The sequence below is a fragment of the Hoplias malabaricus genome, chromosome X1, assembly GCF_029633855.1.
Source record: "Hoplias malabaricus isolate fHopMal1 chromosome X1, fHopMal1.hap1, whole genome shotgun sequence".
Lineage (NCBI taxonomy): Eukaryota > Metazoa > Chordata > Actinopteri > Characiformes > Erythrinidae > Hoplias > Hoplias malabaricus.
Window position 1 is genome coordinate 25,088,123 of NC_089818.1, and position 72,089 is coordinate 25,160,211.

At 40.2% G+C, this 72,089-nt stretch overlaps 3 protein-coding genes and 2 long non-coding RNA genes across 5 annotated transcripts; all 5 read right to left on the reverse strand.

Annotated features, from left to right (window-relative positions):
* Nucleotides 1–3,280: 3,280 nt before the first annotated feature.
* Nucleotides 3,281–4,868, reverse strand: LOC136676119 (uncharacterized). The gene is made up of 4 exons (XR_010796241.1): nucleotides 4,612–4,868; nucleotides 4,319–4,450; nucleotides 3,608–3,676; nucleotides 3,281–3,390 (listed from the first exon to the last, which is right to left on the reverse strand). It is a non-coding gene; the product is annotated as an uncharacterized lncRNA (long non-coding RNA).
* Nucleotides 4,869–5,990: 1,122 nt separating this feature from the next.
* Nucleotides 5,991–10,379, reverse strand: LOC136675494 (CD48 antigen-like). Its single transcript, XM_066652044.1, has 3 exons — nucleotides 10,328–10,379; nucleotides 7,187–7,483; nucleotides 5,991–6,262 (listed from the first exon to the last, which is right to left on the reverse strand). Exons 1-3 carry the CDS (start codon nucleotides 10,377–10,379, stop codon nucleotides 5,991–5,993), a joined length of 621 nt encoding a protein of 206 aa, XP_066508141.1.
* A 10,442-nt stretch (nucleotides 10,380–20,821) lies between these two features.
* Nucleotides 20,822–22,957, reverse strand: LOC136675420 (uncharacterized). The gene is made up of 3 exons (XR_010796196.1): nucleotides 22,889–22,957; nucleotides 22,637–22,756; nucleotides 20,822–20,869 (listed from the first exon to the last, which is right to left on the reverse strand). It is a non-coding gene; the product is annotated as an uncharacterized lncRNA (long non-coding RNA).
* An 18,349-nt stretch (nucleotides 22,958–41,306) lies between these two features.
* Nucleotides 41,307–49,697, reverse strand: LOC136675363 (CD48 antigen-like). The gene is made up of 4 exons (XM_066651865.1): nucleotides 49,643–49,697; nucleotides 48,387–48,683; nucleotides 42,005–42,262; nucleotides 41,307–41,437 (listed from the first exon to the last, which is right to left on the reverse strand). The coding sequence occupies exons 1-4, from the start codon at nucleotides 49,695–49,697 to the stop codon at nucleotides 41,307–41,309; spliced, it is 741 nt and encodes a 246-aa protein (XP_066507962.1).
* A 7,702-nt stretch (nucleotides 49,698–57,399) lies between these two features.
* On the reverse strand, nucleotides 57,400–65,500 carry LOC136675495 (CD48 antigen-like). Its single transcript, XM_066652045.1, has 4 exons — nucleotides 65,446–65,500; nucleotides 64,382–64,678; nucleotides 57,702–57,932; nucleotides 57,400–57,569 (listed from the first exon to the last, which is right to left on the reverse strand). Exons 1-4 carry the CDS (start codon nucleotides 65,498–65,500, stop codon nucleotides 57,400–57,402), a joined length of 753 nt encoding a protein of 250 aa, XP_066508142.1.
* Nucleotides 65,501–72,089: the final 6,589 nt, after the last annotated feature.

Genomic DNA, 72,089 nt, shown 5'->3' on the forward strand with positions numbered 1-72,089 from the left:
TGGAGTGTGGTCAGGCTACGTTCTGAGAACAGGGTGATGGGGTCACACCGATGGTCACTTTAGTATATGCACTTGTGTGCGAAACTGCCGCAGTGTAAGTCTTCGACGTTATCGCTGTGTTCTGAGGAAGTGATGTCGTTGTATTCGTGTCGGCACAATCTACGCACTTTCAGCAGCTGCCACTGTCCACTGTGTGATGTCATGTCTTTATGAACTGTGCTGTGCAGTATCATATCTTACATCAAACACTGTCATTTTGTCCTTTTCTGTTTCTTTTTATCACGTGTCGGGAGAAGGGTTTGATACGTCTCCTTGTTTTGTCCTGCGTCTGTCCTGGGGATGGTGCTGTGCATGTCATTTTGGAAATGTGTGTTAAAACAAAAACAAAAAAAAGTAAGTGTTTTAATAGAATTAAAATTGCTCTGGCTCTGGATTTTCCATCGTAAGAGGAGTTAACGTGCTGAGTTTGCAAATTCCTTTTGCTGAATGGATATTGTTTGGCCGTTGTGGTGCTCTGTTGCCTTAAAGGTACAGGAGCATTGAGGACGTGAGGATGAGAGAGATTAAATGAATGAATTACTGTAAATGTACAGCATAGTGCCTTGCTTTTGTGTACAGTTTATATACAGAAGGGACTCTAGTCTGCATTTCAAAGACTTTCTTTGATAAAAGAAATGGTGAATAAACAAAGCATATTAAAAAATGTCACCAACTCGTGTTTTATTGTTGCTCTCCATGATTGTCTAAATTTTATGAAATTACATAAACCACGTGGCATGTTTGTGGGAGTTTTGTTTGCTAGCTTATAACTGGAGCTCGTAATATACACGCAATGACTAAAGTTTGATGACTTAAAATCAATGTTAATAGTTTTGGGGAACTGCTGTTCTCAAGGCAAAACTAACTCCCCATAACGTGTTTCACTCAAACTGTCTCTTAAAGTGGAACGGTTTGTTTGAGCAAGAAGCAGAAAGTACCCAGTTTAACTTGTAAGTTTTAAAATTTATTTGTGACTTTATTTTAAATTTATTTGTGAAGCTAAACTGTTTAAAATGTACATCACGATTATGCTCCTTTGTTTCACATGCTATAATAGGCCTTCATTATTAGACAGGTAGATCTGGCATTTTTTGGCACAAATCAAAGACTCTTATCTATACACCCGTCTTCTCAGGATGTAGTGCTTCTTATTGCAGTCAGATTGTAACAAGCCTGTTTTTAGGTTCAACAAAATCCTTCACTGTCCTTTTTGTTTAATAGCCTATGGAAGTTGAGCCAGGCACCTAAATCCCCCAAATTCACCCCAGGGTGCAGGTGCTTTGACTGCCACAGATGGATTAAATGCAGAGGTAAAATTTCATTGCACTATTGTACGATGAAGACAAAGCACAAACTTCAATTTCAACGTACCACTTTATGGCAGGCAAGTGGGGCTCTCCTGATCACGCTGACGAGTCATAATCCATTTTACCCAGTATTAGGTCAGAATATATTCAATGCACATATACACTGCCAAACATTACTATTATGTTAATGAAAGATATGTTTGTAAGGCCCCAATACTTATTAAATATTGTACCTGTAATATTGGGGGTGTGTAGGAGTAAGAGATGGAGGCTTTATTACGATAACTTAAAGGAAACTAGACAGAGGGACACTAAACACAAGCGCTAAACTGTAAACGGGGCTGAACACTAAACAATGACTAAACAAAACTAAGGGGCTAAAAACAGCTAAACGCTAAACAAGGACTATAAAGAACTAAGGGGCTGAGTGCTAAATACAGCTAAACACTAACCATTAAACAAGGCTTAACACTAAACAAGGAAAGAAACATAAAACAAGGGCTAAACATGGATAATTAAACATAAAACAAGGCTAAACATAGAAAAAGGCTAAGGACCATGAACAACAACCAAACATACATACAAATGAACCACTGACAAGGACTATATAAAGACAACACCAACAAGAAACACCTGGGTACTAATTAAGACACATTACACTAGAAACACAAGGGAGGATATCACATGACCAGGGAACAAGCAGGAAGCAGACACAAGACAGGGGGAAAGAGTCACATGACAAGGGGAGCACAAACAAGGAACAAAAACAGAACAGAACACAAAACAGCACGTTACAGTAGCGATCTTAAGTTCACACACAAAAATAAGGAAAAGAAACCAAACAACAAATATCTAACTAGTTTCAGCTCTTGCCCAAGTTCTTCTTCCTCTGTCTCATTCCAATCACAAGATTCCCAGTCAAAACTATAGAACTCTTATAGAACTTTGTTCTTACAGTATTATGGTCATAATATGCATCTAAAATGAGATCCTGTTTCATAAGGACCTTAGTAAGCACCTCTCCTGAAGCTGTTGGAAGACTGCACATACTTAATTTCATATTCAAATGGAAGTGAAGGAACAATGTTGTATTCTCCCTTAGCACCCATGGGTGAAATGTTCTTCAACAAAAGGAACCTGATGCACAACTTCTTTCCAAGTGCTAGGAATGGCTGCCTGCCGCTCTAGGTTTGTGTGCTCGCCCTTATTTCACGTGTGTGTGTGTGTGTGAGAGTATGCAGGCACCTTTCGTTGCTCATTATATTCTGTATGATGACAAATAAAATCAATTTTACATCTAGAAATGCGTGAACTTTGTATGCTGCATCTTCTTCACCAGCCGCACTAAGAACGAAGCTTTCAAATCGAAACCGAAAAACTTTAAATCCATTTTATGATCAATTATTAGTCTGGAAAGCAGCTATTGTAATTATCATCTGAATTATGCGAGTTTTATGTAAGGGATTTAACGCCATAAAAGAGATTACATTTCTGCCCACCATCCAAAGATCTAATGTTCTTATTTTTATGCCCCTCCCTCCAGGCGATGGCTTAGTGCATTCATTCATTGTCTGTAACCCTTATCCAGTTCAGGGCGGCGGTGGGTCTGGAGTATACCCAGATTCACTGGGCACAAGGTAGGAATACACCCTGTAGGGGGCACCAGTCCTTCACAGGGCAACACACACTCACACCTACGGACACTTTTGAGTCTCCAATCCACCTACCGACGTGTGTTTTTGGAGCGTGGGAGGAAACCGGAGCACCCGGAGGAAACCCACACGGACACAGTTCTCAAACTTTTTCTATCGTTCCCCACCTCAGACAAAGGGGAATTTCCGTTCCCCACCTGTACCATATCACACGCCCATAAAATGGTAATAAAATACACATGCAAGTTTACAATTCTATAATTTATTGAAGTATCATCAAACACCAGATACAACATTAACATCAATGAGCATTCATTCATCCACTCCATCTTAATTCACTGTTTGCTGGGTTTTAAAACTGCAGCATAAATGGTGTCAGGCGTTGTAGGTCTCTAAACAAGGACATTAAAAAAGCTCAATTAATGAACAAAGAGCAAATACACAATTTTCAGATTTATATTGTGGTTGAATTTTTACGAGATATCCATATTCACCAAAGACAAACTGCAGGTTTCTTAACCAACAAAAGAACTGTACGCCTTAAACTAGGCTTCAGCCTTTTATACTCTAAATGCTTACAACGGAATCAGTGGTTTTAGAAGCTCTTACCATGTCAGGAATTGATTGATAGGTGTGAGGAGCTTCAGGGTCACTGTGGGTGGGTGTGAGTGACAGCGTCTATATAGTGTGAGGAAAATATGACGTGGTGAATAAGAACAGAATTCACAACTATATAGGAGTCAAAAGGTTATATCGTCACTGTCCAATAAAAACATGTATCTCTCAAAATATTAACCTTCGAAACTTTCAGTAGAAATCAATGTAAAAATATTTAATTCAAAGTCATTTTGGAGCATTTCTATTGGTCCATTTGTCATGAAATTTAAACACAATGTGAAGGACAGCTGCTGTGTTTAAATGATGTAGTAAACTAAGCATCCACAAAAATGGAGACACGTTTTTAATTTGACACTGACAATATATTGCTTCCAATTCCTCAAGATTCATATGAACCCAGAGGAAATTATTTTATTTCATGTGAAAATATTCAAACATTTAAAAAAATAAAGCTTAAGATACAAGGCCAATTAGCTTCAAATTGAATAAATATGACACATTAACTGGTATTAAAATAATAAATAATTTCTTGATATATAAAATGTATAAAACATATACAATTGTTATTATATTTTTACTGTAAACTTAATTTAAAATGTAAATAATTTAAATAACCCCTGCTACTAGAATTATTAAGGAACAGAATTCATAACAGGAAATGATTTATATATTTATGTATCTTGTTTAAATGCGTAATCTCACCTGGCTGGTAGGACCTCGAGTTTCCTGAGAGGAATCTTCATTACTTGGAGGTTCTGTTGGAGGTTCTGCTTTCTTCTCCACTAAACTGTATACAGTAGATATTTGCTCCTGCCTAGTACTTTTACTACTGGGCTGTAGACAAGATGAAGACAAACTGTCACATACTCTGTTCTTCCATGAAGGAATTTACCATCAACAGGTATTAAGATCTTTATGTTAAAGAATTAAAGTAGTTGCAGCAGTGACTGACATTAATAACAACTTTTCTACAGGAAGTATCTGGGAAATCTTACCTCAACCTCAGCATACACAGTGTTGTTGAACTCTAGGACATCTGTGCGTTATAGATAAGAAATAAAACATTAGTTTCAAACAGCGTACGGTGCCTGTTGCATGATGGGGGCCTTGTCTGGGAGTGTGATGAAAATTTGACTGAAAAATGGTTTGAGTCGACACTAAATTCTGATTTATAAACCTCTTTCCTCCTTATAATTGTGGGACTTGAGAATGATGTCCAGAGTACGGTTCCAAGCCATTCTGCACTAGCAGCTTTGTATAAAGTACAAGCAGGTGGAACACGTCATTGTAAAATCATTAAGTGATGAGGAGTCCGTTACCTAAAATACTGATTCTTTAACTTCAAACATCAGGGAGCTGGGACTGACTCTTGGCCAGTGTTTCTCAGAGTCGAAACTCCTGGAGTCTACTCAAACCTTGTTTTCAAGCACATATTTCCACACACTTTAAACTGAAGTAAATGTGTAAACTGAATAATGTTTGCCATAGATCTGTACGATCTGTGCTATCTCTACAAATGAGTAATCTACGATTAAAGCCATTTCATCTGAACTCTACTCATTTACACCTCTGCTCTGATCAAACACCGAGGATTCGTTTATACACGAATAAATTAAAGTGAATTGATTGAACAGTTGATTGCCAATGGGTCCCTCTGTTTAATGACAGTGGAATGATTTTGGCATCAAACTCATCAAAGTAGGAGCTGGGTATTAATTTATTTATATTTGGAACAGTAAGATTGATATACAATTGAAAATATAAAGGTTGGCTTTGTATTTGTGTATTCTACTAGGTACAATATACGTAAATATAGGAAATAAACAATGCAAAATAGCCACAGAGAGGGTCCAAATATAGTCCTCTTCTTGCCATGTGTGCAATTGCTTCTGAGTGTGGTTCTAGAGCCATTGTGCTTGAACTTACAGCTCTGAAAACAGTAAACTTAAGAGGAAGTGTTACATTTCCTGTTTGAGAAAAATAAAAGCACAGTTTTTCTGATTTTTGCGAATTAATGTTTTGATTTCAAAGAAAAAAAAAAAGTAATATTATTAATTTTTACATTATATGGATTTGGAGAATGAAATGAATATCAAATAAAATCCGGCACGCGTTATGTAACTGAAAATCAGTTTTTGATTTAAAAATGCTCTTTGAACATGCATTTGAAAAAAAAAAGTAACACCTTCTGATCTTTTCTTGTAAAGACGATACAAGCTGCTGCCAAGGACAATGATGAAGACGATGATGATAACGGTGATAATAATCCAACTCACAGGCTTTTGCTTTGGGTCATTGCCTGGGAGATTTAAGAATATTGTTAGTTATCTTACAGCGAGACCTGCAGAATGTATTCCAATAACAGGATGTGCTTTTACATGTTTGTAACTTTACCCCCACAGTGCTGTTGAAGTTCTCCCATGTCCAAAACAGCCTCCTTCCAGTTAACTGGATTGCTATAGTGACAGATGATAAATCTTCCTCTGGTAAACAGGGAAAGAGTGACACCAGCTAATGTCAGATTCTTCGCTTTGCAGATTTTATTAAAACAGCTGGAGTTCACAGAGAGGTCAGGACTTCTACAGGAGACAGTGAAGTTACACGGGTCATTGCTTAGCTGAGTCATGGCTGGAGCCTCCACTGGATCTGAGGTGCATACATAAGTTTATATATCATTGTATTGCTAGTCATCGCACATGGAGAACTGGACAACAATAAATTAGATATTTAGTAAACAAATCTGTATGTTTCTTTTCCTCACATCCCGGTCCTGTTTGACCACTTTAACTTAATTTTTGGGAATATAGAAGTTTCAGGAGAGTGAGAGGAACAGACTATATTTATATCTGGAGTCGGACCCTCACATCAAAACAACTAGCTTGTAATTTTGTAATTCAGGTCTGAGTTTTAACAGTTTGTAGCAGTTACTAAATCAGCATTTTATAACCCTAGGATCATCAAAGTTTTGAGATTTTCTGACTAAACCAGAGCTGGAGAAACGTATCCACCCCTTTAATTCTAGCAGGATTGATTACTGTAATGGTTTCTTAAATCTACTTCCAAAAAAGACCATTAAACAGATTCAACTGATTCAAAATGCAGCTGCCAGAGTCTCACTCAGAGCAAAAGAGAGAGAACATGGCACCCCTGTCTTTAAATTCTTACACTGATTACCAGTCTGTTGCCCGTTTATAAACACTTTAAAAATGCTGGCCCCAAGCCATTATCATACATTTGAAAGAGGTATAAGCCAATCAGAAATCGGTCTACATCCTAATCAGTTACTCCTGCCTAAGGTGAAGATTAAACACAGAAAGGCAGCATTAATCTATTATGCCACACGTAACAAAACATGAAAATTTAAGCTGTAATTTTAAGGTAAAAAATATTACGCAGTGTTCCTTTAAATCTGCTCTCTATCAGAAAATCCTGAGGAAGACTAAACAATAATGATATAGATTTGGATTAAATCCTCAGTAAATGGAAAGGTATATTTTAAAAACTTCATTTTGTGTTTTACTCATGTTTTATTTTATATTCAACTTAATGTAACGATCTAGTAAGACTTACCCAAAACTGAGAGCAGGTACCTGCTCATTACTTTGACTTTGTCACCTGATGCTTTTGCTTCATAGAGTCCACTATCAGTCTTCTGTAAGTTCTTCAGTGTCAGGCTGTAGGTTTCATTATTGAACTCCACTCTGTCTTTATAATGGACAGAGGGTATGACATCTTTATGCCTTATAGAATATTCTACAACATTTTCACTTCCATTAAACATCCAGAAAATGGTTCTAAACTTTGGTCCAGGATTCTGTGTGTACAGTTGAACTGATTCACCAATCATCCCAAACACAGCACTGGACACTGTAGAGAAAGAACACAGAGTTATTTGACGATTATTTATTAAATGTTTTGAATTTCATGAGTGTTATTTTATGTATATTGTCACATTATATGTTGTGCTAGCAAATGTGCAAGAATTTTTGTGCTCTCCCTCTTTGTCATGGAGCTAAATAGCAGACATAAGTATTTGAATCTTAACACACATTGACACCTACGGACACTTTTGAGTCACCTCCTACCAGCGTGTATTTTTAGACTGTGGGAGGAAACCCACACAGACACGTGGAGAACACAAAACACTCCTCACAGACAGTCACCCGGAGGAAACCCACGCAGACACAAGGAGAATACACCACACTCCTCACAGACAGTCACCCGGAGGAAACCCACGCAGACACAGAGAGAACACACCACACTCCTCACAGTCACCCGGAGGAAACCCACGCAGACACAGAGAGAACACACCACACTCCTCACAGACAGTCACCCGGAGGAAACCCACGCAGACACAGGGAGAACACACCACACTCCTCACAGACAGTCACCCGGAGGAAACCCACGCAGACACAGAGAGAACACACCACACTCCTCACAGAGAGTCACCCGGAGGAAACCCACGCAGACACAGGGAGAACACACCACACTCCTCACAGACAGTCACCCTGAGGAAACCCACTCAGACACAGGGAGAACACACCACACTCCTCACAGACAGTCACCCGGAGCGGGACTCGAACCCACAACCTCCAGGACCCTGGAGCTGTGACAGATACACCACCTGCTGCTTCACTGTGCCGCCCCAGTTCCACAATTCAAACCATGAATTCAAAAATACAAATCTAGTTCAGAGGACAATCATCCAGACTTCTAAGGTAAACTTTTATAGTAATGATGTCAACAATGTTGAAAGTTTGAAATGGTTTATTCTAATCTGTTAATCACTTTTGTACACTCTTAAAAATAAAAGTTATTCTTCTATGGCATCGCTCAAAGAACATTTTGTAGCACCGTTATTTTTAAGAGTGAAGGTGACACATGAGACTTTCTGTTCTATATTTTACAAAATTGAAAGTCATCTCAGTCCCTACACCCACTGGGAACAATTGATTATTACTACCTTTCTGACTAGTTTCTCTGCACAGCTTTTTGGTTTAACACTGCATGGAAACCAGTGGCTGGTGTTTCAAGGAGGGGAAGCTGAATTTCGGCCTACATCATAAAATGTGTCGGTTTATTTATACGTAAATTCTACCCTCCGTTCCTTTTCAAGAAAATGATCTGTGACCCTGTCGTACCAAAAAGGTGTCTTTTCCAGGGACTTGACTAGTGTCCTCTCAATGGCCAGCAGAGCTAGGCTTAAACGGCCTTGACCCATGTGAAGTGTGTCCGCCTGTGAGTGCTTTGTGACGGTGGAGGGGCTCAGCAGCACCCGCTGGACAGAAACTGCGATAGAAGTCAGAAAGAGTGATAGAAGTCAGTCTCCAAACACAAGCAGCTACAAAAACCCCACCAGAAATAGAAGCTCGATTTGTTGCTAGTCGTTTTTAACAAAGAAAATGCCGCTAAGAGGTTTAAGAAAGTCTGGTTCAACTCAGAACAGAATGAAAATGTACTGCTCCCACGGATCTTTACACCAAAGGATCGCTGATTCGCTCATTTCTCTGTCAATCAAAAAGGAATTCAGCCTCAGACAGATCATCGAATCATCATGCAGAAGCTGAGCGTCCGGGCCAGCCGAGGCCAGCCCACTTAAATATTTAATTTATCCAATGACTCGTCGTTAAAAATTTAACATTTATCCAATGACTCGTCTCGTTTCGCTGCTTCGCTACTGAACTCTGTGGACACTCTAAGTCCTCACTGTTTAAAGCACTGTGAAGCTGCGGGAATGATTGAGAGGAAAGCCGCGTCTTTACCAGTGATAAGAAGCTGATTCTGAACAACAGTTGAGCGTGTTGTAGTGCATATTTATTCAATGACATGTACACACAACAGTATATATTTGATTTACTTATTTTTTGACATTTTAGGGGAAGCTGAGCTTCCCTTGCAGGCTTAGAGCAATCGCCTCTGATGGAAACAGATGAGATCTCAGAAATCCCCCAAACACCAGAATGCCACTGGTATGCACAGTATTCTACATGAATACATTGGTCCAGTTTTGTACTCAGTTAATAAGTGATTGCATATTAATGTTAAAAACATCAGAGGTAAAGTGCATTATTTATTGTAAAGGACACTTTTTCTGAAGAAAGATCCTGATTGATCCCCTTAGGGAAATTGCTTCTCTGCATTTGACCCATTTGTGGTAGTGAACACAACAAACACACACTAGTGAACAAAGCTTCACACACACACAACCGGAGCAGGGTGCTGCCAATCACCTCGTCACCATGGGAGCAGTTAGGTGCCTTGCTCAAGGGCACTTCAGCAGAATGAATACTCTGTTGCCGGTCCCAGGAATTGACCCGGTGACCCTCCAGCCTCAAGCTCGCTTCTCTAACTTTGTATTTGAAGATTTATATATTCATGTCTTCTATTTAGCTCCATAAATTACATTTTGTTTTTAAAATAAGGTTTAACCTGAACATCAATAGAAACTGAAAAAGAAAAAAGTAATAGGTGCTATTTATATAGGTTTATTTAAATCTTTGTATTATTACTGGAAAACAGACTTTTGATGTCTAAAAGTTTTACCTTCCATTAACATCATAAGGTGTAATTTATTTTAGTTTTAACTCAGTAATGACTTTATAATGTTTCTTCAACTGTGCTGTGAAAATAACTAATGATTTAATCCTAATCTTATGTGATGTGAGGCAGAATTCTACAAGGCAAAGTAATGAAGTTTAAAGGATTATTTACCTACAACAACAGGAACAGAGAGGAGAACAATGAGCTGCTGTACCCTGGCCATTGTGCTTTGTTAGAACATGACTGAGGGTGAAAGTTTAAGAACGCAAGAGAGTAAAGGTGTTACTTCCTTTTTTGAACTTGAAACAGCTAGGTGGAGGTGAGGTACAGCTATAGGTTGCTACAGGGGTGGCACTCGACAATGGGGGAGAAAAACTGTGGTATTTGGGCTGCACATCACATTAGTAAATGAATGCAACTCAGTTACCACTTTTGAAGCGGGTGTCCTGTCATCACATCGCCTGTCATTGTTGTCTGTCCTCCTGTCAGTTCAACCATGTGTTTATTTTACATTATAAATACAGAAGCAAATCTGTCTCATCAGACTTTGAAATATTACCACCTTAGAATTTGTAGCACTGAATTTTTTTGCACTGAAATTCTGCGTCTGAATATAATTGCTCTTGAATAGAACTTTTCAAGAATTTTCAAGAACACATTTTCACTGTTATTATTAAAGGTTAATAAATTCAGGTAAAAAAATTCAAACAATATATTTCGAAGTTGCTCAAATTCGGTAGACGACATTCAGACACCAAAATACGAGTTACAAAAAATTCAGAGTCATATCCGGGTCACCAAGGATGAGCAATCGATTAATTTGGATTTTCTCTTTCACCTTTAAATGCTGCAGTAGTTGCATTCTGTCGCTAGATGGCGAAAAACAAGCACAACGTCCACACCGTGGAAAAACTACACGTTTAGCTTCTTTCCGCGGATATTATCTCTTTATTTTCAAAGAATGCATCTACTGCACTATGGAGAGAGATTAGTCTCAAAATACTGTACAAATGCGTAAATGTTAATCCACAAATTAAACACAAGTCACAGATATGTTTCACTGTTCACAAATGAACACATCCCACTCTCTCACAATCTGTAATTTGTACAAATACAGTTACATTCATAAATACGTGCTTTTGTTTTTCATAGATATATCACAATTTTATGCGAAAATAAATACATTTGTTTAAATTTACATTGAATATATTTGTAAAGTCGAAATATTTAAAACTTATTTGTAAAATGTAGAATCTGCGTTTGTGGATCAAGTCACTCACATGTTCTCAGTGACGTACATTTGTTCATTTCCTCTCGCGGGTTTTTGGATTTTGAGACTTTCCTCTCGCATTTCACCCGCTCAACACACAGCAGCCTTAACCACAAACGAGGCCCGCAGGCGAACAAGCTACCGCTAGGGGGCACTGTTGTTTTAGGGCGTGTGGGGACAACTTAAACGGAGATGCATTTGCGCAATATTTAATGTGGAAGTTCGAACAAAAAACCCCCAAGCCGCTGAATTCAGCTTCATATCACAGACCGTTAGGAAGGGGGTTCACTGGGGAACACTTTTGAAGGTGTATTGAACAGCATTCTGAATACCTAAATTTAACGACGTTAAAATCCAGCGGAACTTCCCTAATTTCGCTGCAGACTAGGGTTGTCAAATAAAATACGTTAAAATCATCCCGTATTTGGACTAAAACCATGTTGCATATTGGACTGATATGTTTCGTAATTTCGAGATTGGACTGTTAAAACGGGTGATTGATTTCAGACAGATGCTCTCCCTCAGCTGGAGGGAAGGGCAGATACCCCACGGCTCCGAAAAAGAATATGTGCTTCTCATTGGTCATCACTTTTATTTAACCAATCAGCAGCCAGATTTATCTGTATATCATTTACCGCGGCAGCCAATGGAGTCATAGTCCCGCCTACAGGGGATTGTTTCGCTGTGGCCCTGAGAGCAACAGGTCAGTCCTGAGACACTGGGGGAAACAACAGTGCCCCCTAGCGGTGGCTTGTTCGCCTGCTGGCCACATTAGTGGATCAGGCTGCGGTGTGTGGATCGGGTGAAATGCAAGAGGAAAGTCTCAAAATCCAAAAACCCGCGAGAGGAAATGAACAAATGCACGTCACGGAAAACAGTGAGTGACTTGATTCACAAACGCAGATTCTACATTTTACAAATACATTTTAAATTCGAGACTTCGACTTTACAAATATATTCAATGTAAATTTAAACAAATGTATTTATTTTCGCATAAAATTGTGATATATCTATGAAAAACAAAAGCACGAGTTTGACTGAGACACAGAGTGGGATGTGTTCATTTGTGAACAGTGAAACATATTTGTGACTTGTGTTTTATTTGTGGATTATCATTTACGCATTTGTGAAGTATGTGAAGTCGATTACTCTTCCTTGGTGTTCCGGATGTGTATCTGATTTTTTTTGTAACTCGTATTTTGGTCTCTGAACTTCATCTACCGAATTTGAGCAACTTCATAATATAGTGTTTGAATTTTTTTGAGCTTGATTTTTTTTAAATCTGAATTTATTAACCTTTAATAATAACAGTGAAAACGTGTTCTTGAAAATTCACGAGTTCTGTTCAAGAGCAATTATATTCAGACGCATAATTTCAGTGAAAACAAAAATTCAGTGCTACAAATTCAAAGGTGGTAATATTTCTAAGTCTGATGAGACAGATTCGCTTCCCTAGTGTCCTGTCATCACAATGTTCTCATGAGTCATGTAGCCTCCCTGTTGTTGTCTGTTCTCCTGTCAGTTCAGCCATGTGCTTATTTCACATTATAACAGCACCTGAGTTCACTTTGACAAGCACTAGAGAGGAGAGGTGGAGGGGTCTGTGGAGTCCTGTCTCTACACTGGAAGCCAGGTGCAGAGGGAAGGTATATGAATCAGACGAATCTGTGTGAAATACCACTCTTCAAAGAGTCTTTAAACACGTAAAAACAGGAGTAACACTATAACATACTACCAATTAAGCCACACTTTACACAAATTATTATTAATATTATTGTATAGTTGGTATAGTCTTCACTCTCAGCTGAGGGTATTGAAAAATGGGTAAAAATGCTCGAGTCAGGAGCCACATTTGTCACACAAAAATGGACAAAGTCTAAGCCCAGGACTGTGCCCAGTTTAAAAAAAAAGAGGAAGGAAGAACAGAAACGTGCAAAAGATAAACGTATGCAGCTGTTGTGTTTATCTCTTTATTAATATACTAATTACCTAATAAAAAGACAAGTTTAAAACTATTGCAAAATGTAACTAAATATTACATTTAATGTATTAATATAATATTTACTGTAGTGTATATCATTTTCTTCAATGATGTGAAGTACTGCTGAAAGGAAGTGAAATTCAAAACAGAAACCCATTCTCTTCCTGTTCACTAAAGTCTTTCTGTAACAGTTTGCTTGCTGTGAGGAGCTGACTGAGTAAAATATTTCACTTTAGTTCAGGTAGAACACCTCAGTATATATTTAATATAGCAAAGTAAATAATAATAGACAGGAGAAATTTAATTCTCAATCTCCCAGAGAAATCTGTAAAAAAGTAAATGTTTATATTTAAAGAATAAAATCCAGCTCGAAAAGTTATATCAGCAGAAGGTGATCTGTAGTGAACTGAGCGGGTCTGATGATCTCAGTGATTTGGGTGAATGGAGTTCAAATGCCTTTAATGACCAGCAGGTGGCGCTCATTACCTTAATAAATAAAGCCGCTTCTGACGCTGGGAAAAAAACAACAAAAAAACTATACACACACACTCACACACAAAACACAGTAACATTCGTGCCAGGAAAACCACAGGAACTGAGTAGAGGGTTTCTACTGCAGTGATATTACGGAATAAGTTTATCTCAATGTGTTATTTTTTTCGTCTATTTTCCAAAATGTGTGAGAATAGCAGCAGCTGTTAATATTTATATAGACACTCTAAGTCTATCTGTGAATGTATTTATAACCGTTTACAGATTTGGTGACGGTAGATAATACGTTGATATGCACCTTGCATCTTTTTGTTCTGTCGTTAACTTCTTTAATCAATGGCATAATTTTATTTCTATTTTCATAAAATTGGCGCGTCCAAAACGGCGCCCTTTTTAGTAAATATTGCACTATTTTTGTGTTCCGCCATTTTGTGAGTGGCAGAAGTTTCAGTGTACTCAAACAATCCCACAATGCACCGCATCTCATGCACATCTCATGTCCGAAATTGTTCACTACTTTCCTGAATGTAGTTTCCTATAATGAGTATAGTTCCCTATCACTGTATGATGAGTGATATGGAGAATAGTGTCTGTTTCTCTGAAATCACTTTTCTACTGAAACACTCTGTTCTCCATTTGTGTGTGTGTGTGGGTGGGGGTTTGAAGATTAAATGCAATTTTTTAAAATAGTTTGTGTCATTCTTAGTTTTTGTTGCTCTTATGTCTTTTGTAAAATGTCCCTGGCCATAAGAATAAGGAAAATATATAATCATTTATTTTGCTGCATAAATTAATGTTTTGTTTTTAGACATGATTTAAAGGAACACTACATACAGTTTTTTATCTTAAAAGTACAGCTTCATAATGTTTGTGTAGTAGTGTAGACTTGTGTTGCAGTGTGGAAACTGTTTGTTCCGTCTTCTTAAATAAACCCACTGACAGGAAGAATGTGGTGAGAGGAAGAATTTGTGTAAGAGGTTGAGTCAAGCATTTCCAACAAAGACAATTCAAAATTAAAATACTACTGCACCCTTTATTTACTCATTACATCTCGATACACACTTATTTAACACTGTGTGAAATGAAAGGTTTTAATGTACAATCACCATCAAACTAACTGCACAGTGAAACTAGTGACATACATTTCTACATCGAACTCTTGCTCAAAAGGTACTTTGGTGGTTTCTGCAGAATGTGGTTTCTGTTAAACATGTGGCTGTTGGTAGGTGTGAAGATAACTGTGAAACGTCTTCCGGAGTATCTTGCAGTGTTTTTCTAGCAGCCAAAATGTTGAGTGCTTGACACCTTTGTTTGATTTTTTTATGTTTTGTTCAAATATTAATCAAATAACTTGTGTGAGTTGATAGAATGCATGGATTGCAGACACAGTTTAATATAATGTTAAAATGCAAATACAATAAACACAATCTTCAACACAAACATATTTGCTTCTTTATGATGTTTAAGATGTTGCCTGCTTTAATGAGCTAAAAACACTATATATATAATTTTTTAATTGACTATGTCAGGACATAACTTCAGATAGTCCGTTTAAACTGAATTTGATTTTAATGCTGTATTTGTACTTTTTTTTCCCTTAAAGTGTTTATATTCATATTCAGAAGTGAGGTCAGTTTTCATAGTTGGGGACATTGGTTAAGTGGAGCCATCAATTTTATACCTATGAAAATCTACTTCTCTAAGTGAACTGAGATAGGAAAAACACTAATATAGTTAAGAGACTGCAATCAGCTTAGCTAATCGTATTTGGATTTCCAAGCAATGGGACCAGTCTGTGAGAAGGAATCAGTCTTGGCCTTTGGCAAGTCATATTTGTGTCAGTGTGAGCAGTGGACTGATCTTAATCAGTTATAAGAAATGCAGAATAACTCCAAGAACCTGAATCATTGTAAAAATTCACCCATGTAAACATGTAAATCTTGTATTCATAAAATCCATGTCTTGTTTGAGCTTCAGGGCTCATGTTCAATCAGGAATAGCTACAAATATTTCTATGCACCAGCGTTAGCTAAATGCTAACATACAATTAGAAATCCCATAAATATGTCAACAATGCTGACGATATAATGACAGTAGATCATTCAACATCAACAAGATGTTCTTTACTCATTGTTTACTCAATTATTATAAAAATTAATCTTCATAACATTGTTCACAATCTTCAGATACATCAGGTTGGAAAAGGAGTCAGAAACGTACGTTACAAAGCATTTATTCATATGTTGCATGCAATTGCACATTTACATCAGAGAGGTTTCATTATGCCGCATTGAATACACTTTCAGAAAAAAAGTTACGGCAGAGGTACATTATTGTCACTAAAGTTACAAACAGTTGTTTTAAAAAATGTATGTTTTAAAGGTAGCAGTGGTGTTAAAGTCCAGTTGTGTTCCCTAAAGTTATGTTACATTCTCTTCTCCAGAAGTAGAGGGGGATATTTATAATCTTTCGTTATAGAACTCTGTACAATAAAAGAACATAATATAAGTCCTGGGAATGAAGTGAACCGTATGAAATCAACCATTTAAAAATTTATTTACAATTATGTACAGTTATGTTCCCTAATTAAAGACACTGAAATGTGCCCTTGAGGGTAACACCTGTGGTATACAATCATGATTGTGGGGTTGTTTTCTAGATTTCATAAATTGCTACCCTGCAGATGATTATTATTATTTTTAATATAATCATTATCATAAGTTTAGTGGAACAATCAGGTTTTTAGACTCTACATAACAGTTTTGGGGGAGGGTTACTGTTAAAAGGTATTTTTGTTACAGAAAACAAAATACATGAAATAAAATGTATTTTGTAACATATTCCATTACATTACTCAATATGAGCACTGTACTCTGAATACTTTGGAATACCTCAGCATTTTAAAACCATGAATATGGAAGTCACACCCTAGAAGAATATTGTGTTAAGTATTGGATAAATCCGGCTCTAAACATGTGAACACATGCACGTTAACACGTTATTAAAATTTTGTGAGTTAACACTTTAATTGAGTGGTAACAACGTGACCAAAAAGAACACGTTTACATGCTTTTTAAGGTTTCCGCCAATGGGAGGCCTCAAATTCGGGCGTACTTACATATTCATAATAGGACCTACATCACACATTGTATTTGACAACAAAACATAAATCCTCTGTGAACGTAGTGAGCTAAGTGCTGACCTATGGCTACGTTGAGCCCTACGTGTGCAGTGTGAAGACAGCAATACTAGTAAGCTGATCCCCATAGCAACTGGAAGTTTATTTTTCACAATAAAAGACTCTGGTGTTTAGTACCTTAAAATTTGTAAACATGCATATTTGCTAGTACGGACCATGCCCGTAGAGGCTGAAACGGGGAGGTGGAGTATTTGGGGAGGAGTTCAGTGTGGCTTATTAATGTGTATGAATCTGGACACCCCCCCCCCCCTCGGTGGGTTTGATAATGGCCGAACACGGCTCAGAATATGGGGATCAGCAGAAATGACCCAGCACGGAGGAGAGAGCTGATGTAGTGAAGCAGTCGAATCAAGATCCGTCTCCTGAACTAAATGCAGCGAGTTTGTCTGACGCGGAAATGACGTGAATTTACAGGTTATATATAGGGCTGAGAGGAGGAGTTTGGGCGTGGTATTACATGACTTCAATTATTATATAACTTCATAAAATGCTCTAAAGCTTTTCATAATTTTATATCAAACAATCCTCACTGTTCTCTCACACTATGCGTGTGACACATACTGAGGTGTAATTAATTCACATTGATAAATTATGTATGGCATGTTGCTGAACAATACAGTATCCATACAAACCCATAGTGAAATTAACTTTCCAGATCCTCCTCTTTCTGAAAACATGTAGAATGTGTTCAAAAATACATGAATCTTTGAACACATTCTACATGTGGTAGCTGGTAAAAGTGTTCTTTTTGGCCACGTTATCATGACTTCATTTTACGTGTTAACTCGCAAAAATGTAATAACGTGTTAACATGCATGTGTTCACACGTTTAGAGCCCGACAACTTTCCATACAAACTTAACGTGTTAACACGCAAAATAATATCATGTTAACACGTTCGAAATGAGTTAAAATGTAAATATCTTAGTGTGTTAACACAAAATTATACGCTATGGGTTAACACTGAGAATCCAACACGTTTTGAGCCCAACAGCATTCCATACAGTGTGGTTGTTTGAACTGGACACCGGAGATTCTCATTATGTGAACGACTGCACAGACTCTCACTTAACACCTGTTACACCGCATTCTGTGACCATCAAGTTCTGTGACCCTAGAGGGCGCTGCTTCATGTCCTGCATAGGGGTCACAATTTCTGAGAGCTGCCCTCAGAATTTATGACCCAACTGAATATTAAATACATGAATGTTTATAAGGTTTATATGGAGATTCGGCAGCTGTCAGGAATTGTGACCCACGGCTATGAATTAGCGCCCTGTAGGGTCACAGAACAGATTCATTGCATGAGAAGCCGATGAGAAAGCAACGACTAACCCACAGACAGTTGTTTATAAGGACCCAGTGATCCCAATGTTACAATGGGAAAACCTGTGGTCAATCGTGTCGCTTCCTCCATAAATTTCACTAATGTAACAGTATTCTGAAAACTGTCTTTTTATCATTGAAATTCTAACAGAATATATTTATATGGAGCTATATTAGGGTCAAAAGTTTTGTTCATTTGAAAAAAAAATCTGACACAAAGTTCAAATCTAGAGATTGAACTTTGAAAAATACAATAGTGCTTTCAAAATTAAAATCTTTTTTCAATTTAAATAGAATTTTGATTCATTTTTTTTGAATGAAAAATTTATTTTCAACGTTCACGTTCCTATATATTTTGATATTTGAAGTCTTATATTTTTCAATTGCAGATTTTATGTTTTCAGGTTCAAAGCTTAATTTTTTTTGTTTCATATCTTTTTTTTCAGTCACAGATCTTATTTTCACTTTCAGATACTTTTTTCTTCAGTTTTGGATCCTTGTTTTTCATTTTCAGACTTCTGACCCTTTTCTTGCTTGGGAGGCGGGATTTCAGCGGAGAGGGGCGTGGTCTAACGACTGACAGCACAGCAATGAAGGTGGCGGAGCTTCCTCTGTGTTGACGATGACAACTATCTCTGAACACTCACGTTATATTCAATATTCAGTGTAAAACATTGACTTCAGTGACAAAGTCCTTTATAGTGAGCTCTTTTAGACAACATTTGGTACCTATCGCAGTAAAAGAGCTATAAACTCTGTCAGAGTGCGTAGTTCCACAGCCACAATTTAGTTTCCCAGCAATTTGCTGGCGATGGCGTCTGCTATATTTACTTATAGTTTGTATTCTAAATACGCTGTTACATTTATTCCGTTACTCCCCAACGCTACATATAAACAAGTAATGACACACTGTGCAAGAGAACCCTGAAAATTACAACATTTATGTAAATAATAAAGAAAAAAAAAAGAATAAATGGCATTTAAAATACCCTCATGGAATTAATACCTTCACATATTAAATACAAAACACAGTAGAAGAACAAATGGATCAAGACAGAATATTAGCTTTCACTTTAACATTATTAACCATTGAGTGACTAAGCCCAGCGATTGCATTACTTTTGGTTACCAGGCTCTATGTAAACAAAGACATATAAACGTACAAAAAATATTAAATAAACACACAATACACAGCTAAAAAAAGATGTGTATTTCCACAGTGTAAGTTACACCTACACTCTCAGAAAAAAAGGTACGATAGAGGTACAATATTGGACACTAAACTGTAACTGTACCTTTTAAAGGTACAACAGTGTTTAAAAGTCCAGTTTTGTTTCTTAAAGTTACATTATATTCTCTTCTGCAGAGGGAGAGATAAATGTATGTATTTTTTATTATATAACTGTCATATAAAAAAAAACAAAACAATAATAACAAAAGTCCTGGAGATGAAACGGGGCGTATACAATCAACACAAGTTTAAAATATACAATTATAATAAAAAAAGGTACAATTATGTTCCCTGATTAAAGGTACAAATATGTACCATTGAGGGTATCACCACAAAGACAAATGACAGTGTAGACAAAGCTTTACACATCACCTATGAACAGAATTTCAATTAATTACACATTAAACATAAGTTCACTCATTAATAGAGCAAATGGTGCAAAGCAAACATTAGCTCTCACTTTAACATTATTGCTAACAGTTAATCCCTGAAGTGTGTTGTATGCAGTTGTATATATTTGTTTATCTGGCTTTTGTTGTAATCAGTGATAAAACTAACAAAAAATAATAAAATGAAAATATTACAATTGTTACATTATCTTTTAAGTCACAAAATGTGGCTAAAAATATATACGAGAAATATCTTATCTTTGGATTGGAATATCTTGACTAGAGGCAGCAGTAAAAACAGTGGTTTCATTTTTCACAGTTATCCAGTTGGCCTTCGTTCATCCATTCATTCTTCATTCATTGACTTTCTGGCTTTTGAAACTGTGGCATAAACTGTGTCAGGCATCTGCTGTTTCTATACAAAAGGACAATGGGAAAAAAGTACAGCGAGTTAAACTTCAATAATAAGAAGAATGTTCATGTGTTCACTGCCACACCACAGTTGAGTTAAATTCAGTCTCGGTTCTGATTCTCTGAGCAGATGATGTCATGGCGTGTGACTTTAACACTTTATTTCTAACAGAGTTTACTTGGAAAAGGGGCATTACCTCAGCAGAGACTCAAAAAACACCAGGTACATTATCCAGGCATGGTTTTGTTACATTATTTTATAATTTTACCGTTAATTTGCATTTTAACCAACAAAATGATCATAAGCCCTCAGAGCAGCATCAGAGTTTGTTCATTAACAGAATTAGTGGCTTTTAGCTGTTCTTACCATATCAGTCACTGATTCATACGTGTTAGTTGGAGTTGTTGGGTCCGTCTGCTGGGTAGTTTCAGGAAAAGATAAGACATGGTTAATTAAAAACAGTATTCACAGTAATTATATATGATTCAAGTGAACTACATGATGATTCAATATGATATTAATATGATTGTACTATCATAGACTTCGTAGAATACAATCATAGACGCATTGTGGAAAACAGGTTTCAAGCAAAAATCAACTTCAATTCTTAAACTCAATCAAAGTTGGGCTGTAAAGCCTGTTTGCATTAAACTGAACAAACCCGACAGATATTATGGGATGGAAGAGCATGGAGGTTTACAATCGTACTTTTTAAAATAATATTCTCACTTACTACTTTTTTAAGGAGACTTTAATTACAGACTTTAAATTCATTTCTAATTTTGTAAGGAGCAGACAGCATTTGCCATTTGTTATTTTGTTGGACACAATCATATATACAGTATATGCCTGTCACAAGGTGGGTGGAGTGGTGCTACCAGGGGGTTGTGACAGTCAAAATCCATAGGCACAGTGTTATTTTGGAATGCATTTACCTTAAAAACATACTTGTATTTAGACGGTCTGGCCCTAGCCCTTAGCAAAGTAAAATGGTTTTATTTTGTTATTTTTTTTGAAGAAACTATTCTGTTGTGACAGTTACATAATCACAGTTTGTATCCATCCATCTATTCATCTATCCATCCCTTATCTGCCACTTATCCGGGCCCAGCTGGTGGGGGCAGCAGTTCAAGCAAAGAACTTCCCAGCCACCTCTTCCAGTTCCTCAGGGGGGATATTGAGGCATTCCGAGGTCAGACCAGATATACAATCTCTCCAGTGTGTTCTGGGTCATCCCCAGGGTCTCCTCCCAGTTGGACATGCCCTGATCAGATGCCCAAGCCACCTCAACTGGCTCCACTCAGTCTCTCCTGGCTGTCAGAAATCCTCACCCAAGATTTCAGCCAGTTTTACCCACTATTGGTCATTACCCAAATTTCATGACCATAAATGAGTGTTGCTTTTTGGCTCAGCTCTCTCTTCACCATGACGGACTGGTAGAGAGTACACATTACTGATTTGCTGTGTCTTCAAGCACAGCATCTCAGGAGCATGGAGGAGATACAAGGAGCCGTGGGAGATACATGGGCCATTACACAAGGTTAGCTGAGAACACCAGATCCACCATTGGCACACCGTTCTCTTGAAAAGATGAAAGCAGCTTCACACTGAGCACGTGACAGACAAAGACTCTGTAGACACCATGATGAATGTTGTGCTGCCTGCAACATCATTCAGCACGATCGGTTTGGCTGTGGGTCAGTGCTAGTCTGTGGAGAAATCCTCAGGGCCATTGTCAGGTTTACGCTGGTGCAGTGGGCCCTGGGTTTCTCCTGGTGCAGGACAATGCCCAAGACTCATGTGGCCAGAGTGTGTAGTCAGGTCTTGGGTGATGAAGTCATTGATGGCATTCACAGGATCTCATTTTCCCCAGAACTGAACACAACTGAGAATCTCTGGGACAATGTCTCAGTGCATGCAGACTGTCCCAGACTTCCCTGACGCCCTGATCCAGGTACGCTATCCCCCAGGACACCATCCATTGTCTCATCAGGAGCAGCAGAGATCTGGTGTATTATTTAAGTGTCTCCTTAATCATTTTGGGCAGTGTATTTGGCTTTTATAGCCCAGCTGCATTAACTAACCCAGTTCCTACATAATTATCAATAAACACACACTGATCAATAAATTAATTAAAAAATAATGTATTAACAACTTTTTTTTATCTGAATATAACTTCACCTGTTTTTCAGGACTTGGAGTGGTCTGACTGCGCTCTCCGGTACCTGAGGCTTGTGCTTTTGCCCCTACAACACTGTACACAGTAGAAGCATGCTCCAGAGGAATATTCTCACCATTGGGCTGTAGACATGATTACAATAAAGGATTTAAACACTGGCACATACTAAAAACACAATCTTCAGATTACAGACTGAAAGTAATCACAGCACTTACTGATCTTAAATATCTTCAGGAATGAACTTAAATTCTTACCTGAACCTCTGCATAGAGAGTGTTTTCACACTGAGGAGCACCTGTGCGGTTTTGAACGGAAAATAAAAATTTCATAGTCATAGATGGGACGTGAAATATTTAGTCACCATACTTTAGTTATTTAGCCACAATGGTTGTAAAACAGTAATTTTACACTGATGTTTGCTCTAAATTATTGTATTTGATACTCATGAATATATAAAGTCATCTGCTGATGATAATGAGACTTCTGCAAATATGTCTCAGGTAAAAAGGGGGGGATGGTATGATGGCAGTAAAAACTGAAAAACAGTGAATAGTAAATTTTGTTTAATTAAAAAAAAGGGGGGAAAATGTGGTAAGACCTTTTCTTGTGTGCCTAAAGAATATTATTCATTCTTCTTCTGTAAGTGTGTCATTCTGATCAGGGTCGTGGTGGGTCTAGAACCTACCCAGAGTCATTGGGGACAAGGCAGGAACACCCCCACAGAGGCTGCCAGTCTATCACAGGGCATGAGGCACTCATTCTTGAACTCTTACAGTGGTACTACATGAGATACCAACATGCTGCCCATGAATCTGCCTTTTGAAATTAGATAATCATCTTCATGGCGTCTTTCCTAATTTGTTTTAACACTGCTTTTATCGGTGTTGAAGTTAAACATGCCACGTGCACTTACACACACCCATTTAAATATTTGCCCTTTGGCCTTTGGCCTTTGAACTTGACACTAATTAACGCCTAGACATTTTGGCCTTCAGAACACAATCATTATTTAGATGAATAATCTATAAGTTTGACTTTTCAGAGAACACTATACATTTCCACTATTCATCAGACCTTTTAAAATGGACCAGCTCCTTCTAGACCTCCTTAGTCACTCTGTCTGCCCAAGCTCCACACAGACTTAAGGACAGGCCGGACGGCCATTTATCCTGTTTTATCCGAGTTTTCTCCTTTACAGCTTATGAAGGATTTGACCCTTTAGCTCTGAGGAAGCCCCCTCCACGCCACTTTGCTTGTTCAGTCGTTTGTCATCTCAAATGTTGACTATGACAAATTGCTACACACTGGCTTCCTCTTTGAGCCAAGAGGCCACTTTGGCTCATCCAGAATACAACAGCTCAGCTGATCTTAAATCCTCCAAAGTCCTCTCCAAAGTTACTCCACTGAAGTGTTTCCTTCCTTCCCTTCCTTCAATAACTATTCCATCAGATTTAAATCGTGGTGCTCACCTATAAAGCCAAGAATGGACCTGACTGTCTCTATGTGAAAGTTCAAAATCTGATCTGTGTCTCAAGTGCGTCGAGGCTTGGCTTGAAGCACCAAGTCACAATGGACACAAAGCAAAATCGTCCCTCGCTGTCATCAGTCACAGAGTTGAACTCACTCTTTATGCAGTATTTAAACTCTAATCCTGCACTTACTGTATCATCTTGAATTTTTTTCAAATGTCTTGATAGAGATGGAAGGATGAATGGAGGGAGTGCACCAGTGAGTCTGCAGCTATTTTGGAAATTTCTGACATATGGTTTCTGTTTTTCAATTCTTTTTAGTGTTTCACACATTAATTAACATGTACAAAAGACCAGATTATTAATTAGATAAAATATTTAACTATCTTTGTACCATATTTGTATCGAAATACAGGTCAAGTATATTTACAAATAGTTACATTATTTCACACTTACTTTTTCCAAATTTGGGGTTTCCTCAAAATGATGTAATATTTCAGTCTGGTTTATTTCAGCTGGGTATATTTTGGTAATTCTGGTAATGATCCTCCTGCTCTCTGGCTTAAACACCTGTGATAGTGGCATGTCATTTTAGACTCCTTTTATCTTAATATTGTATATTTCATATAAATGCACATGCAAAATATCATGGGACAGCAGTATGTAAATTTATTTTGAAGTGGCCTTACCCCAAGGGATGGCTAAGAAATACCCACAGCTGTAGATGGTGTGAGGTTGTGGACTGTATATTGAGAGTGAGGCTGAACACTGCACTAAGAATTCATGGCAAGGTAATGTGAATTACGAAGTTTTAAATGTTAAATATCCACAGAACTTTAGAAATGTCTCATCAGTCTGGCACCCACTTTCATGTTGTAATGAACTACATTTACTCCATTACATTTATAGATTTACTAGAGTAAATTTTTGAATAATTGCACATATAAGAGTAGTTTAAATGTAGCATACTTTTAACTTTTACTTGAGTATATTTGTGAAGAAGAAGTGGTACTTTTACTCCATTACATTGAGTTACATTCTGCTCGCTACTCGCTACTTATTATAATTGATCCATCCAATGCACAACCTCTTTGTTTTGTTATTGTGGCTGATATTAATTTATTGTTTTAGTTGTTTAAGAGATATTCTCCGGCTCTGAATTTGTTCATTGCTGTTTATTATTTTTGTGCATTCAGGTGTATTATGCGACGTCCTGATTATTAAACAAAGAGGTCACTCAGCAGTTACTCAGTACAGGAGTAGTTTTTTCACTTAGTATTTTTTACTCTTACTAAAGTAATTAATTGCGTGACTACTTTTTACTTAATTGTACTCATTGGCGCAAGGCAGGAATACATCCTGGAGGTGGCGCCAGTCCTTCACAGGGCAACACAGACACACATTCACTCACACACACTGACACTTTTTGAGTCACCAATCCACCTACCAATGTGTGTTTTTGGACTGTGGGAGGAAACCAGCGCACCCAGAGGAAACCCACGCGGACACGGGAAGAACACACCAACTCCTCACAGACAGTCACTCGGAGCGGGAATCAAACCCACAACCTTCAGGCTCCTGGAGCTATGTGACTGCGACACTACCTGCTGCTCCACCGTGCCGCCCTTGTCTGACTTTACTGAAAGTTAAATACTTCATACTGAGTATCTCACAACAGCACTAAAATCAGATTATACCATATAATTTCAACAAACCTTCTCTATTGCAAAGATTGGTCCAGTGACCAGTTCTAAGATTACTATTATTTGAATGTGATTAGACAAAGCTTCTTTATAGATGTACTCATATTTCACATCTGAATATCATATTGATCCAGACATGAGCACTTAGAATGGCTAACAACACTTAAATCACCACTCCAACTCGTCTAGTATTGGAGGTGTGGACTTTAGTTGACACTTGAGTTTCAGCATGTTATGCTCTTAAAAATGAAGGTGCTACAAAGGATTATTTGAGCAATGCATTAGAAGAACTACATTTGGTTCCATAAAGAACCATGTTTGCTAATATATTTAAATTAGTAAAGATCCTTTGGATTTTTAAACCTTTAAAATCTTCTTCACACAAACATGGTTCTTTATGGAATGAAAAGTGGTTATTCTATGACATCGTTCAAGGAACCCTTTGTAGAACCTTTACTTTTAAGAGTGTAACCTTAAACATATCACATTCTGTTGGCAGTGTTTTCTGTTCTAGGGCTGATACACGCAGGTGTGCAGTCCAGTGGCTGTGCAGGCAATGGGTCTCTTTTTAAAGCAGTTGAATTTACTGAGCAAAGGTTTCTAGAGACTTGGTAAACAGAGTTTCCTTGATATATATAATATGGAATTGGTCATAATACAGCCCCTCCCCGGATCACCACCTTAACGTAGTGGAGGGGTTTGCGTGCCTGCGTGAGCCTAGGAGCTATGTTGTTGGGGACAATAGCCCCTGGTAGGTTCTCCCAAGGCAAATTGTTCCTAGGTGATGGGCCAGACAAAGAGTGATCCATAAAGACCAAGATGAAGAGATTAAAAAAAGGGACACAGCTTCCCTTGCCCGGAGTAGGGTTACCGGGGCCTCACCCTGGAGCCAGGCCTGGGGGGAGGGGCTCCTTGGCAAGCGCCTGGTGGCCGGACTTTCACTCATGGGGTCTGGCCGGGCTCAGCCTGAAGTAAATGTTAGCCCAGGTAGTAATCCGGGTCTGGTGCATTGTGGATCGGGTGCCAGCCGGGGTCGGGGGCCTTGGCGTTCTGATCCTCGGTTACTGAAACTGGCTTTTGGAACATGGAACGTAACCTCTCTGGTGGGAAAAGAGCCTAAGCTGGTGCGTGAGGTTGAGAGGTACCGGCTAGATATAGTTGGGCTCACCTCAAAACACAGCATTGGCTCTGGAACCAATCTCCTTGAGTGGAGCTGGATGCTATTTTACTCTGGAGTTGCTCAGGGTGAGTGGGCTTACTCATAGCCCCCTGGCTTAGCGCCTGTACGTTGGGGTATACCCCAGTGGACGAGAGGGTAATTTCCCTGCGCCTTCGGGTTGGGGAAAGGGCTCTGACTGTTGTTTGTGCTTATGCACCGAACAGCAGTTCAGAGTACCATGCCTTCTTGGGGACCCTAGAGTGGGTGCTGGAGAGCACTCATTCTGGGGACTCCATTGTTCTGCTGGGGGACTTTAACACTCACATGGGTAATGACAGTGAGACCTGGAGGGGCGTGATTGGGAGGAACGGCCCCACTGATCTGAACCTGAGTGGTGTTCAGTTATTGGATTTCTGTGCCCGTCACAGTTTGTTCATTACGAACACCATGTTCAAGCATAAAGGTGTCCACAAGTACAACTGGCATCAGGATACCCTAGACTGCATTTTGATGATCGACTTTATAGTCGTATCATTGGACCTGCGGCCATATGTTCTGGACACTCGGGTGAAGAGAGGTGCTGAGCTGTCAACTGATCACCACCTGGTGGTGAGTTGGATCAGATGGCGGGGGAGGATGCCGGACAGACCTGGCAGGCCTAAACGTTTTGCTGAGGGTTTGCTGGGAACGTTTGGCAGAGGAACCTGTCAGAACTCCCACATCCGGCAGAGCTTCGACTGCATCCCGGGGGAGGCCTGTGACACTGAGTGCGAATGGGCTGTGTTCCGGACCTCCATGGTTGAGGTGGCTGAACAGAGCAGTGGCTGCAACGTTGTCGGTGCCTGTCGGGGTGGCAATCCCTGCACTCGGTGGTAGACTAACTACTAACTACCGATAGGTAGGTCCTATCGGGCCTGGTTGGCTCGGGGGACTCCGGAGGCAGCTGACAGGTACCGAGGAGCCAAGCGGCTCGTGGCCTCGGCTGTTGCTGAGGCAAAAATGCGGGTGTGGGAGGAGTTCGGTCGGCTCCAAGAAGTTTCTGGCAAACCATCAGGCGACTCACCAACACTGTATATGGTGTGGGTGGGGAACTGTTGACCTCGAATGGGGACGTAAATAGAAGGTGGAAGGAATACTTTGAGAATCTTCAATTCCACCAGCACGTCTTCCGCTGAGGAAGTAGAGTTTGGGGACCCCAGGGAGGGCTTGTCTATCATGGGGCTGAGGTGGAAGAAAAACTCCTTGGCGGTAGGGCCCTGGGGATGGATGAAGTTCACCCCGGGTTCCTCAAGGCTCTGGATGTTGTTTTTAAAAAGGGGAATCGGAGGGTGTGTTCCAACTATAGGGGGATCACACTCCTCAGCCTCCCCAGTAAGGTCTATGCAGGGGTACTGGAGAAGAAAGTCTGACTGATAGTTGAACCTCGGATCTAGGAAGAACAATGCGGATTCTGCCCCGGTCTTGGAACACAGGACCAGCTCTTTACCCTCGCTGGGATCCTGGAGGGTGCGTGGGAGTTTGCTCAACCAGTCTACATGTGTTTTGTGGACCTGGAGAAAGCATTCGACTGTGTCCCTCTGGATTGTCTGTGGGGGTGCTCTGGGAGTATGGGGTTCTGGGTTCTTAGCTACGAGCCATCTACTCTCTGTATATACAGAGCAGAGTCTGGTTCATATGGTTGGCAGTAAGGGACTCAGTTGTCAGGGCTGCCCGTTGTCACTGGTTCTGTTCATAATTTTTATGGACAGAATTTCTCGGCGTAGCCAAGTGGCGGAAGGAGTCCGGTTTGGTGGTCTCAGGATTCCATGTCTGATTTTTGCGGATGATGTGGTCTTGTTGACTTCATCGAACCGGGACCTCCAGCTCTTGCTGGACCAGTTTGCAGCCGAGTGTGAAGCGGTAGGGATGAGGATCAGCACCTCCAAGTCCAAGTACATGGTACTCAGTCAGAAAAGGGTAGAGTGCTCTCTCCAGGTTGGAAGTGAGATCCTGCCTCAAGTGGAGGAGTTTAAATACCTCAGGGTCTTGTTCACGAGTGAGGGAAAGATGGAGCGAGAGATTGACAGGCGGATCGGTGCAGCATCAGCAGTATTGCGGGCTCTGTACCGGTCCATTGTGGTGAAGAGAGAGCTGAGCAGAAAAGCAAAGCTCTCAAGTTACCGTTCAATCTACGTCCCAACCCTCACCTATGGTCACGTTGGGCAGTGACCAAAAGAACGAGATCGTGGGTACAATCGGCTGAAATGAGTTTTCTCCGCAGGGTGTCTGGACTCTCCCTTAGAGACAGGGCTAGGAGCTCGGACATCCAGGAGAAACCCCAGGAGTGGAGCCGTTGCTCCTCCACGTCGAGAGGAGCCAGTTGAGGTGGTTCAGGTATCTGATCCGGATGCCTCCTGGACGCCTTCCTGGTGAGGTGCTCCAGGGCATGTCCAACGGGGAGGAGGCCCCGGGGCACACCAAAACACGAACGCCTCGGTATACCCCCGGAGGAGCTGGAAGCGGTGGCTGGGGAGAGGGAGGTCTGGGTTTCTTTGCTCTGACTGCTTTCCCCACGATCCGGACACGGATAAGCGGTGGAAAATGGATGGATGGATGGTCATAATACAGCTGTGATTTTTTTTTTTGAGTAAACTCCACCTAATACCCTATGGACACTATATGGACAAAAAGTACTGGAACACATGCACATTTCACATACACAAGATTTTAAAACACAACTATTGAACAGACAATCACCGTTGTCCTGTTGCTATTTACTGTGCAATGTTGCATACTGCACTTTATTTCACTCACCTCACCCACTATGTGAAATGTGACTCCTTAATATTTATTGTTATTGTTACACATTGCATTGTTTATTGTTATTGTCTTGCATTGTTGCACATGTTTGCACTCGTGCACTTTAGTATTAAGTGACTGTTCTAGATATAGAACCTTGGTCCTTGGAGAAACATTGTTTTGTTTCACTGTTCATTGTATACAGTTGAAATGCAATGGTATCAGCCTATTAAAATACCACACTCTTATCCAGTAAGCTCTTCAGAACAGCTGACTTTTCCACAAAGGTTTATAAAGATGCTTGATTAGGTGCTTGATGTTATACCCCTGTGACAATGGGCTTGAATGAAACACTTGAATTCAATGATTAGGAGCTGTGTCACAACCTTTTGTCCATATAGTGTTTAATGATAAATTATTCTTGAATGCGTCCTCTAGCATTTGTAGCACAATAGTGGTGATTTAAAGATGAAAACTACTTTAGGATTATTTGTAGTCTGCCTCCAGGAAACTGGCACATAGTGCTCATAAAAATGTGAGAAGTATTTTCCATTTCATATTTGACTTATTTATTTACAGGATGTGTTAATGTACTTGTATATTAATTTTAATGTCATGTACATTATATAACATTTATATAATGGAATTTTTTGTTGTTTAAATAAAAAAAAAAAAAAGATTATTAGACAATTGGTTTGAAATGAAAATGACAATACCTGCTGATGGTCTCCTTTTTAAGATGACCAAGGTGCTGACAATGATGATGATGATGATGATGATGACTATAACAATGATCCAAACCACGGGCCCATTATGAAAAGGTGCCGGTTCCTGACTATTGTCTGTGTCTAATGGTATAAAAATGGATTGTAAGTAATCTTACAATAAAATATAAAATGTTTTTACAACAGAATATACTTCAGAATGTGTTTACACCTTTGTCAACACAGACTTGGCTAATCTCCAAAACAGCCTTCTTCCAGCTGACTGGGTTGCTATGGTTACAGATGATGAAACTTCCATTAGTAAACAATGAAAGGACAATGATTTCATTCCATGTCTTGTTCGTCTCTGGGCAGGTTTTGTTATAACACACAGAGCTAATGGAGAAGCCATGACCACTGCAGGAGACGGTGAAGTTACAAGGGTCACTGCTGGTTTGCGTTGGGCTTGGACAAAGAACTGGAGCCTCCACTGGATCTGAGGTACACACACACACACACACACACACACACATCTCTGAACTTTTGTACATGGAAACATACCAATAATATTCAATTATGGGGAATTAAATAATAAATAAATAACTCCTATATCATAGAGATAAAAGGCCAGGATATATATACAATCTGTAGCAAGAAAGTGGATTGCACAGTAACAATAATGAAATATAACAGGACTGTCCGCTTTGGAGATGGAATGGGAATGGTTGGTGATATTAACTTCCTGTTTGTGGCATGCACATTAGTTTATGGGAGGGGGGAAACATTTCAAGATGGGTGGTGACTATGGCGGCCATTTTGGATCCAACTTTTCATTTTTCAATGGGAAGAGGGTCATGTGACACATCAAACTTATTGGTAATTTCACAAGAAAAACAATGGTGTGCTTGGTTTTAACGTAACTTTATTCTTTTATGAGTTATTTACAAGTTTCTGACAGCTTCTACAATGTGTTCAAAGTGCTGCTCATTGTGTTGGATTGTCAATACATCATCATGTAGCAATTGTGAGGAGTGTGGTGTGTTTTCCCTGTGTCTGCGTGGGTTTCCTCCGGGTGACTGTCTGTGAGGAGTGTGGTGTGTTCTCTCTGTGTCTGCGTGGGTTTCCTCTGGGTGACTGTCTGTGAGGAGTGTGGTGTGTTCTCCCTGTGTCTGCGTGGGTTTGCTCTGGGTGACTGTCTGTGAGGAGTGTGGTTTGTTCTCCCTGTGTCTGCGTGGGTTTCCTCCAGGTGACTGTCTGTGAGGAGTGTAGTGTGTTCTCCCTGTGTCTACGTGTGTTACCTCCAGGTGCTCTGGTCTGCTCCCACAGTCCAAAAATACAACTTGGCGACTCAAAAGTGTCTGTAGGTGAGTGTGTGTCTAACTCACTTGTACTGTGGGTTTCACTGCACTATGTAAAACATTGTAATTACATGTAAATGCAACTGGTACATACCTTTTATACTCTTGTTTAAAAGGTTAACTGAATGAAAGTAGTGTGTCTCAGAATGAACTGATGACCTAGACACACTGGCAGCTAAATACAAACAAAGCAGTTAGTGTAAAAATGTACACTTGTCAACACTCTCAGTGTTAATTTAACACGGGTGAATTTGCTGTGTATCTCTGTCTTTGTAGTAGTGTATATATGTAGGAGTAAACGGCTTAAAGGCCGTGGTAATGGATTAGTATTTTGTCAAAAAAAATTCTGTAAACTGCTGAATTTGAAACACAGAAAGTAATAAATCTGTCATATGTCTATATCTCAGTGCGATGAGATATGTCTATATCTCTATTTTTAACAGGATAGCCTGTACACTGGAAAAAAAACGTATTGTGATTATTACCTTCTAATCATCTGACTCTTGTGGAGGTTGTGTGTAAAGGGGGAAATAACACACCACTCATTGACAGCTTACAAAAGAAATGCATTTTGTAGTTATACAATTACAGACAGTTCACCACCCAAACAGTTCCTGCAGTGTGGTGGGCCTGCAGGGGTCCTGAAACCTGAATAACAGCAAAAGCAGCTGGGGTTTAGGTGCCTTGCTTAAGAGCCCATCAGCTGTGGACTGAGTGATAAAGACTATAAGCAGAAAAGTGCACATAAAGAAGAACTAGTGGTTATGACTTCTCTTCCACATTTACAACCACACCGTTGAGAACAGACATGAAATGGTAGTGAAAAATGCCCAGAGAGCAGAATCTAGAAACTAGAGCATTTTGCTCTGTCACCTTCTGATGTGAACACACAGTTAGAGTTAAAGCATTACAATTTTAAAGCTGAGCACTGAACCTTTTCATAGTTTAAATGATAGTGATTCCAGTGTTTAATGGTCTGGGACACAACACACTGCTTTTTGCACCACCATGATACGCTGGTAAAATCAGCAACCCACTTTAGCACTCTACTGTGGTACAGAGTCACAGTACAAAGCATGAACGCACACTGGACACAGCGCCTGTACATCACAGGACACTTATTGACACTTTTGCATGGGCAATCCACATAAACAGTCATGAATATTAACTGATTAATTAATATGAATATCTCAGCAAACAATTCCAGCAAACACTGCACCTCACTGTAGCAGAGTTATCCCTTTGCTGTTTGTTTACTGTGAGTACCACTGTGCCAGGCCCACCTCTTTATTTTTGCACCCAATTGTCAAATATCAACTCATAAACCTTGCTGTGATGACGTGCAATCACTGAAACTGTAAACTTCTTTTGCTTGTGTCAGAGGAAAAAAGCACATCTAGCAAAAACAAAGAGCCAGTCAAAAATAATCAAAGAAATAACTTCACATTGAACAGCGAAAACACATTTTTTGAGATTGTTTCAGAGAGAATGGCACAAATAATAATAAAAAAAAAACATTGGCTTGCTTTGTGCTTGGGGGTGGTGTTGCACTATCCAACAATCTCACGAAAATCTCAGTTTACATGTGCATTAAAGTACAAAAGTAGAAATTAATGTGCACTTGTGGAGTAGCACTTATTTTACCACAACAATGAGCATGATGCTTCCTCCTCCAGGATAAAGAGGACAGTACACAATTAGCCAGCATCCAGGTAGCTGTAATGCAAATTCTGCACATATTAAAGTGACATGACCAGGGCTCTCAATTCTCACATGAGACACATGCATTTCAACAGGTTATCTTCATTTCCCAAACACTTACACAGTGTTGTTAAAAAGAGGTGAAGCTACACAGTGGTGAACATTATCCTGTCCCACATTTTGGAAGTGTATTGCTGGCATGAAATTCAATTTTGTGCATATTTTAAAAAAGCAAATATATTTCTTAGTTTCAAAATTTAATTATGAAATCAATTATAAATATTTTTAATGTAATTTTTGTTTCTATTTAAATTGTGCTCAGTGTCTGAAAGTTTTGGAAACGGTAATAAGCTAAAATCATTATTTTGGCTTAAAATCCACTTTAAAAGACATAAAGGTGTGCATGTTCACTGAATAAGATATGAAGTTGTGTGATTCTTTTTTTTTAATATTGACATTTTGTAATCATTTCACAATAACATTTAATTAAATTCATAAAGTACATGAGCTTATCGCAGACTTTCCCTTGTGACAGGACTGTTTATATGCCTTGACTCCTTTTCTGTAACACTTACCCAACACTGAGAGCATATACGCTGCAACTACTGTGTCTTTTTCAATTGCTGCTATTGCTTCATAGAGTCCACTATCAGTCTTCTGTAAGTTCTTCAGTGTCAGGCTGTAGGTTTCATTATTGAACTCCACTCTGTCTTTGAGACGGGAAAAGAGTGTGACGTCTTTATATTTCTTTGAATATTCTAGAACATTTTCAGTTTTATTAATCTTCCAGAATAATGTTCTAAACTCTGGTAGAGGCTCCTGTGTGTGCAGCTGAACTGAGTCACCAACCGACACAAACACATCACTGGACTCTGTAGAGAAAGAAACAGAAAATGTTTTGGTTATTTTCTGATCACATTAGTAGTTTTGTATTTCATGTATAGTGTTTTATATTGCGTATGCATTGTTACAGTTTATGTTGTAATATATATTTTATATACAGCATAATATACTTTTATAACTCTGTGTGGTTGGAAACATTCTGCATTCACACATTTTGAATGGAAGTCCACCAGAGGTGCTAGAAATCAATATAATGAGAAAAAAGACCCTTGTAAAATAACACCTTCTTTGATGTGTTTCTCCCTGTGCATATGATTTATATTGTTATGTTTTTGTTTGTTTAAAACATTGCGCCCGTTATGTTTTAGAAGCCTTTCTAAATTTTGTAATCTGTAGTTTAATTTTTATTTTTCTGTTTGATTTTCACCACATTATGTCAATTAATACAGCTCACACTTGCCTCTATGCCTGCTTCATGAACAACCTGAAACACCAAATTAACCACCTAATAAAACATAACAACCTTAAAAAAGCATTAAATAAAAAAACACTTTAGCAACCACCTAGGATACCATTGTAATAGCTTAGCAACACCATAGTCATCACCTTGAATACCGTAGCAACCATCTGGGATATCTTAGCAACAGCTTAGTAACAACAATCTGGAATCCCGTAGCAATGGCCTAACAATGTCTTAGTCACCATCTTGTATACCTTAGCAACTGCCTAGTAACAACTTAGTAGCCACCTGGGATACCATAGTGATGTCTTAGCAACACCTTAGCGCCCACCATGGATACTATTTTTAGCGCCAGGCAAAATGTTAGCAACCATCTTGTAGCAATATTCATTCATTCATTGTTCTGAAACTGTTTATCCAATTCAGGGTCGCGGTGGGTCCGGAGCCTGCCCAGAATGAGTGTGTCACAGGGTGAAACACTCACACATTCACTCACACACCTACACCTACAGGCACCTACAGAGCCTACCCGGTGTGAGTGTGTGTCACAGGGTGACACACACCCACACCTTCACTCACTCCTACGGACACTTTTGAGTCGCCAATCCACCTACCAATGTTTGTTTTTGGAGCATGGGAGGAAACCAGAGCACCCGGAGGAAACCCACGCAGACACATGGAGAACACACCACACTCCTCACAGACAGTCACCCGGAGGAAACCCACGCAGACACATGGAGAACACACCACACTCCTCACAGACAGTCACCCGGAGAAAACCCACACAGACACGGAGAACATACCACACTCCTCCCAGACAGTCACCCGGAGGAAACCCACGCAGACACAGAGAGAACACACCACACAATTTTCACTTTGCACAAGAACAGATGCGACTCGGACAATGAAACTGAACAAAAACCCTTTTGTGAAGATTCCCCCATTAATTAAAATGAGAAGAAAATCAGACCTCACTCAGTTTCTGATGTCATTTCACTGTAATAACTTAGTAATCACTTTTTTGGATGATGTACGAATAGCAGTGGTGATGACTGAATAAACAGCAGAAAAACTTGAATAAAGCAGAGAGTTTAAGGCTAAGAAATCTATCTGAGACTAAAGCAGTGGCCCTGATCAGGGGATTTCCTGCTGAAACATTTTAACTTGTTTGAGCCACTGTAAAACACATCCTTGACAATTTCATTTAAATATAATTCATGTATAAATTTTAACATAATTAATGTATTAAATATAATTTAATACAGTGATGTTAGCACATCTCTTAAGAAAAAAATTAAAGTAACTGTCAACAGTTTTTAAATCTCTGTAATGTTCAGTACTAACAGTAAATGTAACTATTCAGTGTTTTATATCATAAAATACAGTTTATTTTAATACAGTAATGTGTGATTTTAACTTAATGATTTCATATCTTTACTTGAATTGTAATGTGAAAATGAATAAAGCCTGATAATAATTTGATGTGAATCTGAATAATCTGAGGCAGAAAGTTAGAACTTAGAGGAGTATTTACCTGTAAATGGGAGCACAGAACATAGAAGAATGGTGAGCAGCTGAACTATCGCCATTTTACTTTGTGAGTAAAGCCAGGAAATACATTTTGGGAACTGAAAATGGCAACTCAATTTTAAGACCTCCTCTTTTTGAATGTTGAAGGCAGAAGTATTCTCAAACCTTGTACTAAATGTATATCAATATACATTTAAATAACAGTAATATACAAGGTTTAGCTGTTGGTCAAGCAGAATATTTTGCCATTTATTCTGTTGTGTGTTTTATTGTTACATTGTGTGCTTCATGTGCACGTCTGTTGAGCTTGAAATAATCTGATACATATCAGACTGAATACTGAAAAAGATGAAAGACTCCACATCTCCCTTTCTCCCGTTTCATACAAGAGATTCCACTGGGGAATTATGTCTGGGAATTATGCAGGTTACCAATAAATGTAAATGTAATTTATAATATCATTGTGTATTGGCAGTGCTGATGATGAACAGAATAAATATGTGTAATCCTAAAACAACTTGAGCTGATACAAGCATTACTTGCTGCATATATTGTTCCAAGCACTCGAAACAAAACTATGAAAAAGGAAACATTTGTCCTTTATTCATACAGTAGTTAATATTCTCTCTTTTTTGTGGCTGCATTAAACTTAAAGTCCAATGTACATCATGTACTGTGGTCCAGTTCTAGTGACAGTGTACTGGAAGCCTATGTTTACTTTAGTAACAGTAATCCCCCTGTATGAACACATGTAGTTTGCTGATGTCATGGAGGCTTTCTCAGTTGGTGCAGAGGAAGTAACAGAACAAATAATTCTACTGACACTTTAGAAAGATAATAATACATCAGATTTCATGTTTTTATACAAAAAGCCCCCGGAAATTACACACTTTGTTAAATTATTAGTGGAACAAAATGAAATGAACTCGGTGGCTGCACACCCACATTTTTTCCAAAGCAAAATAAAGCACTGCCCTAACACAGCTACATTAAGTGCTATGCAGGACATAGAATAAGTTTGAGCAGATTGACAGAATCAGTCACACACCGGGGCTCCAAAACAATGTAGTGTCCTAAAAAACACCCATCTGTTTTTCCTTATTCAATCCTTATAGAGATGGTTCCCAATCTTAGTGTGTGACCCCCTGCTCTTTATATCTTTGTGTTTTCCTGACATTACACGCCTGGTCTATCTTGTTCATTAGTTAATATGTTTATATCTCAAATACTAATCAGTGAAAGGTTATTACAAATCACCAGTTTCCTGAGTAATGATCAACAGTGTAACTGGAGTGATTCAAGTAGTAGCCAGTGAGAAAGCAAGGAGAATAAAAATGACTTTCAATGATTAATGCTCTTAAATTCTCATACGATTGGTCCAGCTTATCCAGGAATATAGGCTATTACTCCAGCCAAAAAAAAAAAGAAAAGTTTATAAACACAATTAATTTCAGAAGAAATGTTGATACTCCTTCAGTGTTAGTGTTGAGTGTGGGAAATTTTTGACAAAAATGAAAAACCCAAGAAATTCTATAAAATGAGAAAAAAAATAAATGTAATAAATACAGCAAGTGTTAATATGCTGCTTTCAAAGTTAGGTAAGAGGTTGTAAAAGCTGTGTAGAGTCTGCTTGGCTTTACACTTATCTCATGAAGGAAGGATGTGGGTTTAACAGTGTATCTTTAGCACCCAGGAGCAAGTCAGTTTGAAGCTCACTGTTTGAAAGTACAATCAGCCCTGGAGATTAAATTGGTAATTTTATAGATTTAAAAATCCTCATTAAAGGCTAAGCACCACTTAATGGACCTCCATGAATATTTCACATTATTTTAGTGACTGAAATATATAAATATGAATTAAAATGAAAATAGCAGCTTAATTTGCTTTAAAACTAACAAATTTATTAAATTGACGGAAAAACTACGGAAGTTCGAGAATTTCCGCTACGGAAATTCTTGAACGCAACCGTGACGTCACTGGTGGACAACAGCTGAACAACGCCGCGGTAAAACACCGTTATGACTGACTGTTATGACAGTATCTAGTTAAATAACCAACATTATTCATGACAATAGCCTAGCAATAAGCTAAACTCAAATGTAGAGGTACCGTTATTCTTGTAAATGTGATCGAAGTCGAACTCGAATTCATCCGACACTATAAACCTCCGTAATGCAGCTACGTAGCCGAGTATAATCTGAGCCACCGAGTTTAGCGAGTCAAGCTAACGTTAACTAACACCAACTAAAACAGGCGAAGTGAGTGTCCTCACCCTGTTTACCTCCATGTTACAGAGGCTCTTGAACACCTTTCGTTGGTGTCCTTACATGCCCATATTGTTGGAAAAGCGCCAGTGAAATGAGCTACAGATAACGGAGTGAGCGGATGGTCCTTTCCAAAGTGCCCGTTTAAAGTGGACAAATTTAGTCCATTTTCTGGATATTTTGGGATCTTTGGGCCATTTGTTCACAGATGTCCCACTGTACATTGAATGATTGCAGCCAAAAACAACACACCTTTTCCTCATTTTGCATTAAATTAAGTGCAGCTTCTAGAGTGTTGTCCACCGTCTACGTCACAGGCAAGACGCCTATTAGAGTTTCCCAACACCGTTGGGGGGGGGGACCAACGGTCTTTTAAACCTTATTCCTCGAATTAGTAAGAAATAACATGTTTTCTGAATATCAATAAACACAAGTTAGGAACTCAAATTCCACTGTATTTATTTGTTTGACACTTTCATAGAGCTGCTGCTTAGCCTTTAAGGACAATGGGGAGATCCCTTGGCTTAACTTCCTCTCTGTCTGATTAACTGTTTGTTTTATGTCCTTCTGTTTCTCCCTCCTCCTAACCCTAACCTAGCCCTAACTCAGATTAGTTTTAATAATAATAATAATAATAAGGCCAGCAAACTGAGCACACTGTCTCTGGAGATAGATTAGTCAAATGAACTCTAATTGTGAAACAATTCTCATTTATGAGCAATGCCAGAAAATGACCTTGAGGTGATCCTGGGTAAAAGTGGGCGGGCACAATATAAAAACAAAAGCAAACCTTAGAGGGTGGAGGAATGTGTTTCGTCACTAGTTCAGTTTTTGGCAGAGCCAGAGCACCGGTGATGTTGTTTGGGAGGGGGGTGGAATATGTCCCAATACGTCCCCTAGCACTCCAGCTCTGAAGCCGACTGTGGGTGTGTGTGGAACAGTCAGAAAGTAGCGTGTGTATAACTTTGCAGGCCAGAGGCAGCTCCAAGTGGCAGGTACAGCTACCCCCCACATTTCCGTGCATGAACTCATGTCATGCTTTCACTTCCTCTCTTTTATAGTTCTGTACTTCCCCTCATCTACCAGGCCCTCTTTAGCCTGTTGTTATTTTCACCTAAAGCATTTGAGCTTAGCACCATTATGTAGAACACAAAGAACAGTTAACTCCATTAAAAGCAATATGCTGCTTAAATTAATGAAATGTCTTAAAAGTATGTTTTTTAAACTTTAAAATCGATCTTCATATTTTCATATTTTTTAGGCAAAAATAAATATTTAAAGAACCACTGACAGTTTCACTGGTGAATGGAGGATCCCTTGGCACCGTTACTTTTCATTATTCCTTATTTGTAATATGCAGTGTGCTTTTATAATATTGTTCACATCATCACAGTGTTCGCTCTGGACCCCAGTGAATTTAGATTATTCACTAGAGTGAAATATGAAGCATAAATCAACACTCCATGTGACTCAACTGTGCTTTAAACCATCTTTTCTTAGCAAATTATTTATGGACAAGGAACCATCTGATCTCCCGTTTGCTGCGGAATCAACAAAATTTATTCAGGGAAAGCTAGAACCCTAACCACAAATTTAATCAATGCTGTGTGAGAAACAAGGACATTTCTTTCTTTTTTTTTTTTTATCTGGTAGTTCTTTAGAAACTTGTAGAAAAACAAAGACAGAGTAACAGACAGATCAGAATATACACGAGGAAACTACATGATTACACAGAGCCCCTCCAAAAAAAACCTAATAATTTATCAAGAACCTTCTTTGCAGGGACAATTCACAGGTATTTCATGATAAAAAAGAGCATTAAAATTAGGCAAACAATAAATAAATAAATACAAATAAATTATGTATTTACAAGGAGTGCATGTGCAAACTGAAGGATGTTTGTAGAACAATTTTAAGGCTGTACTTTCTCTTTGTGTATTATGTTTTATCAACAACATACTAAATATTTTCCGCTGTTTTTGGATTTGTTTACAAAGTGGAATTCTCAGATTTCTGAGAATAATCCTGGAATAATTCAGAAAAAAGTCAGTATAATTCAGAGAATAAAGTCAGAATATTTAGAGAAACACTGTTTTGGGTTATGATATCCGCCTCTGCACCATGAGTGAGTTGTGAAAGAAGCAGTCAATGAACAGGATTATTTATTAAAGTAACACACACAAACACACACACACAAAACTACTTTTAACACACATGTGGTGGATTAGGGTGGCAACATAGTATTGTAACGTACATGAATTAAAATAAGACAATATTATGTTACAGTAAAATATCTCACGTTGACATTTTGTGACAAGGCTCTACTAAACAATCAGGAAAACACAAAAAACAAGAAAGTGACACACAGTGAATACAAAACCAAGATGTTGGAACAGTAAGAAGAATGTAAATAATAACAGGCAGCAGTGTTTGGTTTCTGACTTGTATTCAGGTGAAAACAGAAAACTAGACTACCCATTTCAAAAGTTTTATTATGCACTGTGATGGACCGGTGCCCAGTCCAGGGGGTGTTCTACCTTGTGCCCAGCTCCAGATTCACCACAGCCCTGAACTGGAAAAGCAGTTACAGAAGGAATGAATGTAAGGGAAAAAGGTTCAGTTTTCAGTTGGTCCAAAGAGTAACATAGTTTATATTGAGAGATTAGATAATGCAACTCTTATTAACTGTGTAACAGTATGAGTTTAAGATGATTTCCTGATTCTTCCTCTGATGTGGACAGTGATGACTGCAGACACCATGAGGATCAGAGCAGTGGAAAACAGCACAATCTTCAGTAAACACACAGATACACCAGCAGAGGGAGACACTGCATCTGAAACACACAACACACACTTGATTAACAGTAATTTCTCATGATTTCCACTGGCTGATCAATATCAGACTCTTTATATTGACTGTGCAGGTCTTGCTCAATCCCTGACTGCTACAGAAATGGTGGTACACTAATGGCTGCACATAGGCCTCATAAAGCCAATGCTGTTAAATAGAGAGCTAAAAGGGTAATCTATATTTGTGAGGTGAGCCAGATGATCTGATCTAGACTCAACTAGTCCCCTATGCTCTTGATCTATGAACCTGAACCTAAGAAAAAACACCCCTCATTATTAAGTGAGCACAGAAACACAGAAGTAAAGAACAATATAAATATATGAAGAAGCTGATTTATTTTATAATAAAGTGTAAATCAATACACTGAAGAGTACATAAATGTAAAATATTAACACATAAGTAAAGCAGATTCTCTCTACATGATATCTAGAGAGGGAAATCGGTGAGATTATGATACTGTTATAAATCATGAATTAACTATGTATGTATACAAACATTTCATTTAATTTTTTGTGTCAGATTTAATGTATTTATAAGTCTCAATACACACCTTCATTAGCACAGTCCTGTTTAAGTTTTTCCATCTCCAAAACATCCCTCTTCCAGCTGACTGGGTTGCTATGGTTACAGATGATGGAGCTGTTGCTGACAAACAGTGAAAGAGAGACCAGTCCAAGTGCTGAAACTTTCCTCTCTTCACAGGTTTCCTTATTACAGCTGACGAAGAAGTGATGAGCTCTACAGGAGACAGTGATGTTACAGGTTTCCTTGTTTAGCTGGTAAATCAGGACTGGAGCCTCCACTGGGTCTGAGGTAAAACACACACAGACTCATCACTGTAATGCAGACAGACAATGATAAATCACTCAGCACTGATCACACAGATCATTAAAAGATACAGATCTCTCAGTCTCTGGGCTAATCCTTGTGCTTCACCACAGCCAAGGTCCAAATGAGAAGTGAAACATTATAAAAAACATTAGTAATTTTACTTGTAATATTAAAGCAATAAAACAAACATATCATGCATGTGGACATGATATTGACCTAATAATCAATAATGGTTTTAAAGGAGAATTCTCTCCATTTTTTAAATCTTCTGCTTAATTAAATTTTAACGGTGGTTTTAGAAACCACACTTTTGGGAAGATTAATGCTTCTAAAAGCTTGCTCAGACAAAGCAAAATGAATATAAATATTTTGAGCATGTTACATGACCCTTCCTGGATCAGAGCCATGTCATGGCAGAAGGGCTTGTTTGGTCTAATGACCTCCATGGCTATGTCGTCCGGAGCTGTGAACTCCCAGTAGGGTCTCCCATGGCGAACAGGATCCAGGAAGCACTCCTATGACCAGCATAAAAGGGAAAAAGTGTACCCTGCCCATGAGTGGGTTACCATGACCTACCTCTGGTCAGGCCTGGGGATAGGGAGAGATGGCGAGCGTCTGGTGATCAGGCAGCCCACGTGACCCAACTGGGCCCAGCTAGAAAAGGCAAAGTGGGAAGATCAGGTGGGTCCACCACCTGCAAGATCCAGATGGGTTTGGTGCAATGCCCATCGGGCACCGAGTGGGTGCAAAGGGGCCCCTGGAATTGTGGAGCTTGGCAGCAGAAAGTGGTTCTAGGCACATGGAATATAACCTCGCTGGGGCAGATGGAGCCAGAGCTGGTGCACGAGGTTGAGAGATACAAGCTAGATATAGATGGGATCACCTCTACACACAGTGTGGGCTCCGGAACAAAATTCCTCCATAGGGATTGTCTCCTACTCAGGAGTTGTACAGGGTGAGAAGCTCAGGTTGGCAAAAAAACTGGAAGGGAGTGATTGGGAGGAAAGACTATTCAAGGTTTGTTCAAACACAAGACGGATCATAAGTGTACTTAGTACCAGAGAACTCTGGGCCAAAGGTCAATGATCGACTTTGTGGTCATGTCTTCTGACATATGAACCTTTATGTTTTGGACACTCGGGTAAAGAGAGGGGCTGAGCTGTCAACTGATTACCTGGTGGTGAGTTGGATGAGATGGCAGGGCACCTCAGAAAGAATTTCTCACATGTTCTGGAGGAGGTAGGGGGAATGGAGTCTGAAGGGGCACTTTTCCAGACTTCCATTGTGCAAGAGGCCGAATATAGCTGTGGTTTAAATCTGGTTAGTGCCTGTTGAGGTGGCAACCCAAGAACCCATTGGTAGACACTGGGGGTGAGGGAAGCTGTCAAGTGGAAGAAGGAGGCTTTACAAGCATGGCTGGCTTGGGCAACGGATGTGTACTGGCAGGTGAAAAAGGCTGCAGCCAAAGCAGTTGCAGATGCAAAATCCAGAGTTTGGGAGGGGTTTGGAGAGGCCATGGAAAATTGGGACGGGGAGGGGTGGACACTGTTCAAGCTGTTTCCAGTAACGAAAGTGAAACTCTGAACTTGACTGAGTGTATAGTCAGGCATTGGAAAAGCGCTTTGCAGAGCTCCTAAACCCGAGGGACAATGCCTCCTGTGTAGAATGTAAGGCCAAACGTGTCTAGGGTTTTATACTCCATTTCCATACTCCATTTCCATTTGGAGTGAAGATCCAGACAAACATGATCCAAAAGCATTCCTATGAGTACACCCATTAAAATTCAGTGTACCCTGCCCGGGAGAGGGTTAGCGGGACCTACCCCTGGAGCCAGGCCTGGGGGTAGTGTCCGACGGCAAGCGCCTGGTGGCTGGCAGCCCACGTAACCCGGCCGGGCACAGCCCGAAATGGCAACGTGGGAGGATCATGTGGGCTCACCACCCGCAAGATCCAGAGTAGGGGTGTGGTGCAATGCCCATTGGGCACAGAGTGGGGGCGAAGGGGCCCCTGGCATCGTGGAACTTGTCAGCGGAAACTGGTTCTTGGTACGTGGAACATAACCTCATTGGAGGGGAAAGAGCCAGAGCTGGTGCGTGAGGTTGAGAGATACCAGCTAGATATAGTTGGGCTCACCTCTACACACAGTGTAGGCTCTGGAACCAAACTCCTCGATAGGGGTTGGTCTCTTTCCTACTCAGGAGTTGCACAGGGTGAGAGGCGCCGGGTGGGTGTGGGGACACTCACAAGTCCTCGGCTGGCACCTGTACAGGTGCAGTTTGTCCCAGTAAACGAGAGGGTCACCTCAATGCGGCTCCGGCTTGCAGAGAGGAAAACTTTGACTGTTGTGTGTGCGTATGCACCGAACAGCAGCTCAGAGTATTCAGCCTTCTTGGAGGCAGTGAGTGGAGTTCTAGAGGGGATTCCATGCACTGACTCTATTGTTTTACTGGGGGACTTCAATGCTTACGTTGGCAATGACTGGGAAACCTGGAGAGGAGTGATTGGGAGGAACGGAATGCCTGATCTAAACCCGAGTGTTGTGATGTTGTTGGACTTCTGTGCTAGCCATGGTTTGTCCATAACGAACACCATGTTCGAACATAAGATTGCTCATAAGTGTACTTGGTACCAGAGCACTCTGGGCCAAAGGTCAATGATCGACTTTGTGGTTGTGTCTTCTGACCTGAGGCCATATGTTTTGGACACTCGGGTAAAGAGAGGGGCTGAGCTGTCAACCGATCACCGTCTGGTTGTGAGTTGGATCCGATGGCGGGGAAAGCTGCCGGACAGACCTGGTAAACCCAAACGTATAGTGAGGGTACGCTGGGAAAAGCTGGCAGATGACTCTGTCCGAATGGATTTCAACTCTCACCTCTGAGAGAACTTCTCACATGTTCCGGAGGAGGTAGGGGGAATGGAGTCTGAATGGACACTGTTCCGGAACTCCATCGTGGAAGCGGCTGCATGTAGCTGTTGTAGCGGAGTGACCGTATTCGAACTAGTTATGCTTAATAGTGATTTAACTAATAATAATAATAATTATTATTAATATTGACTTAAATGACAAAAACATTAACAATTAATTAGAGAGTGAATGTTGTCACTGCTATGTGAGTTCTTCAGGATTTTCAGACTCTTAATGAACAAACTCCACACACTATTATTCAAATAATGGAAATACTTTATTAAGAGGAAAGATAATATTTGATAAACATAGCACAATCATCAAAATCTCATGGAATCAATGCAGGTGAAACCAGTTCGAATTTAGAGATAGGCTAGGTGATATGACTCGGGAGTGAGGCTTGTTATGATCTGATTAAGATATTTTACCAAGAGATTTAATTCAATTTCAGCTCTGGAAATGTGGAATTTTAGCTTACTTTTCTGCCGATTTCAGGTTTTATGATCACAGCCGCTGATGTCCCGCAGATCTTCGCTCTGTTGTTTCTCTGGGGCTTGACTTGTCATGGCTGAAGTTAGGCTGATCAGTGGGGAGATTCCCTCCCGGAAGCCACTTTTCGACATCCTTCGGACGGTGTGATGTCAGCCGGGGATTCCCTTCACAGAGAGCTGCTGACTTGGCTGGATTTTGTCCTTCCCGATAGAAGGGGCTTCAAGATGAAAGTCTGCTGTTTTTCCTCCGATCTCCAGAACTAATCTCGAATTATTTAGCTTATACTTATTTTACGATTTTCCTCTGTCTAACAATATTGCATGGACCTTGGGAACGGTGCCTTTGTATTGGCAAACCGGGGTGGTGGTTCCTATTTTCAAAAAAAGGGACCGGAGAAAGTGTGCCAATTACCGTGGCATTACACTTCTCAGCCTCCCGGGGAAAGTCTATGCCAAGGTGCTGGAAAGGAGAATCCTAGGAGTCAAACCTAGGATTTTGGAGGAACAATGCGGATTTCGTCCTGGCCGTGGAACTATGGACCAACTCTTTACTTTTGCACAGATGATGAGGGGGCGTGGGAATTTGCTACTCCTCTCTACACATGCTTTTTGGATTTGGAGAAGTGTTCCCCGAGAGATTCTGTGGGAGGTGCTCCGGGAGTATGGGGTGCCAGGGTCGTTCCGGCGAGCCGTACGGTCCTTGTACTCTTTTTTGAGTTGTGTTTGTATCCTTGGTAGTAAGTCAAGCTTGTTCAGTGTGGGCATTGGACTCCGTCAGGGCTGTGCCTTATCTCCACTCCTGGCTTCTTCGCACGGAGGCCTCCAGCGTTCACTTGAGCAGTTTGCAGCCGAGTGTGAAGCGGTCGGTATGCGGATCAGCACCTCCAAGTCTGAGGCCATGGTTATCTCCCGGAAACAGATGGTATGCTCCCTTCAGGTAAGGGGTGAGAATCTGCCCCAAGTGAAGGAGTTCAAGTATCTCGGGTTCTTGTTCACGAGTGATGGGAAGAGGGATGGTGAAATTGACCGTAGGATAGGTGCAGCGTCTGCAGTAATGCGGTCACTGTACCGCACCGTTGTGGTGAAGAGAGAGCTGAGCCATAAAGCAAAGCTCTCAATTTACCGGTCAGTCTACGTCCCCACTCTCACCTATGGTCATGAGCTCTGGGTAATGACCGAAAGAACAAGATCGCGGATACAAGCGGCCGAAATGAGCTTTCTCTGACGGGTCGCTGGGTGTACTCTCCGTGATCGGGTGAGGAGCTCAGTGACTAGGGAGGAGCTCGGAGTAGAGTCGCTGCTCCTTCGCATTGAGAGAAGTCAGTTGAGGTGGTTTGGGCATCTGATCAGGATGCCTCCTGGACGCCTCCCACTGGAGGTATACCAGGCACATCCCACTGGAAGGAGGCCCCGGGGTAGACCCAGGACACGCTGGAGGGATTATATCTCCCGGCTGTCCTGGGAACGCCTTGGGATCCCCCAGGAGGAATTGGTTGATGCTGCAAAGGACAGAGACGTCTGGGCTTCTTTGCTCGCCCTGTTGCCATCGCGACCCTGAAATGGAAAAGCGAAAAAGAAGATGTATGTATGTATGTATGTAGATTGCAGCCGAGTGTGTGGATCAGCACCTCCCAGTCTGAGGCCATGATTATCTCCTGGGAACAGATGGCATGCTCCCTTCAGGTAGAGGGTGAGAACCTACCCCGAGTGACAGAGTTCAAATATCTCGGGTTCTTGTTCACGAGTGATGGGAAAAGTGATGTGGTCCATAGTAGCAAATGCTATTTTACTATGGATTTATAACACTTTGCACATCAATGATTATCAATATTTTTATGCTCATTGAATTCTAATTTGTAAAATAAGGCAAACTTATTTAACCAAAATTGCTGTTGCAGCATGCCTGCTGTGTGCAGAAAGTTCAGCGAGTTAACAACAACACTTTGTTCACTTATATTTTGTAGACTTACTCAACATTCATTTATTGATTCATTGTCTGTAAGCACTGATCCAGTTCAGTGTAATGGTGTATCCGGAGCCTACCTGGAATCATTGGGCGCAAGGCAGGAAGACAACCTGGAGGGGGCACCAGTCCTTCACAGGGCGACACACACTCACACATTCACTCACACCTACGGATACTTTTGAGTCTCCAATCCACCTACCAACGTGTGTTTTTGGAGCTTGGGAGGAAACAGGAGCACCTGGAGGAAATCCACATAGACACAGGGAGAACACATCACACTCCTCACAGTCACCCAGAGGAAACCCATGCAGACACAGGGAGAACACGCCACACTCCTCACAGACAGTCACCCGGAGGAAACCCACGCAGACACAGGGAGAACACACCACACTCCTCACAGACAGTCACCCGGAGGAAACCCACACAGACACAGGGAGAACACACCACACTCCTCACAGTTACCCGGAGGAAACCCACGCAGACACAGAGAGAACACACCACACTCCTCACAGACAGTCACCCGGAGGAAACCCACACAGACACAGGGAGAACACACCACACTGCTCACTAAGATCATATACTTCTTTTTATTTAAATATTCACATTTTGAAAATATTTCACAATAACATTTTATTAGGTTTATCAAGTACATGAGCTTATCAATGAGGTGAGATATCTCATTGATAATAAATGCAGTGTTGTGACAGGACTGTGTTGAATACTTTTCTGTAACACTTACCCAACACTGAGAGCGTATACACTGCAACTACTGTGTCTTTTTCACCTGCTGTTTTTGCTTCATAGAGTCCACTATCAGTCTTCTGTAAGTTCTTCAGTGTCAGGCTGTAGGTTTCCTTATTGAACTCCACTATGTCTTTATAATGGGGGGAGAGTGTGACGTCTTTATATTTCTTTAAATATTCTAGAACATTATCAGTTTTATTGATCTTCCAGAATAATGTTGTAAACTCTGGTAGAGGCTCCTGTGTGTGCAGCTGAACTGAGTCCCCAACCAACACAGACACATCACTGGACTCTGTAGAGGAAGAAAATACCTTTAATTAATAATAACTTAGTTTCTCTAAGTTAATACAGCATTTAAATTAATTTCATTTAAAAATGTATCTTAGATGTTCATTCATTCATTCATTATCTGTAACCCTTATCCAGTTCAGGGTCGCGGTGGGTCCAGAGCCTACCTGGAATCATTGGGCGCAAGGCGGGAATACACCCTGGAGGGGGCGCCAGTCCTTCACAGGGCAACACAGTCACACACTCACACCTACAAACAATTTTGAGTCGCCAATCCACCTACCAACGTGTGTTTTTGGACTGTGGGAGAAAACCGGAGCACCCAGAGGAAACCCATGCGGACACAGGCAGAACACACCAACTCCTCACAGACAGTCACCCGGATCGGGAATCGAACCAACAACCTCCAGGTCCCTGGAGCTGTGACTGCGACACCTACCTGCTGCACCACCGTGCCACCATCTTAGATGTTTAGTATCAATAATAATGATTAATTAGTGAATGTAATTCCATATTAAATACATGTTAGTCTTGTTAAAGGTCTTTAACTAGTAAACAGTGACTCTTTATTTAGTCTACAGCTATTTGTTCAGATTGACACTTAGCAGGTGAAGTGAGAAAAAACCGTGGAAAATTCTGGCTTTAAACATTACAGCACACAATATTTAATTATTAGGCTTAGGTTTAAACCTAGGTTTACTTCAGTCAGGTCAGCGCTCTCTTCTTTAGGTTACAGCTGTACACCTTTGTTCCAATGAAATATTTGCTGATGTTCTAATTTGAAAAGAATAAAAGTAATTTTCTCTAATTTATTATTTAGCTTTAAATATAAACTTCTACACTGCAATATCATAAACTGGCAAAAAATCACTGTGTATAATCAACCACCTGTCTCAGACATTATAAATGAATCATATGTTCTAAACACTTAAGAGCTGAATTTCAGAGATGTCCAGTTCTTACCTGTGTTGGAGCTCAGAGTGAACAGAGTGAAGATCAGCTGGAGCATCAGCGCCATTTTACAGTTTATGAGAAGCTTCCCTTTTATAAGGAAATAAGAAGCTTTAATAAACCCTCCTCTGTCCGTTTGGTTCATTAAAAAAAAAACTGTGAAAACACCTCAAGAGGCTTTCCTTTTTTTTCTGACTCATAAAGACAAAGATAAATATGATATTATACAACAAAACAAAGATGGGGCATGAAAATCCAATTACGTTTAAAATTTTGTATATTTTGTATTTGCATTTTATGATGCATGGGCTCTCAAATAGAACAGAGAATGAACAAGAATTTTTTTGGTCTTTGGAGTATTTTTAACTGCAGGTTTTTACCAAGCAACGCAGGGCAGTTTCATTGCTGAACACAATTCTCTCAGTTCTCCTCCACTTCAGGGGACTCCAAACCCTGGCTAACCAGTCTAGCTTCATGCTAATACTACTGCTGCTCTCCTGACGCTGTGTTTGCATTAAGACGACAATGACACTGTCAAACATTCACAGATTTGAAAAGCACTGTCTCAGCAGAGCAGGCAGCATTAACACTGATAGAATATAACATTGGTAAATACTTACTCTGGCAGATTTTTAAGATCAGTATACATGTAAAACTGAGTGGACAGTTGCTAACGTATAGTCACTCACTCATAAATTCACAAATTCATTCATTCATTTTCTGTAACCCTTATCCATTTCAGAGTCACAGTGGGTCCAGAGACTACTCGGAATCACTGGGCGCAAGGCAGGAACACGCCCTGGAGGGGGCACCAGTCCTTCATACAGTTATATTAATTTTGCTCATCACATCTGTGTTAATGTATTTATTAATAGTCACATCTCACAAATGAACTTAAGAACTTTCAGTTATATTTTAATAAATATTCAAATATTTAAACAGAGAAATATAGACAAAAATATACAAGATCTTTGTGAAAATACTTTTGTGGAACACAAAGCACAATAAGTACATCACTGTGTGTTCTAACTTTGAATCTGAAAGTTTAGTTGGTGTTTCTCAGTGGTTTGTTCAGTTTCTATTTAGAACTTTCCTGCTTTACACCTTGACTTCCTCCTTCACCATCACTGCCCCACTGTGTTTTTAAAAAGCAGCCCTGTGCAGTCAGATCCACTTAATAAATTGTTACAGACATTAAACATGTACACTGAACATACACATACACACTGAACATACACACACACACACTGAACATACACACACACACACACACACACACACACACACACACACACACTGAACATACACACACACACACACACACACTGAACATACACATACACAATAGTAAGTAACACTTATAGAAAGTGGATTCCAAGGAGAACTGTGACCTCTTTAAATTAAGATAATTATACATTAATACATTATAATATTATTCAGAACACATTTCCAGAAATCTTTTGGAAGGTGTATTCTTCAAAAGGCAGTGCACAGTTTGTGTCAGTTCCTCTCAGAGAATCTTTGAATTCAGCAGAGAAGTCAGCAGTGTCTCTGGATGTTGGTGAAGCTTCTGCTGTCCACAGAATGTAAGCTTGCTTTTGTAAAAGCAGTAACAGTTGGGATTAGACCATTGGTATCATCTGTGGATTACAGCTTTGGCTTTTACACAGAGAGATTCCTCAGGGTTCTCTGAGTTTTCAGTGCTACGAGCTGTAGATGTAAAATTAGTTAAACATGACCAAGAGTTTAAAAACAAATACAAAACTTTCCATTGAGTATTACTCCTTCCTTTACCTCACTCCTTACTGATGTTTAATCAGCACTAGTCAATCCTCTAAACAAATTATTACTGTATTTAAGGAGAAGGATTAGTGCCAAATCAAGATCAATCACTACAGTGGAAAATAGTGAAATACAATGTGCCCAATGCATCACTTTTTCACAGTAAAATACAGAAAACCTGGAAGAATAAAAATCCACTGTTACACATCACTTAATCCCTTTAATGTAAAAAAAAAAAATCAACATGAGGATTTGCATATTCAAACAAAATGACTCTGATGTGGAAAACAATGAATAGTAAAATGAATAGCACAAGATCCATTACACTGATTTAATGCCAGCTGACATCTTAAGCATTTAAAGTGTCTAGGTCAAGGAGTGTGGGGAAAGTCTGTTCTCTGGTTGTTTACATTCAGACACTCCACTTTTAAGGTGGAATGGTATGTTTGAGGGGAAAAAAACAACCTTGTTTGTATGTGGCTGAAATTAAACGTGTCTGTCAGTTTTAATTCTCTACTTGAATTACCACAGAAACCCATCTGTTACTCGAGTTCTTTAGTTCTGTACCACTTTCGGTGTGTGTTTACTTTCAGTTCCTTCTACAGCAAAAATAAGTATTACCCACCTATGGAGCAGGAATAGAGCAACATCCTCATTTGGTTTCATGCTTTTCAGCGTCTTTTAATTGTCTACATTGTATTCCACTGTGTGTTGCTGTGAAATTAGGTGTATGAAATAGGACAGGACCCGTTCCACTTTGGTGGAAAAGGGCTGTCCATGTCCTGGCTTGTTCACAATGTAAACAAAGTCAAACCTAGTTTTACTGAACTGTTGTCAGCAGCGGGTCAAATCACCACGTCAATATACTGTGACTGCTCTGGTGAAAACAGTGGTGATGTTCTACCACTTGTTTCATAATATTACTTCTCTGAATTAATTGTACCTTTAACATAGTTGACATTTCAGAGAACGAAAAAAACCTCCCCTTACAGTGAAAGAGGAACTGTCCAAAACCAATACACTCCAGAGTGGTGTGTTCAGAACTGAAGACTTGTAAAGTGCTGATGTGCAGAAAAGATTAAGACGTGACAGAATATTTTTAACCTGAATTTTGAACACACAAGAGGGGAACTTTACTGTGTGCTTCAAAATGTCAATTGCATTATGTCAGACCCTGAAATTAGCTTCACTAGCAGCATTAATTCGAGCTGTTAAAAAATCCATGTACATTATATTTATAACAGATCGAATCCATGCCCAGAGAGAGAGAGAGAGTTGAGGCTTCCAATGAACTGCTATCATTTTCTTAGCTTCTGTGAGAACAGCCAGGACAATGTGCCTCTTACATTTAGAGATAAGAGTTCCTGAAAAATCATCCAGTAACAAAGTGGGTAAAGTAGCAGGTACTTCCTCACAAACCAGACTAACTTAGAGACGACTTGTACCACAATGTGGACACCAGTGTGCTTTCCCAAAACATATGAAGAAAGGTTCCACAAGCCTTCAGTGAACATAGAGAGCACAATGAGTTTAAGTAACAGCCCTCTTTTATTGACTGTAGGTGAAACTCTACGTCACTTACAATGTGTTTTGCAGTTTTTCCAATTCCCACTATGTCTGTGTAGATAAGACATAATTGGTCCCATACGCAGCTGCCACTTATTGTTAGTGAGTTTAACATAAAGAATAAGTTGCAATTTCCAATGATATACAATATTTTGGTCGCGCCATCAGACAGAAGCTTGAATATACAACCACAGGCCAGTAAAAGTGTGCTGAACCTAAAGAAGCACATAAAGCCATGTGTGATATTTTTTCACTAACAACCAACAGTTAATTCAAATTTTTCAGCAGTGGTACCATGAGAGTATTATAATTAGAACAGAAAAAGGTTTAATTTTTTATATAATACACTACCATATGGAAGCCCATTTCCGCCACATAAAATAATTTTAAAAAAAGGACCAATTTTTCTTTTTCATTAATATGCAAGTTGCTGTCTCAATATTTCGAGACACTATCTCATTATTTTGAGATACAAAATCAATATATTGAGATACTATCTCATTATTTTGAGACAGTATCTCATTATTTTAGATAATAAGTCAATATATTGAGATAGTATACAATCTCTATATAATCTTGCAAATGTGATCAAGCCAAAGCATTTAAAACACCAAGGAATCTATTTTTATTGCTCTTTTGTTTTCCATAAATTTTAAATATAATTAGTTGGTCCCCATACACCTGTTAAAAAATCCTATTCAAACTCTACACGGCTACATTGCAGTCTAATTTATGTGATCTCCTGCAAAAAAAGTTTGTGGCTAAGTAATATACTACACCAATAACACACATTCCTGCTGTGGTGTGTTTTCCATTTGGAAGGATGGCAAATGAATGGACAGCGTCTGCTTAAGACATGAGGGCTACCTCTCGGGCATAAGCCACGCTTGGCACAGATCCATTTTGCCAGGGCCAACACAGACATATATTTGCTAGAAGTAAGCCAAAACTCCCTTCCTGGATCAGGACCTTGTCGTGGCGGAAGGGCTTGTGTGGTCTCATGACCTCCAGGGCTATGTCATCGGGAGGTGTTAGGTCTCAGTAGGGTCTCCCATGGCGAACAGGTCTGGAGTGAAGATCCAGACAAACATGATCCAAAAGCATCCCTATGAGTACACCCATTAAAAGTCAGTGTACCCTGCCTGGGAGAGGGTTACTGGGACCTACCCCTGGAGCCAGGCCTGGGGGTAGTGTCCGACGGCGAGCACCTGGTGGCCGGGCAGCCCACGTAACCCGGCCGGGCTCAGCCCGAAATGGCAACGTGGGAGGATCATATGAGCTCACCACCCGCAAGATCCAGAGTAGGGTGCGGTGCAATGCCCTTTGGGCACAGAGCGGGGGCGAAGGGGCCCCTGGTGTCGTGGAACTTGTCAGCAGAAACTGGTTCTTGGTACGTGGAACATAACTTCACTGGGGGGGAAAGTGTCAGAGCTGGTGCGTGAGGTTGAGAGATACCAGCTAGATATAGTTAGGCTCACCTCTACACACAGTGTGGGCTCTGGAACCAAACTCCTCGATAGGGGTTGGTCTCTCTCCTACTCAGGAGTTGCACAAGGTGAGAGGCGCCGGGAGCGTGTGGGGATGGGATACTCACAAGTACCCGGCTGGAGCCTGTACAGCTGGAGTTTGTCCCAGTAAACGAGAAGGTCGCCTCAATGCGGCTCCGGCTTGCAGAGAGGAAAACTTTGACTGTTGTGTGTGCGTGTGCACCGAACAGCAGCTCAGAGTATTTGGCCTTCTTGGAGGCAGTGAGTGGAGTTCTAGATGGGATTCCATGCACTGACTCTGTTTTACTGGGGGACTTCAATGCTCACGTTGGCAATGACTGGGAAACCTGGAGAGGAGTGACTGCCTGATCTAAACCCGAGTTTTGTGATGTTGTTGTGCTAGCCATGGTTTGTCCATAACGAACACCATGTTCGAACATAAGATTGCTCATAAGTGTACTTGGTACCAGAGCACTCTGGGCCAAAGGTCAATGATCGACTTTGTGGTTGTGTCTTCTGACCTGAGGCCATATGTTTTGGACACTCGGGTAAAGAGAGGGGCTGAGCTGTCAACTGATCACCATCTGGTGGTGAGTTGGATCCGATGGCGGGGAAAGCTGCCGGACAGACCTAGTAAACGTATAGTGAGGGTGTGCTGGGAAAAGTTGGCAGATGACTCTGTCCAGATGGATTTCAACTCTCACCTCTGAGAGAACTTCTCACATGTTCCGGAGGAGGGAGGGGGAATGGAGTCTGAAAGGACACTGTTCCGGACCTCCATCGTGGAAGTGGCTGCATGTAGCTGTGGTCAAAAGCTTGTCTGTGCCTGTTATTGCGGCAACCTAAGAACCTGTCGGTGGACACCGGGGGTGAGGGAAGCTGTCAGGTGGAAGAAGGAGGCTTTTTGGGATTGGCTGGCTCAGGGAACTTCCGATTCTGCGGATGGGTACCGGCAGGCGAAAAAGGCTGCAGCTGTGGCATTTCCTGAAGCAAAATCCAGAGCATGGGAGGAGTTTGGAGAGGCCATGGAGAATGACTTCCGGGCGGCCTCAAAGAGGTTCTGGAAAACACTCCGACAGCTCAGGAGGGGGAGGGGGGACACTGTCCAAGCTGTGCTCAGCAAGGATGGTGAAACTCTGAACTTGACTGAGTGTATTGTTGGGCGTTGGAAGGAGCACGTTGAGGAACTCCTTAACCCAAGAGACATGCCTCCTGTGCAGGAGGTAGGGCCAGAAGTGTCTGGGGGGTCAGATTCCATTTCCTTGGCTGAAGTCACTGAGGTGGTGAAAAAGCTTCGCAGCGGCAAAGCTCCTGGAGTGGATGAGATTCGCCCAGAGTTACTGAAGGCACTCGATACTGTGGGGCTGTCTTGGATGACACGCCTATACAATATTGCATGGACCTCGGGAACGGAGCCTTTGGATTGGCAAACCGGGGTGGTGGTTCCTATTTTCAAAAAAGGGAACGGAGAAAGTGTGCCAATTATTGTGGCATTACACTTCTCACCCTCCCGGGTAAAGTCTATGCCAAGGTGCTGGAAAGGAGAATCCATCCGATAGTTGAACCTAGGATTTTGGAGGAACAATGCGGATTTCGTCCTGGCCGTGGAACTATGGACCAACTCCTTACTTTTTCACAGATGATTGAGGGGGCGTGGGACTTTGCTACTCCACTCTACACATGCTTTTTGGATTTGGAGAAGGCATATGACCGTGTTCCCTGAGAGATTCTGTGGGAGGAGCCGTACGGTCCTTGTACTCTCAGAGATTGAGTTGTGTTCGCATCCTTGGTAGTAAATGCATGGCATCTCGGTTTTTTTCGGACGATGTTTTTCCTCTGGCTTCTTCGTACGGAGGCCTCCAGTGTTCACTTGAGCAGTTTGCAGCCAAGTGTGAAGCGTTCGGTATGCGGATCAGCACCTCCAAGTCTGAGGCCATGGTTATCTCCTGGAAACAGATGGCATGCTCCCTTCAGGTAAAGAGTGAGAATCTGCCCCAAGTGAAGGAGTTCAAGTATCTCAGGTTCTTGTTCACGAGTGATGGGAAGAGGGATAGTGAGATTGACCGTAGGATAGGTGCAGTGTCTGCAGCAATGCAGTCACTGTACCGCACTGTTGTGGTGAAGAGAGATTCACTCATTCATTCATTATCTGTAACCGCTTATCCAATTCAGGGTCGCGGTGGGTCCAGAGCCTACCTGGAATCATTGGGCGCAAGGCATACCCTGGAGGGGGCGCCAGTCCCAGAGCAACACAGACACACACACACACACACACACACACACACACACACACACACACACACACCAACGGACACTTCTGAGTCACCAATCCACCTACCAACGTGTGTTTTTGGACTGTGAGAGGAAACCAGAGCACCCAGAGGAAACCCACACAGACACAGGGAGAACATACCACACTCCTCACAGACAGTCACCCGGAGGAAACCCACACAGACACAGGGAGAACATACCACACTCCTCACAGACAGTCACCCGGAGGAAACCCACGCAGACACAGGGAGAACACACCACACTCCTCAAAGAAAGGCACCCGGAGGAAACCCACGCAGACACAGAGAGAACACACCACACTCCTCACAGACAGTCACCTGGAGGAAACCCACGCGGACACGGGGAGAACACACCAACTCCTCACAGACAGTCACCCGGAGCGGGAATCGAACCCACAACCTCCAGGTCCCTGGAGCTGTGTGACTGCGACAGTACATGCTGCACCACCGTGCCGCCCTGGTGAAGAGAGAGCTGAGCCATAAAGCAAAGCTCTCAATTAACTGGTCAGTCTACGTCCCGACTCTCACCTATGGCCATGAGCTCTGGGTAATGACCGAAAGAACAAGATTGCAGATACAAGCGGCCGAAATGAGCTTTCTCCGACGGGTTGCTGGGCGTACTCTCCGTGATCGGGTGAGGAGCTCAGTGACTAGGGAGGAGCTTGGAGTAGAGCCGCTGCTCCTTTGCGTTGAGAGAAGTCAGTTGAGGTGGTTTGGGCATCTGATCAGGATGCCTCCTGGATGCCTCCCAACTGGAAGGAGGCCCCGGGGTAGACCCAGGACACACTGGAGGGAATATATCTCCCGGCTGGCCTGGGAACGCCATTTCATTATGTTTCATTTACAGAACAAAACTGACCTTCTAACATTCATGGACCAATAATGTGACTCTAAATGACAAGTTGGGCGGCACGGTGGTGCAGCAGGTTGGTGTCGCAGTCACACAGCTCCAGGGGCCTGGAGGTTGTGGGTTCGATTCCCGCTCCCTCTTCCAGCTGACTGCATTGCTGTGGTTACAGATAATAGAACTTCCATTGATATACAGGGAAAGAGTGACACCAGCTAATGTCAGATTCTCCTCTTCACAGGTTTCATAATAACAGCTGGAGTTGATGGAGAAATCAGGACTTCTACAGGACATGTTACAGGTGTCTTTGTTTAGAGTCAGGACTGGATCTGAGGTAAAACATATACAAACACATTGCTGTAATCCAGTCTGTACTATGAAGAATCACTTAGGATCACACAGGTCATTAAGTGCTGCTGTCTCATTGTCTCTGAGGTGTTCAGCTACAATCCATATGGATGTTAGTGCTGGTTATGGTATTAAACCACATCTCTTAAAAGTTTCGGTCATTTACTTGTTAATTTCTATATGTATATGTTGGTGGCTGTTCAAGATTGTCCACAGGTGAGAGGGTGTTTGTGACTGATTGAGTGTATTATGCCCTGAAAATGACTGGTGCCCTGTCCAGGGTGTTTTCCTGCCTACTGCCAAGTGATTATGCTCCTGACCCTTGAAGAACCTGACCAGCATGAAGCAGTTACAGATGAATAAATTAATGAATTAATACATTAGATCTAGTAGGGTAAATTTGTTTGTAATCATTTTTTATCTTAATTTTTGATTGTAATTAAATGTTCATGTGAATGAGGTCATTATAAATGTTTTGATATGAAAGTATTTGTGCAAGACAAATACAAACAAAACCATTCATAATGACAATGAATATGTCATGAGTGAAATGAAATGAATAAGTTACACAAAATATTTTCAAATACATGGGACATATCACACAATGTGTCACATGATATCACATGATTACCCCCCCCATACACATATGGACAGTGTGATTGGCTGTGCCTTTCACTGCTGTCATGTGAGACTCTGTAGGTTGTCTCTGTAGTTTGGTTGTTAGCAACGCCAAAACTTGAAGGAAAACTTTCCAGTCATATGCAAGGCTTACTCTGCAAGACTCATGTGTAACGTGGGTGACACTTGGGTTTCAAAAGTGAGTGAGGATGGCAGCAAAAATGTGGACCTGAGATATCTTTCACAGAAATGTGTAAGTCACTTAAAGCCAAGTTCGCTAATTAAATGAGTCCATCATAATAACGTTAATGGCAATGCTAGGCTTTGGCACATAGCATACAGCAGGCTAAAATCATCTGTAGCTATGAATAACATAGTTTGAAAATTAATGGCTCAACAAACTGCTAACTGTCAGTTTCACAATATCCCAGAGTAGCTTGTCTAACTTTGGTTGAAACTCTATGTCAGAGAACATTGCAGCCTTGTGCAAGGATCTGGATGAAAATGTCTTGTAGATTCATTGACACAATTAGAGAGATTTTTTTTCTGTGATTGTTTCTTTGTTGGTTTTGTAGTGATTATGCAGTGCTCCATTTGCTTTTATTATTGCTGATGTATGAGACCTGTTTCATTTGTCTATACTACTTTTTTTGTCAGTCATAAGTTTACCATTAATTGAATATTATATAATTCATGAATTAAATTAGGAATTGTTATTCAGAATAGTTTAAAAGCACATAGAATAACACATGTAGTATATCAGTCCTTTATTGTTTTATCACAGAGCAAACAGAAAAAAAATTGTGTGTGTAGGTAGATTCATAGGTCCCCATCAATGTCAAGAGCAAATATACACCTTTAGCATGAACCCAAGATTTCGAGTCCCACTCCAGGTGATGGTGAGGAGTTTGGTGTGTCCTCTCCTTGTCTGCATGGATTTTCTCCGGGTGCTCTTTTTTCCAACCATGGTCCAAAAACATATGTTGGTAGTTGAATTGGTGACTCAAAATGTGTCCATAAGTGTGAGTGAATGATTGAGTCTGTCGCACTGTGAAGGACTGGAGTGTATTCCTGCCTTGCACCAAGTGATTCCGGGTAGACTCTGGACCCACCACAACCCTGAACTAGATAAGCACTTACAGACAATGAATAAATGAATGAATGAACCCAAGATATTTCATGTTTTTTTCTGGTCAAATTCATTTCATGTTTACATACATTCATTCCTGGATTTCAGCCCTACGATACATTCTAAAAACACTGACAGTAAAATGTTTACCAATTTGTAATGTAACTATTCAATCTCACACCACTTAAAATCAGTGGTGGATGCTGGTCTTTCAAGGAGGGGAAGCTCAATTTCGGCCTACACCATAAAATGTGTCGGTTTATTTATACGTAAATTCTACCCTCCGTTCCTTTTCAAGAAAATGATCTGTGATCCTGTCGTACCAACAAGGCGTCTTTTCCAGGTACTTGACTAGTGTCCTCTCAATGGTCAGCAGAGCTAGGCTGCTTATATGGCCTTGGCCCATGTGAAGTGTGTCCGCCTGTGAGTGCTTTGTGACGGTGAAGGGGCTCAGCAGCACCCGCTGGACGATAGTAAAAAATAGAATAGAAGCTCGATTTGTCGCTAGTCGTTTTTAACAAAGAAAATGCCGCTAAGAGGTTTAAGAAAGTCTCCGGTTCAGAATGAAAATGTAATGCTCCCACGGATCTTTACACCAAAGGATCGCTGATTCGCTCATTTTGCTGTCAATCAAAAAGGGATTCAGCCTCAGACAGATCATCCAATCATCATACAGAAGCTGAGCGTCCGGGCCAGTCCAGCCCACTGCCCCATAGACCCCCAGAGACGCTGAGCGTCCGATGGGCGGGACAAAGCCCAGCATTTATCCAATGACTCGTCTCGTTTCGCTGCACTTCACTGCTTCACTATTGAACTCTGTGGACGCTCAGCGTCCTCACTGTTTAAAGCACTGTGAATCTGCGGGAATGGTTGAGAGGAAAGCCGCGTCTTTACCAGTGATAAGAAGCTGATTCTGAACAAAAGTTGAGCGCGTTGTTGCGCATATTTATTCAGTGACATGTACACACAACAGTATATATTTGATCACTTATTTTTTGACATTTTAGGGGAAGCTGAGCTTCCCTTGCAGTCTTAGAGCAATCGCCTCTGTTTAAAATATGCTTTGGCACAGAGTATGCCAAGTGATTAACTGTTTCAGGTGTTATTTTGTCTTATGTTGTCGTTTTGTCTACAAATATGTTTTAAGGAGTGCAGTAGTAAACCTGTTCTTCTGCAGTCATGATTTTGGAACGTGGACACCTCCCTTCAGGTCAATGCTTTAGCCAAATGAAGATCAGGACAGCTAGGCTACAGAAAATTTTCTTCCTACATGCCATCACACTCCTGAACAGTTAGACACTACAAAAACATTAGACACTCAATCTTATGGACTTTTTCTACTGCACTTTACATTTATATTTTATGTTGTATATTATTGCACAAGTCACTTTACTTAAACTGGTGTTTCTTCTGGTTCTTCACTAGGTTGCCCTTGCCACTTTGCCGCTACAGCACATAACTGTTGCACTCAGCACTTTAATATAAAACATTAAGGTCCACATATATGTCTCTGTGTCTTTCTCTCTCTCTGTGCGCGCATTTGTAAGATATGTTCATATGGTAGGAATGTGTTTTATTTATTTTTATTGGTTTTGGTGTACTAGTGTGGAATAGTTTCTGCTGTGTGCCGTGTGACCTGCTGGAACCTAATATGAACTCCTTGTATTTGTGCGCATGCATACAGTAAAGTTTGATTCTGAATCTGAGACTTGCTTGGACACTGCTTTTGTACCAAATCATGACAACAATCACCTGTTCACATCATATCACATTATAATTTTTGTAATTAATATTATTTACTAGCTCTAAATTTCCCAGCCTTTTTTGGAAAATATTGCAGAGCTGAAATGCAGGAATATATGTAATATTAACAAATTAAATTAAGTTGACCAGACAAAACATGAAATATCATGGGTTCTGTGGAGTGAATTTTGTGTCAAACGTTTACAAAAGCAAAAATAAATCTGCAAGCAAAATTCCTCGACTCAAGCAGAAAGTATATATTGTGAATGCAAAACAGAAAAAAATATATACAAAGTATATTTTTAATATATACTTGGCTACATTTTTCTCTGCAGTTATTTGATACTGATTTTTGTTTGTATTTTGCCAGTCTTTGCTTTGTTTTTTGGGATTTTTCCGGTCAGGTCTTTTGTTTCAAGATTCTCTCTGCTTCGTTTTATTTTACTTGATGTGTGCTCTGAAATCGCCTCTGGGACTTAGCCACGCCCACCCCGCCAGCATTCATGCCTTATCAAACATGGCGGAATGAGCTTTCCCACCGGGATTGAAGTTACCCGTCGCTTCGGCGGAGGTCCCCAGCCGTTACTCGCCCAGTTGTATCAGGCTGTGGACAGTTGCTGAGTTTCTATCTCTTTTAATGTGTGTTTAAAATCGTGCAGGTATTCCGAATAACAGGATTAAAATGAGCGGACATTTGGAACACCTGCTGACAGAAAAGAGTTACATCTTTGAAATGCGGTAGAAATCACACAGATGAGTTCATGATTGATGAGAATGATTTCAAGAATTTAGTTTATAAAAATTACTGTTCTGGGGAGAGAGTCGGAGCCCCTGAAGTGTCATGGTCCAAAAATATTATTTAGAAACTTAATCCATTCCCTCAATTTAGTAATTCGTTCCCTCAATTTAACAGTAATTTTCAGACAGACACGACATAGGCTATGCGTTAGAACACTTGCTTGATCTCTCCTGTCCATTCCTTTTTACACATTACAACCACTTTTTATAGACTAAACCATTAACGGTTCAGGTCGAGGAGGGAGTGAAATGACGGGACTCCATTTCGTTGTGAACTGAGCGAGTTTGGCGAGGCACATTCAGCTGGAGGTGGGACAGTGGGCTCCTGTTGTGCAGCACATAGCCGCGGTCAAAATCATATCTCATTTTCAAGCAAATTATTCAGTAAAATCCAATAGACCTACTATTGCATTTATTTATTTATCAATTACCACATAAAAAATTAAATGAAACCTAATAGGGCTTTTGTGGATTGAATTAAGCCTGAACTGATGAAAACGATATCAGGCAATTCCTCATATTTCACAAGAGGGCACCTTAATATTTCATTTGACACCTCATTCAGTGTAATGGTGCATTGCGTGATGATATGACACTTCGCATATTTGTAACCCCGAGTTTTGCAAAAAGGACACAGTTACACACCTAGTGAGTCCATTAAAGCTAGTCAGAACATAATGTTGCCCAATGTGTCATGTCCATAAACACAGTCCATGCAATGTATATTTGTAATTAATATTCACATAAATTACACTACTCCAATGGAAAAAGGACAGTTCCAGCTTTCATATGTCACCTTCATCTTGTATCTGTTTATTAAAAGTATTGTACCTTTATTTCTCTTTGCTGCAGATGATATAGAATGAAGAAAATAGTTATAAACATACACCTATGCAATAGGTTAAATTAATCAATAATTACAAATAAGCAGCTTTACAGTGGCACTGACGGTGTAATCCTCTACACAGCGCGCTTTATTTTAAGGTTTTATGAACTTTTTAAACATTAAATATTGAAAAAGATGACCATTGCAAATTGGACTGTCCCACCTCCTGCTGAATGCTCAGCTAAAAATGAGTCCCGTCCGATTCTAAATTCTGCCTTTCACTCTCTCCTCGACCTGAACTATTAATGTTTTTAGCTCTTTATGTCTATTAAAACATGGCTGTAACATGTAAATAAGGAATAGACAGGAGAGATCACACGTGTGTCCTAACACATAGTCTGTGTCATGTCTGTCTAAATTGAAGGAACGGATTACTAAATTGAGGGAACCAATTAAGTCTCTAAATAATATTATCCACCATGAGACTTCAGTGGTTCCGTACAAGTCATAAAGAGAGGGTTTCTAGAGTTTTGTCCATCACACACAGTTGTTTTTATTGTTTTATTGGGTCGCTACATGACTGGTGCTTGGGGGCTTCCAGTGAAACATCACAGCCTCTACTCATTCTCGACTGATTTTATAAGAAGATGAAATAACAACATGCACTGAAAATGTATGCACACAGTTGATTGTAAAGCCACTTTTATTGAATTGATTAAAACATCATTAAAATCACATGTAGTCCTAGAAAAACTGTTCAAAAGCATATACTTCCCATAAAACACAATTGGTACACAAGTATTTATATAAAGTGAAGGTTAAGGCCTTTATAAAACTAGAGGGGTGCTTTGGTAAACTGAATTTTAGCAATAAAAAGTTGATACAAACATAATTAATTGCTACATAGTAGCATTGCAGATGTTATTCCTTCCCTTCGTCAGTGTTGTCTCTCCATTAAGTTTACTAGAAGTTTAAAAAGCTCAAATATACTCTTTCTGCTCTTGATTCTAGATTCAGATTTATTTATTTGTGCTTTGACACATAATTCATTCCATAGGGTTCTTACTGTCTGATTAAATTAAAGTCACAGTATATGTAAGAGACACTGTGGGATTTGTTTGTATGTTTGTTTTCCACACTCTTCCATCTGCTTTGGGGTTGTACGTTGATTAAGATTGTTTTTTTTTTAATCACTCGTCAATTAATTAACATTTTTATGCAATCACCACTTTTATTGTATTCATATGACTAACTTAAGAAAGAATAAAACAAAAAAGCACGGAGTTTTTCACAGATTGGTATAAAATAAACCTTACCCAACACTAAGAGTGTGTAGTTGGCAAATTCTTTGACTTTGTCACCTGATGCTCTTGCTTCATAGAGTCCACTATCAGTCTTCTGTAAGTTCTTCAGTGTCAGGCTGTAGGTTTCATTATTGAACTCCACTCTGTCTTTATAATGGACAGAGGGTATGACATCTTTATACCGTATAGAATATTCTACAACATTTTCACTTCCATTAAACACCCAGAAAATGGTTCTAAACTCTGGTCCAGGATTCTGTGTGTACAGTTGAACTGATTCACCAACCATCCCAAACACATCACTGGACACTGTAGAGAAAGAACAAAGCAGAAAAAACAATACATTTTTCCATTTTGATCACTTTGTAATATATAATTAATGTATTTATAAGTAATGTAGGTAATTGCATAATTAATATAGCTAAAAATCATACAGGTTTAAAGGCTTCAGCTCAGCAAAAGTGAAAATTTGTGTAGTCGGCAATTATTTGTTCAGATAGAAACCCAGAAGATGAAGTAAAACATACAGCAGGGGATCAAAAATGTGAAAAACAATAACATCAAATATGACAACTGACAAAAATTCACAGCTGACATTCACACTGACTTTGAATTGTTGCTTTTTTTCAAGTAAACAACATTAGATTTAAATGGAACACAGACTTTTATTTGTAGCCATATTCTTTTAAGCACAAGTTAACTGTTGAGTTTAGTCATGTTAGCTTTCTCTTGTTTACTCTGCAGCCGTATTTAGCAGGATTTGTTTCAAACACAAACAAATAAATAAACCCAAAATAAGTAATGACTGCATTAAAATGTGCTGAAATGTTTTCTCTCTAGAGGATGTACACTTATTTCCACTCAGTAAACAAACAACCTTTTCAAACAAACTTTTCCCAGTGACTATATTAAAAGTTATTTAACCTGTCTTTAATTAATATTATTCATCTTAAATCTATATATTACATTTTAGCACAGTCTCTATTCCATCAGTGACCTTTCTCAGAAGTTACACATTATTTATATATTTTAACACTTTGAATATAAATTTCAGAAAGTTTCAATAAACTTTCTACCTGTAATGGAGATCAGAGTAGACAAAGTAAAGATCAACTGCAGCATCTGTGCCATTTTATGTGAAGTTTATGAGAAACTTCCGTTTTACAATGAAGGAGGAAGTTCAGACCTCATTGTTGGTTTGGCTGTATAAAAACCACAAGAGGCATTCTTTTTTTAGCCAAATATAAAAAGAATGATACATATGATATTAAGACCTGAATACAAGACTGGGCACTGCAAGCAGGTTTATTTTCAGTTATGTCCTAATAGTCAATCATTCACACACACACACACACACACACACACACACACACTCACACACACACACATATATACACTTAGCACAAAAAGTAAGAAAATGTGGTGGGTCCAGAGCCTACCTGGAATCATTGGGAGCAAGGTGTCACCAATCCACCTACCAACATGTGTTTTTGGAGCATGGGAGGAAACCCATGCAGACACAGAGAGAACACACCACACTCCTCACAGACAGTCACCCGGAGGAAACCCACGCAGACACAGAGAGAACACACCACACTCCTCACAGACAGTCACCTGGAGGAAACCCACGCAGACACAGAGAGAACACACCACACTCCTCACAGACCGTCACCCTGAGGAAACCCACGCAGACACAGAGAGAACACACCATACTCCTCACAGACCGTCACCCGGAGGAAACCCACGCAGACACAGAGAGAACACACCACACTCCTCACAGACCGTCACCCTGAGGAAACCCACACAGACACAGGGAGAACACACCACACTCCTCACAGACAGTCACCCTGAGGAAACCCACGCAGACACAGAGAGAACACACCACACTCCTCACAGACCGTCACCCGGAGGAAACCCACGCAGACACAGAGAGAACACACCACACTCGTCACAGACGGTAACCCTGAGGAAACCCACACAGACACAGAGAGAACACACCACACTCCTCCCAGACAGTCACCTGGAGGAAACCCACGCAGACACAGAGAGAACACACCACACTCCTCACAGACAGTCACCCGGAGGAAACCCACGCAGACACAGTGAGAACACACCACACTCCTCACAGACAGTCACCCGGAGGAAACCCACGCAGACACAGAGAGAACACACCACACTCCTCACAGACAGTCACCTGGAGGAAACCCACGCAGACACAGAGAGAACACACCACACTCCTCACAGACCGTCACCCGGAGGAAACCCACGCAGACACAGGGATAACACACCACACTCCTCACAGACAGTCACCCGGAGGAAACCCACGCAGACACAGAGAGAACACACCACACTCCTCACAGACAGTCACCTGGAGGAAACCTACGCAGACACAGGGAGAACACACCACACACCTCACAGACAGCCACCCTGAGGAAACCCACACAGACACAGGGAGAACACACCACACTCCTCACAGATAGTCACCCGGAGCGGGACACGAGACCCCAACCTTCAGGACTCTTCAAATTCACTGGATATTTGAGACATGGGCCATCATTGTTTAGCTAATTTGTCAGCTTTTCCACTGCTGTAATTACATTAATCTGAATTTGTAACACAGCCACTGTGAGAACACTATCATGAAGCACTCTTCATCTGCTTCATGACCATTCTCCACATTCAAAGGCTTATCTAATAATATACAACAGTGGCAGTAAAATAGTAATAGTTATTAACAGTGTATACATTATTTTATATTACAATCTGAGGTTTTCATCTTTAGTTCAAATGTCTAAAATTATGCAAATACTTTCCTGGTTCTGTGCAGGGCACACCAGCCAAAGCATTTCCCTCCACTCACAGCACAAGAGGGGTAACCGAATTCATGCGCGTATGCACACACACACACACACACACACACACCTTGCTGGCTGCTCCCTGAACAGAGTCAAATTTGGAGCAGGAGCACAAGGTGTGTATGAGGCCATTATACACTTCTGCCCCACAAGAGACAACAGAGTGAAAGTGTATGTAATGAAATATAATAAAAATAATGAAAGTGTATAAATGTATATTAGTTGTATTTCAAAAATCTACTTCAGCGTTGTAATCATTACTGATTTCAACCTAAAATTCTGTCACTCACAACACCAAAATACATGTGTTGTATCTAATGTGGCTTAATTATAATTTAAAAAGTCGCATATCTAACTTTTGAATTCTCCTATTTCCAAAAATATCTGGCAATGTTTGTAAAAATGTATTGATGTGCAAACCATTTAAACATATATGTAATTGGAAATAATATTAGTAAACATTTGGGAACTGAAGCAACCAGTCACTATAGCTCTGAAAGTGAATTGATATCCCATTCTTGCTTATTATGGACAACCTTGAGTATCCAATCTACCTACCAGCATGTGTTTTTGGACTGTGGGAGGGAACCGGAGCAGCCAGAAGAAACCCACATGGACACAGGGAGAACACACCAAGCTCCTCACAAACCTGGAGAACGGGACTCAAACCTACAATCTCTGGACACCACTGGAACTGTGTGACAGCAACTACCAGCAGGTAGTGTCGCAGTCACACAGCTCCAGGGGCCTGGAGGTTGTGGCTTCGGTTCCCGCTCCGGGTGACTGTCTGTGAGGAGTTGGTGTGTTCTCCCTGTGTCTGCGTGGGTTTCCTCCGGGTGACTGTCTGTGAGGAGTGTGGTGTGTTCTCTCTGTGTCTGCGTGGGTTTCCTCCGGGTGCTCCGGTTTCCTCCCACAGTCCAAAAACACACGTGGCAGGTGGATTGGCGACTCAAAAAAGTGTGTGTGTGTGACTGTGTTGCCCTGTGAAGGACTGGCGCCCCCTCCAGGGTGTATTCCCGCCTTGCGCCCTATGATTCCAGGTAGGGTCTGGACCCACTGCGACCCTGAATTGGATTAGCGGTTACAGATAATGAATGAATGAATGAATGTATGAGAACATCAGCAGCTTTTAAAATGAGTTCTTACTAAAATAGAATGAATAATTGACTAGCACATGCTACTCCCAACATGTCCACCAGAGGTCTTCCTCCTCAAAATATTAACAACTGCTCCAGCACCAGTTCCACTGTATATCTGTCCCTTGTCAGCTTCCCTACAATATCCTTTTACTCTGGCCACTCTTTTCGAAGCATTGTTGGTAGTTGGTATCATCATCATAATTATATAGGTCTTTCTTCTTTATCCAAAACTGCATTTTTTAATTTGTGTAACATTGCATGATTATTTTGCATGATACTGACCCTAAAATGTTCATCAATGCCTTTACATGACTTGCCTTCTGCTTTTCATTCTGATCTGATTCTCCCTTATACCGTCCCTCTCGCACACTCTACCAACACTGGACTTTTTACTGTCCCTTATACCAGACACTCAACCATGGGTGGCAGATCCTTTAGTGCAGCTTTAGTGTACACTGTCAATCGCCCTTGGGTTTGTGAAAGGCGCTATATAAATTGAACTTATTCATTCATTCATTCATTCATTCTGTAACCCTTATCCAGTTCAGGGTTGCGGGGGGTCCAGAGCCTACCTGGAATCATTGAGTGCAAGGCAGGAACACACCCTGGAGGGGGTGCCAGTCCTTCATTGAACTTATTATTACTATTAATATTTTTATTATTGTTATTGTTATTATTAATCCTTCAAATCTGTAGTATGTCAGTAGTCCATTAATAATATGAGACTAACATTTTAAACACACACATCAAATAAATGTGTATTGAAATTTACACCCCAAAACCATAATTAAGGGACACTTTTCTTAGTTATTTTTATTCAAGATTATATTATGAGGTTATTTTACTTTATTTATAATTATATTATGGGAATAAATACATATTGTTCAGTTGGTTTTTGAAAGACCTACTTCTGTGTCTTGAAGGAGAGCACATGACAGGAAGGATGTGATGCAGAGTGTGGGTAAGATGTTGAGGAAGCTGTTAACGACTGAATCCTCTTAATGTTTATTTTTCGATGCTTTATAACGACCGAATATTCTAAATGTTTAATACATGCTTAAAACTTCATTACAAATGCATCATTTAACACCATGTAAAATAAAATGTTTTATACTTCAATCACCATTAAACTAACTCTATAGGAAAACATCAAAGCTTTTATTTCTGCATCAATTTCTCACCCTGAAGTTTCTTGGGTGGTGTGGCAAGTGTTGTTTCATATGACTGCTGGTAGATGTGTCAATAGCTGCAAAATTTGTGTGGCTACTATATGCATCCTTATGTTACCAGTCAGTACAAATCTAATGATAATGGGAGCAAAATCAGTACATGGCTGTTTTTATTATCAGTTTGTTTTCTGATGTATGAGCTAAGTAAAAACAACAACAACAACTCGAAGTTTGTGGGCTGGTAGGCTCCAGATACCTAAATGAATGTGCAAATGAGATTTTGTTCCCTAAAGGTACATTACCTCATCCAGAAGAAGAAGTGAATATTTGTAAAATTTTATAAGAGAACAGTGTACACACAGTTATACACACAGAAAAATGCAATAAAACAAAAGATTTTGAGACCTATCAGTTGCAGACAATTTTAATTAACTCTGATCCAAGCACCTGCACTGTATAGTCGGGTTTGTGTGGAGGGAGTTTTATTTTGGGAGTAAGACCACGCCCGAACTCCTCCTCTCAGCCCTATATATACCCTGCAAATTCACGTAATTTCCGCATCGGATAAACTCGCCTCATTTAGTTCAGGAGATAGATCTCGACTCAACTGCTTCACGATATCAGCTCGCTTCTCCGCGCTGGGTCATTCCTGCTGATCCCCATATTCGGAGCTGTGTTCAGCCTTTATGAAGCCCACTGAGCCTCCTGTTTTAAACTCGCTCCCGCCTCCACCGCATCTCCACCCTTTTCTCATATTCATTTATCCAACGGGGGCGTCTGGCTTCATACGCATTCATAAGCCGCCCTGAACTCTTCCCCAAAAGACTTCTGAGTTCGCCTCCCCGTTTCAGCCTCTACGGGTGTGGTCCGTACTAGCAAAATTATTATTAAAATATTTTCTTAATGGTGGCAGGGCAATCAGCAGTTTTAGGCATCCTAAATTATGTTAACATATCCATGCATATAAATAATAACATACAGCTAATATGATCCCCCAAAAGAACAAAATACACCTGGGCAAAAAAACCTGGGGATATAAAATAAAAATTAGAAGTAAACTCACACACTGAAGATAAAACAAAGCAAAAACTAAAATGTTATTTCTCACGTTAGCATTCTTAACTCTTAAACACCTTGTAATTGCATTATATATTTGGCTTTCTGGCAGTTATTGTGAAGAGAAGAAATCTAATTGTACAAACAAATTTACAACAAAACTTAATCTGAATTACTTCAATTGATTAAAATATCTTTTTATTCACTAAATATGGCACTACTGCATTAAATCTACAACATGAAAAAATTATATTATGTATTTGTATAATAATTTTATATATATATATATATAAATTGTAACAAAGAAAGTAAGAAGAATATAGATAAAAACAACATTATTTAATATTATGTTGCTTTTATCCACATGTTCCCCAGTTTGGTCCCAGTTTCCACCCTCCTGTTCATGCTACTTATTGCACTATATAAGGATTTATCTAACATTTACTTCCCAGACTGGCTATTAACTCTTTGAATAAAAAGTAATGAAGATAACCCCATATGCAAACTTAATTTTAGCATGGTAGCTTGCAGTGTTGGCTGTTGTAAAATCTGTGGGAATTGTCATGGCTAGGGGCAACATTTAAAAGTTTGGCTTTTATTTTTCAGTTATCCAGTTGAATGATGCAATCATTCAGGCTTCATTTTTGTCCTGTGTTGGATTTTGAAATTATAGCATAAATGGTATCTGGCATTGTAGGTTGCCTCTAAACAAGAAAGACATGAAGAAAATAATTAATAAAAGAAAGTGCAAATACATTTTCCAAATACATAATTACCATCAGATTTTAGCCTTTTGCACTAAATTTCAATCAATTGAATCAATTGTTTTAAGTTATCTTACCGTATCTAGATTCATAGGTGTTAGTAATTCCACAGTCCACTGACTTTGATGGCTGCTGAGTAGGTTCAGGAAAATATAACATTGTGAATAAAAGAAGTATTCTTTCATTCCTTCCTTCATTCATTCATTCATTCATTCATTATCTGTAACCCTTATCCAGTTCAGGGTCGCAGTGGGTCCAGAGCCTACCTGGAATCATTGGGCGCAAGGCAGGAATACACCCTGCCAGTCCTTCACAGGGCAACACAGACACACACATTCACTCACACACTCACACCTACGGACACTTTTTGAGTCGCCAATCCACCTACCAACGTGTGTTTTTGGACTGTGGGAGGAAACTGGAGCACCCAGAGGAAACCCACGCAGACACAGGGAGAACACACCAAACGTTGATGGCCATTTAATGCTGAATAAAAAGCTTGTAAATATCAGGCAAAATTGTTATTTTTTTTATATAATATACATGTGGGCACTTTTTGTCATAACTGATGGTACTGATGTTTTTTTTTTTAGCCAACTGGCTAATGTTCAGATTACTTAGAAAACTTAGTTTATTACACAATAGCAGCTTTCTAAAAAAGGCACTACTCTGCAATATTTGGTTGAAGCATTTCAATAATCAACATTGCAAAATAGCAAGCTATGTCATCTGACATT

Excerpts from the sequence above, each read along its gene's own strand:
- LOC136675363 (XM_066651865.1), bottom strand. The coding sequence starts at position 49,697 with ATGGCGCTGATGCTCCAGCTGATCTTCACTCTGTTCACTCTGAGCTCC. Across the intron at positions 48,684-49,642 it reads CACTCTGAGCTCCAACACAG|AGTCCAGTGATGTGTCTGTG; the intron begins GTAAGAACTGGA and ends CTTCCTCTACAG. Across the intron at positions 41,438-42,004 it reads ACAGGACTGTGCTAATGAAG|ATGCAGTGTCTCCCTCTGCT; the intron begins GTGTGTATTGAG and ends TGTGTGTTTCAG.
- LOC136675494 (XM_066652044.1), bottom strand. The coding sequence starts at position 10,379 with ATGGCCAGGGTACAGCAGCTCATTGTTCTCCTCTCTGTTCCTGTTGTT. Across the intron at positions 7,484-10,327 it reads CTCTGTTCCTGTTGTTGTAG|TGTCCAGTGCTGTGTTTGGG; the intron begins GTAAATAATCCT and ends CTTTCTCTACAG. Across the intron at positions 6,263-7,186 it reads GTACCTGCTCTCAGTTTTGG|ATCCAGTGGAGGCTCCAGCC; the intron begins GTAAGTCTTACT and ends TATGCACCTCAG.
- LOC136675495 (XM_066652045.1), bottom strand. The coding sequence starts at position 65,500 with ATGGCACAGATGCTGCAGTTGATCTTTACTTTGTCTACTCTGATCTCC. Across the intron at positions 64,679-65,445 it reads TACTCTGATCTCCATTACAG|TGTCCAGTGATGTGTTTGGG; the intron begins GTAGAAAGTTTA and ends CTTTCTCTACAG. Across the intron at positions 57,570-57,701 it reads ACCTCCAGGCCCCTGGAGCT|GCCAGCCGGGAGATATATTC; the intron begins GTGTGACTGCGA and ends TGGCGTTCCCAG.